The sequence below is a fragment of the Quercus lobata genome, chromosome 10 (genome assembly GCF_001633185.2).
Source record: "Quercus lobata isolate SW786 chromosome 10, ValleyOak3.0 Primary Assembly, whole genome shotgun sequence".
NCBI lineage: Eukaryota > Viridiplantae > Streptophyta > Magnoliopsida > Fagales > Fagaceae > Quercus > Quercus lobata.
In genome coordinates this window covers 55,760,316-55,832,404 of record NC_044913.1, presented here as the reverse complement: position 1 = coordinate 55,832,404, position 72,089 = coordinate 55,760,316, and the positions used below count along the sequence as shown (strand labels likewise).

At 36.9% G+C, this 72,089-nt stretch overlaps 3 protein-coding genes and 1 pseudogene across 3 annotated transcripts; 3 read left to right on the top strand and 1 right to left on the bottom strand.

The window, feature by feature from the left end:
- Window positions 1–25,257: 25,257 nt before the first annotated feature.
- LOC115965023 lies at window positions 25,258–29,794 on the top strand (annotated as a pseudogene).
- A 3,234-nt stretch (window positions 29,795–33,028) lies between these two features.
- On the top strand, window positions 33,029–53,916 carry LOC115965600 (protein NRT1/ PTR FAMILY 3.1-like). The gene is made up of 4 exons (XM_031084862.1): window positions 33,029–33,262; window positions 48,693–48,910; window positions 51,738–52,297; window positions 52,772–53,916. Exons 1-4 carry the CDS (start codon window positions 33,133–33,135, stop codon window positions 53,715–53,717), a joined length of 1,854 nt encoding a protein of 617 aa, XP_030940722.1. The 5' UTR covers window positions 33,029–33,132; the 3' UTR covers window positions 53,718–53,916.
- Window positions 53,917–55,751: 1,835 nt separating this feature from the next.
- On the top strand, window positions 55,752–61,333 carry LOC115962707 (selenoprotein F). The gene is made up of 4 exons (XM_031081588.1): window positions 55,752–56,073; window positions 58,177–58,235; window positions 59,878–60,059; window positions 60,902–61,333. Exons 1-4 carry the CDS (start codon window positions 55,908–55,910, stop codon window positions 60,972–60,974), a joined length of 480 nt encoding a protein of 159 aa, XP_030937448.1. The 5' UTR covers window positions 55,752–55,907; the 3' UTR covers window positions 60,975–61,333.
- A 2,737-nt stretch (window positions 61,334–64,070) lies between these two features.
- On the bottom strand, window positions 64,071–69,480 carry LOC115965453 (transcription factor bHLH153). Its single transcript, XM_031084684.1, has 6 exons — window positions 68,882–69,480; window positions 66,770–66,889; window positions 66,364–66,429; window positions 66,012–66,077; window positions 65,034–65,078; window positions 64,071–64,597 (listed from the first exon to the last, which is right to left on the bottom strand). Exons 1-6 carry the CDS (start codon window positions 68,924–68,926, stop codon window positions 64,445–64,447), a joined length of 495 nt encoding a protein of 164 aa, XP_030940544.1. The 5' UTR covers window positions 68,927–69,480; the 3' UTR covers window positions 64,071–64,444.
- Window positions 69,481–72,089: the final 2,609 nt, after the last annotated feature.

Sequence of the window (72,089 nt, the reverse complement as noted above, 5' to 3'; positions counted from 1 at the left end):
GATTTGTCTCTCGAGTGACAGACAAGTGCCTCCCTTCTTCAAAGTCTTCTTGAAGAAGGCCTTTCAGTGGACTGACAAATGTGAAGAAGCCTTGAGGAAGCTAAAAGAATACCTATCATAGCTGCCATTGTTAAGCCCTTCAGTAACAAGAGAGAAGCTACACCTCTATTTGGCAGTATCTAATAAAATAGTAAGCTCGGCACTGATCAGGGAAGAAAAGGATGTGTAGAGGTTGGTGTACTATACTAGCCAAGCATTCTAGGGAGCTGAAGAAAAATACCCAAGAATAGAAAAGATCGCCTTTGCTCTAGTAGTCGCCTCCAGAAAACTGCGCCACTACTTTCAGGCACATCCCATCGTCGTCATGACAGGCCAACCGATAAGAAAGACGATCTATAAGATAGATGCAACAGGGTGACGATGTATAAGATAGATGCAATAGGATGCCTCATCCAATGGGCTATAGAGCTTGGCCAATTCGATATAGAATATCGGCCTTGGGTAGCAATCAAAGCCCAGGTCCTTGCTAATTTCATTGCAGAATTCACTTATCCTTAAGAAGAAGAAGTGCTCCAAAAGAAGAAATGGACGGTCCAGACAAATGGGTTCATCACCAAGAAAGCCGAAGAAGCAGGTGTGGTCCTCATATTAGCAGAAGGAGAAATCCTACAGTACGCAGTCAAATTGTAGTTCCTAGCAACCAACAACGAAACCGAGTATGAAGCACTTCTAACAAGATTGAGTCTTGTAAGAGTGCTTGAAGTTAAGATCCTCATCGTCCAAGTTGATTCTCAGCTTGTAATTAGCCAGGTAAAAGGAGATTATGAAGTGAAGGAAGAAAGACTGCAGAAGTATCTGAAGATCGTTAAAGAACTCCTACAGTACTTCGACAGTATCGAGTTCCAACAAATCCCTCGTCCAAAGAATGCTGAAGCTAATTTCTTAGCACGACTTGCCTCGTCAGACGAACATGGCTTATCCCCTGAATTATGCATGGAAACAAGGGGACAACCCAGTACTAAGGAAGAATAGGTGATGAAGATACAGGAGCAAGACGAATGGATGACTCCCATCATATGTTACTTGAAAGAAGGATAACTCCCAAAAAACAGGAATGAAGCATGGAAGGTGCAGACCAGAGCTGCTCGCTTCGTCATTATTGACGACGCCTTATACAAACAAGGGCATTCCCTCCCTTATCTCCATTGTGCTAACAAGGAAGATGTCAACTATGTACTTTGGGAGATACACGAAGGAATCTATGGTAACCATGCGGGAGTAAGATCTCTAGCAGGAAAAGCACTCAGAGCATGTTATTACTAGCCAATGCTACAGAAGGACGCACATGACCTCGTCAAAACCTGTGATCAATGCCAACACTTCGTGAACGTCCAAACACGACCAGGTGAGCTAATGACACTAATAACCGCTCCATGGCCTTTTGCTCAATGGGAGACTGACATAATGGGACCACTCCCTATAGGAAGAAAGCAGTAAAAGTTCCTCATTGTCGCAATTGATTACTTCACAAAATGGGTAAAAACTAAGCCAACAATGACAATTATAAAAGCCAAGATCACCAGCTTTGTATGGAAGAACATAATCTGCCGATTTGGCATTCCATACGTAATCATATTAGACAATGGGAAGCAATTTGACAATTCCAAGTTTCAAAAATTTTGCCAAAAATTTGGGCATGAAGAACTACTACTCTTTTCCCAAACACCCTTAGGCTAATGGTCAAATTGAAGTGACGAATGGAAGCCTACTCAAAATTATCAAAACTCAGCTTTAGGGGGTAAAGGGTGCATGGCTTGAAGAGCTGCCTAATGTCTTATGGGCATACAAAAAAACCACAAGAGTGCCAATAGGAGAAACACCATTCAGACAGACGATCGGAAATGAAGCCATCATACCAATGGAGGTAGGACTGACAAACATCCAGGTCAAGACATATGAAAAGCAGAAGAACCAACAAGAACTCAACAACAATTTGGATCTGGTCAATGAGGTGAGAGACGAAGCTATGAAGTGGATGGAAAAGTACAAGGGAGCAATGGCCAAGTACCACAACAAAAAGTTGAAGGTAAGAAGATTCAACATAGCTGATCTTGTCCTTAGAAAAGTCTCGCAAGCAACAAAGGACTCGTCCTAAGGGAGGTTAGGTCCAGCATGGGAAAGACCTTACCAAGTCACTTGCCATTTTAGAGAAGGATCATACTACCTGAAGACCTTGGACGGCTAAGAACTACCTCGTCCCTGGAACATAGAACACTTAAAGAGATACTATCAGTAAGAATCCCCAAGTATTTCAAAATGCTTACTTTTATTTAGATGTATTTCCTTTTCCTTTTTTTTTTTTTATTGTTTGTCTTACATAGACGAAAGAATATTTTGTCTCTCTATCAATAAAACATGGGCAGAAATACTATTCAAGAATTATGCATAGCTGATTTTTTATGGCCAAATTGTCATTGATACATGACTTAAGAAAAGTATTAATACGTATTAACAAACACCATTCATGCATGAGAAAAGTTATTAATACATAACAAAATTGTCATTCATACATGACTTAATAAAAGTTATCAATACATAACTAAGTCGTCATTCATACATGACTTAATAAAAGTTATTAATACATAACAAAACCTTCATTCATACATGACTTAAGAAAAGTTGTTAATTCCTAGCAACATCGTCATTCATACATGACTTAAGAGAAGCTGTTAATTCATAGCAATGTCGTCATTCATACACGGCACTGGAACACTTCAAAGTAAATTATATGCTCAAAACAGACAAGCCCAAAATATTGTTCAAAGGAAATAAATAAACGTGCTCAAAACAACGAGCCCCAAAAATAACAATGTCTTTCCTTACAAAACAAAAAGGTAATAAAAAATTTTCAAGGAAGACTGGAAAGAGAAGGATCATTAGGGATGCTCTTGATTACACCTGGCACAACCTCAGTAAGGATGCTCCCAGCTAAACCTGGCATATACTCATCCTCCGCTGTAGCCTCAGAAGGACGATCCTCCAAAATTTTCTTCTCCACTTCTTCTATATCAAGTTGGGAGAAGTCCAACTCAGGGTGATGCTTGGCCAAGTACTTACGAAAGAGTTCAAAATCGTCCATGTAGTACTCACAGAGCTTACCCGAAAACTCATCCGAAGCTTTAAACTTCTCCACCGCCTCAAAACCGGCCTTCTTGACCTTTATGAGAGCCTCATCAATCTACTTATCCTTCAATTTCGAGAACACCTTTTCAATGTTGATACTCTTCTCTAGAGTCTTCAGACAACCTTATCCTTCTTGGCCTTATCAATAACAACGGTGATTTGGATCGTCAATGACTCATTCTCGGTAGAAAAAAAAGTAATCCTAGATCGAGCCTCAACCAACTTCTTATCATAGTCCAAGTACTTTCCTGAGATGTACAAGGACTCTCCCAGCACCTGCAACAACAAATAGGTGACAGTTCAAAAAAAAAAAAAAAAAAAAAAAAAAAAAAAAAAAAAAAAAAAAAGAAGAAAAGGAAAACAAAGGTGTGCATAAGAGACAAGGACACATACCTACACAAGCTTATGAACGTGTGACAACATCAACTCAAAAGGAGGATTTCCCATCAAAGGCTCTAAATCCTCCACAGAGATTGTGTCATAAGCCTTCCATGCCATAGTCCTTACGTCTTCCCAAAAAAGAGGCAATCGAGACCTTGCTTGTGGCTTTGGCCTTAGAACCACCACCAAAAGAGACGATCAACTCCAAAGAAGAAGTAGGTGAGGCAGGACGACGGTCTTAAGACTTAGCCACAGAAGAAGTCAGCACAGTTTCCTCCTCAAATGGTTCATTCTCCCTCTGATGTTTCCTCAACAAAAAGCCACCAGTCAGACTAGCCTTGGCTTTCTTTTCCTGAGCTTCAGCAAGTTTTGCTTTGCTAAACCTGGTCGTCATTCCTGAAGAATATGAAGGAAACAATGATTCCCTTCCTCTTCTTTTTAAAGAAGAGAGAAAAAATATATCGTTGGTGTACTTACTCTTCTTGACAGTCTCAATGTCCCTTCGAATTTTTCTAGAAGGCTCTGGACTGAGAAAGTGGAAAAATAAAGACTGGGGGGAGATGAGCTCGTCAAAGTAATTGACGGTTTCCAAATACTCCTTAACCTTCTCTAGACGAGCATGATACCGCCTCTTCAGCTTGGGACAAACTTTATCTACACCCAAAAAAAAAAAAAAAGATTTAGAAAGCACGAATACACTAGCATAGAAACACGTAAATGCGAGAACGAATAAAGGACGCACCAAACACAGGAGTTCCCCAACTAAAAAGCAACTTGGGAGCTTCATTCGGATTCTCACCAGGTATGGTCTCCCAATCTTCACCAGAGACGAAGAAAAAACTCGTCTTCCAGTTTTCAAGTGAAGAAGGGGAATCAAGAATCAACCTTGAGCTCCTATCCCAGGATTTGAACTTCCAATAATAGGGTCCTTGGAGCATCCCAGGTGGTACAAGTGCAAAAATTCATCTATCCTAATGGTCTCTCCATCATTAGCTGACATCCATACCACCATACAGCAGATAACTATCCTCCATGAGTTAGGGACTAGTTAGGCAGGAGCAAGGAACAAACAATTGAAAAGCTCCCTAAGAAAGGGGTGGATGGGAAAGCAAAGACTATTAACGAAGTTAGCCTCATAGAAACACACTTCGTCAGCGTAAGAATGGCAAGCTCTATCATCATTATTGGGGATCCTAATCATGACCGACGAAGGAAATTGGAACATGTTCCTAATTCTCCCCTCATCTTTCCCTTTCAAAGCATAGTAAATATCCCAAGCTTTGTAGGGAGTTGACGGAGAAGTAACCTCAAGAGCTCTACGATCCCCAGAAGAGAATAAGCCTGTCTCAACTCTCAAGTTCGCTAGACCTAACCTCACCCTCTCCCAACATAACTAATGTTTGGGCAAACCCCACAGAATGATGAATTAAAGGAAAAAGGGAACACAAAGCAAACATAAGGGGACAATTTCTACCCACAAAAAACCCAACCTTGGGACGTCATCTACCTACTACTTCAAGCAAACTACACAAGAGAGCAAAGAGAAAATAAATTGAGGGACAATCTGACCTAACCATAGAGAATTCTAACATTAAAGAAAGAGAAACGTGAGAAGCTTACCAGAAAATGTGAAGGGAACAAGGGAGGCTGAATGGAAAAGAAGGCTCTAGAGCAGTTGAAACACCACAAAGAAGGAAAGAACAAAGCGAAAAAGGAAAGAAAAGAAAAGGAGGAAAAAAGGCAAAATAAATGGAAGAACGTGCACGGGAACGCCAAGATTTGCTGACACGAAGAAGACATCTTGATCGTACATGTGGCGTGCAGCAGACAAGACATTTATTCACAATAAATGCACCGAACACGAGACACGAAACGACTGACAGTTATGTTCCTATCTTGTCTCAAAGACAAGAATACGAATAGGGGGGCAGCTGATGAGTCGAAAATAACATGGGATCGTTATTCCATGTTAATGACGACTCAAACAAATGTTACACATTTATTGTGCACATTGATGATGAAACGGAATGGACGGAGCAACGATAACAAGTGAGCTGTGTACTTCAAAGCCTCCATTGATGACATACTAGCCGTTGCTCACTAATGTCGGGATTCATTACCCATTAAGAATCCAATTATTCTATAAAAGTTCAAAAACGTGTAAAAACACCTTTGAACGTTTAGACCCCCAAATTACAACTTAACCAATTCAAGCAATATGTCAAACAACTAGTGTGCGGAAACTTAACATATGCTATAATAAGAAATTGATTAAATACTATCTAAGCCATAACAAATTAAAATCTACAGCAGATAATAAAAAGGCAAAGATAGAGAGGAAGGAAGATGCAAACACAAAGACAACACGTGATGTGTTATCGAAGAGGAAACCGAAGCCCTCGGCGTAAAACCTCTTCGCCGCCCTCCAAGCGGTAAACAATCCACTAGAAAATACAGTTGGGATATAAGGACAGCAATAGACCCTCCAAGCCTAATCTACCCAGTGCACCTAAGCCCTCCAAGCTTCTTGCTCCAACGAGGTTGCGCCGAACCTTTTTCTTTTCTAGCTTCCCGGATTCTGCTACTAGACCATAGCATCAACCAATGAAGATTGGTTCCTTCCTAACTGCTTCCCAGAAATCCAAACAACTGTCTCACAGTGATGATGATGGTGAGAACCAGGTTTGGTATAATGCCTCTCAAGGATTTGACAATGGAGAGGAAGAGAGTTGAGGAATTTGAAGAGACTCTAAGGTATAGATTGTGGGTGAATCAATCTTGTTTTTCTTTAGGGTTTCTCTCTCAAAATTCTCTCTGGAAGCTCTCTTTCAATCGTGGGTAAAAGGGGTATTTATACTAGAGTGGGAGAGGAATGTGAAACGTCAGGTTTTACAAAACAGGGGTGGCTCGCGGCTTGACCAAGTCACGAGATCCAGTCGCGAGATAACCGTATGGCCAGTTGTCCTGTTTTGTCATGTAGTGCTCCAGCTAGCATGACTGTTCATCTTCCAGCGTGCTTGGCACGTGTGCTGCTTCTGGCGGCTTGCAGCCGCGAGTCACCCGCGAGTCCCAGCCGCGAGTCTCTGTTTTCTTGCACACTCTTGAGCAATCTTCACTCTATCTCACTCACTACCCTTACATCAAACCCACCTAAATACAAGGTTACTAAATGCTGAATTACAAGCAAATTTGGCACGGAATAAAGCCAATTAGATGGTTGAATAAATTCAACCTTACAATCTCCCCCTTTGGCTATTCCGTGACAAAACCCTAAAACAGACTCTAGACTTAACATGTGAGTTGGGAACAGTTGAACAAAACTCACTCACACCTAACTCTAGAAGCTGTAAAGCACTTGAATCATATGAACATAATACTCCTGAAACACAACAATACACCATGATCATTGTATGCAGAAAATCATAAAATGCATATGAAACAGGCAATATGTGATCAAGCATAGATGGGGTTTAAGAAACAAACCATGGCTTGATCAACCAAGTGAACACCACAAGGTAGTGATCACAGTGCTCATTCACACTTGGAATGAACACAAGGACATACAAGTTAACAAGCACAAGGCAAGACACTTGTATGTTCAACACTCAACCAATGCATAACACACAAGGTATGTGCATCTAGGAACAATCCTACAAGGGCATAAGAGTGACAGTACATAAACCAAAATGCAGAACATTTAGATTAAAGTACTGATTTCAACATAGCATAAAGGCTGCATTAAGCAAGGTACATACCATAAAGCCTACAAACTATGCATAAAACATAAACCCCAAAAGCTTACAAAAGCACATGGGTACAAACACTAAACATCCTGAATAACATCATCAAAATATATTAAAGTTTAAACCAAGAGTATAAGTAATGAGTTAGAAACAACTATACACCAAAACACAGTGTATCAAAACCATAAAAACACTAAAAGTACCCAACACATAAACATATATAAACAAAGTCTCTGATTTTGACAACTCCCCCTCAACACATTACTCCCCCTTAAAAGCTGCTTTTCTGCTTCTCAATCATCAATGACATTATCAATAGAAAGAAACTTCTCCCCCTTTTTGACAGGAATGGCCAAAGGGTCACTGTTCAGGCTGAGTGGTGAAGCTGTCAAGTTTTGCAGACAAGACATCAATCTGGTCCTGCATGGCTCTCATTCTCTCAGAGTGCTCAGTCTGGATTTCTCTGATCCCATCAAGTCTTTCCAGAATAATTTGGAAAGCATCTGGAGGTGTATCTGAAGAAGTTGATGCTCTAGGTCTTTTGCCACTCCTTCTGGGTGTTGAGGTTGATGCATGCCCTGCTGCCTCTACTTCAGTCTCCATTGGGACACCCTCTCCTTCATCACCTTCATCTTCTTCTCCTGGAAGCCTAACACTGATCCTTTTGCAGGTAAGCTTGTTGATTGCAGAAGGTGTGGACATGGGACTGATGTCTTGAGGGATTGGAACACCCTTCCTTCTAAAAATCCTCATTAGCAAACTGGGAAAGATCAATTTTGGCCTAGAGGTTGTTCTTGTCTCATCCACAATGGTGTCAAATATGTGAGAACTTATGTCTATAAAATTCTTTTCTTTGAGATCCATCAGAAAGATTGCTCTAGCACAATTGATTGTAGTCAACTTCTTAATGGGATAGAGGTTAAACATCATGATGATTGTTAGACACCTCATGTCCACTGGAAAGGCAGTGGTATTCAAACATTTCCCTTCTCTCTGCCCACCTATCATTTGTTGAACTGTTTCAATAGAAACACTCCTATCCTTGTAGTTGATAAATTCCTCATCTTCTAATCCTTCAAGGCCTAATGCATCATCTATGACATGTGCATCCAAAATGAATTCCTTACCTCTAACCCAGCAACTTAACTCATTCTGCTTTATCACAGCATTTGAGTAAAATTCCCTAATCAGGGGTTCACACACTACAGGGAAATCACTCAGAAGCTTTTCCCATCCTCTTCCTTCAAAACAGCTGGGGATAAAGGTTTGTCTCAAGTCCTCCAAATCTACAAATCTTTCTTGAATAATTCCTACTTTCAAGAAGTTATCCTTGTATCTCTCAAAGTGATGAACTGACCTAAACAGTTTAGGATCCATTTTCAATCTTTTGTCAGCCTTCTTTGCAGGAGTTTTCTTCTTAGGAGGTGAGGGAGCCATCTGTGAACAATCAGAAAAGGCCACAACAGCATAGAATAGTACATGTGCAGAACCAGTCAGTACCATGTAATTAACAAAGAGATATCATCCATACCAATGAACTTTGAACATTTAAACACAAGCTACTTAGATCAATCACATGGATAAACAAGCCTAAGATAGGAAACACATATAAAATCATCAAATATAGAAACTGTCCTAAAGGCAGATATATGTCAATGAGACAGATATGGAAAATGATATGGCACATCATTGTGGAACTAACAAATGCACCCAATGGATTTACACAAAAAAATGCACATTCAGCACAATAAAGCTCACAACATCCAACGGAACATTTTGAATCAACATAACAGCTCAAGATCAGATAAAAAAAAAACACAAAGCTAAGCACAGGATGAAGACCAAAAAGTAAATAATCAAGATTAACATAAACATTAGTAACAGCATCCGTAAGCTAAGCATGAACAAAGAACAATAGCCAAAACACAAACCCATTTCTAAAACATGAACAAATGCGAAAGATCAAAGGGAAAAACACAAAATCAAGTAGAAATGAGTTCGAAATTGAAAACCCATACCTGTGACTTGAAGAATTTGAGCAGAAAGTATGCAACAATGGAGATTGGAGATGGGAGCACGGAGTGTTTGGGAGGAAGAAAGTTTAGAGAGAAGATGAACAGTCACAAAAAGTTCGAGGGAAAACTGAAAAAGATTTAAAAACTGCTCCTGTTTCTGCCAAACACGCGATTTTTGCGACTTGATTAAGTCGCCACACAGTCGCCAGTTCAAGTCGCCAAAACACTTAAGGACAAAAATTTGAAAAATTCTTCTAAGTGTTTTTCGCGACTGGAAAGTCTACCCGCGAGTGAGTCGCGAGCTGAGCCGCGAAAATCTCTGAGTGAACCTCGCGACTGGACCTTCCACTCGCGAACAAGTCGCCAAAAATGACCCGCGAAGACGTGACTGAGGCGCGCGACTTGACATACCCGCGACTAAGCCGCCAAAACAGGGCAAAACTGGATTTTTGAAATTGTCAGATTTTTCAAACAAAATACTTTCCAAAAACACCTAAAACACTCAAAAATCTTTTTGTGCTTGATTTAACAAAGATTGAGCATGTGGAAAACACATTTTATCAAGTACAATCACACAAATGAATATGGCATTTATTGAACATAAACTTGTGTGTTGTGTGTGGATATCAACAATGAGATAGTCCTTAGTCTAATGTGAAGCTTCAATGATCAATTCAACCAAGACATACACAATTAGCACTAGATCACGTGACCCATCTCAATTATAGAAGAATGTATATATGACCTCCCACAAAACTTGATAACATAATTTGGAGCTTTACATTTGACTCCACTTTCAATCATAACATTTGATCTTTTTGATCTTTTGAGTCAATCACCTCTCATTGTGAGAGTGATATTTGATATTTCACTTTAATGAATAAGCCTTTGGCTTTTTGAATAAACTTTCACTTTAATATAAGGTCGCTTACCCTTTTTCCTAGTCAAATACTAGAATGTGCGACAGGCTTTTGCAGCTCAATATCTCTTTTCATTTGGAGATTTACATTTGGTGAGCTCTTTTTAGCAAAACAAAAATAAATAGTGGGAAGATATATAGACACAAGTCTATGCATGTCTCAAGATCAACATAACCATTCACTAATCATTCATGACAAGTTTGAAGATCTATTTACAACAATCACAACGATTTCAAGATTTCTCCCACATAGATATGAGTGCATGAAAACAAGCAATGCTCGAAAATGCACAAAGCCATTAGCACAAAGGTACAAGGCAAAACAAGTTTTGAGACAAAAACTCAACAAAGTCAATCAAGCTTTTTGATTTTCTAATTTTTATGTGATTTTTGGATTTTTGACACAAGAAGCAAAAAGATTGTTAAGACAAAATTAAAAATATGCACAAGAAGACAAGCAAACAGCCAATAGCAAAAACAGCAAGCAACACAAACAAACAAACATTGTCACAAAGCATAGGAAGTATTAATGCATGGACATGTTATAATGCTTATGCATGAGTACCCTTTTTCACCCACACGTCACTTGCGTTTGGGGTGATTTCCTTATAGGATTGGGTACGGGAGTTAGGGCTTTCAAACCTTCGTGAGAAGCTTTCCAAGCAGTTGGTGAATGCACCAATCATCTTTATCACATTCATCATTCCGGGATCACCATTCTGATCTCTAGATTGATCTCCAGCCCAAATTCTTCTATCATTTCTAGGTCCTCCTGACCTTTGAGGAGTTGCACTGTTCTTTGCTCTCAGCTTTTGGCAATTTGGTGGAGTATGCCCTTGAAGTCCGCAATAATGACACACATAAGTCGCTCTAGGACCTCTTTGTGGTCGTGGGCGAGACTTGGCACGAGATTCAGACCTGCCCACAGATTGATTACGGGGATTCAGCATCCGTTGGTTCACCACATTCTTCTTCTCCTCCACCTCGAGCTTCTCATCAGTAGGGTCAACTACAACTGGATCTTTGGCCTTTACAAACTTCACTTCTTTAGTGACATTTCCAGATGAACCACTTCCTCCGGTATATCCCAATCCGGATTTGTCTGAAAAGCTCTTTTGAGATGAGATAACATCATCTAGCTTCTTGGTAGTGACCCTCTCTATTTTAGCATTTGCTTGCACAACCTCATTCTCAAGAAATCTCACTTTTGTGTAAGCTTCGGACAGCTCACCATTCAGTGTTTCTATCTCACATTTGGCCTCCCTATATCGGATTAGGAGACTTTTGTAGTCCTCCTCAGCCTTCTTCATTTTTCTCACAGCAGCCTTGGCCACCCTTGTGTACTCACCCGACTTCTCCAAGAGTATGTTATAATTCTCTTGAAGATTTGCTGTGCTTTCATCTTCTTCAGCATCTGATTCTTCAACAATTCCTAGTGATTCATCATCACTATGTTCTCCAAGGTCTTGTACAAGCAGATTCAACTCATCAGAAGACTCAACATAAGCAATAGTCATAAAACCTGAATAGTTCCCCTCTCCATCACAGCTTTCTTCTGATTCTGAGTCAGATGAATCCGAGTCACTCAATGTCGTGGCATACACTTTACCTTTCGATTTCAAATAATTCGGACATTCCTTCTTAAAGTGTCCATGCCCGTTACATTCGAAACAAGTGACACCTTGTGTGGGTTGGGATTCTTTTCCATCTTTCTTTTTGAAATCCCTTTTCTCCCTTCCAGAACTTTGGAATTTTCTTTTATCATCAAATTTGCCATTATTTTTGAATTTCAAAAACTTTCTGAAATTTTTGACAAGATATGCAACATCTTTGTCAACCACATCTTCTCCCGATGAGTCTTGATCTTCCACCTTCTCATTAATGGTCTTTAGAGCAAGAGATTTACTCTTCCGTTGATTGGGCAGCGACATCTCATAAGTCTGCAGAGAACCAACCAGCTCCTGTACTTTGATGTCATCAAGGTCCTTGCTCTCTACAATCGCTGTCACTTTAGCACGAAAACTTTCCGGCAATGATCGAAGGATCTTCCTTACAATCTTTGAATCCTCTGTTTTCTCCCCCAAGTTGAACTTACTGACAACCACCTCATTTAGCTTCCCATAGAAAGAGTCAAAAGACTCATCCTCACTCATTTTGAGCTCCTCAAACCGGGTGGTCAGCATTTGTAACTTGGTGTCCTTCACTTTCTTCGTGCCTTCATAGGTGGTTTCCAAAATCTCCCATGCTTCTTTGGCAATGGTAATGTGAGAAATCCTGTGAAATTCATCTGGAGACACACCACAGAAAATAGCATTGAGTGCTTTACTGTTAGCATTGGATGCAGCAAGTGCTGCCTTATCCCAAGTGGATTTGGCTGCCTCAGGTCTGGTCCAACCAGTCTCAACAGCATCCCAAACAGATTCATCAATAGAACACAGAAAAGCTCTCATGCGAACCTTCCAAAAAGCATAATTACTACCATCAAAATATGGAGGTGCATTTAGGGATTGAGACCTATCCATCTCAAAAGGGAGTCAAGGATCACACAATGGTAATGAAACCAATATCAGTGTACCTGCTCTGATACCAACTGAAAGTTCAAAAACGTGTAAAAACACCTTTGAACGTTTAGACCCCCAAATTACAACTTAACCAATTCAAGTAATATGTCAAACAACTAGTGTGCGGAAACTTAACATATGCTATAATAAGAAATTGATTAAATACTATCTAAGACATAACAAATTAAAATCCACAGCAGATAATAAAAAGGCAAAGATAGAGAGGAAGGAAGATGCAAACACAAAGACAACACGCGATGTGTTATCGAAGAGGAAACCGAAGCCCTCGGCGTAAAACCTCTCCGCCGCCCTCCAAGCGGTAAACAATCCACTAGAAAATACAGTTGGGATACAAGGACAGCAATAGACCCTCCAAGCCTAATCTACCCAGTGCACCTAAGCCCTCCAAGTTTCTTGCTCCAACGAGGTTGCGCCGAACCTTTTTCTTTTCTAGCTTCCCGGATTCCGCTACTAGACCATAGCATCAACCAATGAAGATTGGTTCCTTCCTAACTGCTTCCCAGAAATCCAAACAACTGTCTCACAGTGATGATGATGGTGAGAACCAGGTTTGGTATAATGCCTCTCAAGGATTTGACAATGGAGAGGAAGAGAGTTGAGGAATTTGAAGAGACTCTAAGGTATAGATTGTGGGTGAATCAATCTTGTTTTTCTTTAGGGTTTCTCTCTCAAAATTCTCTCTGGAAGCTCTCTTTCAATCGTGGGTAAAAGGGGTATTTATACTGGAGTGGGAGAGGAATGTGAAACGTCAGGTTTTACAAAACAAGGGTGGCTCGCGGCTTGACCTCGCGGCTTGACCAAGTCGCGAGATCCAGTCGCGAGATAACCGTATGGCCAGTTGTCCTGTTTTGTCCTGTAGTGCTCCAGCTAGCATGACTGTTCATCTTCCATCATGCTTGGCACGTGTGCTGCTTCTGGCGGCTTGCAGTCGCGAGTCACCCGCGAGTCCCAGCCGCGAGTCTCTGTTTTCTTGCACACTCTTGAGCAATCTTCACTCTATCTCACTCACTACCCTTACATCAAACCCACCTAAATACAGGGTTACTAAATGCTGAATTACAAGCAAATTTGGCACGGAATAAAGCCAATTAGATGGTTGAATAAATTCAACCTTACATTCTATAACTTAGTTTGGCTACAAACTTAGTTATAGTATAAGACTATGACTTTACTCAATATATTTTTATTGGAGATGAATTTTAACAAATTTACGATTGGATCACATTATTTTCCTATATCCTCCATATTTGCAAAATTTCCAAAAAATAAAAAATCAATAGCGATGTCAACAATCAACTGCTTAAATTACATGCTTTTAAGTTTAAAATTATGCATAAAAAAAATTATGAATCATATAGTAAATAACATCCAATTGATACAAAATTTAACATTTATGTTAAGCACGTAAAAAATATGCAATCCAATAATTAGATTGATTTTTAAAATATATAATAATGTTAATTTTTTAAAAGAAGATTGTAGCCTTAAGTTATAATAAAGTTTTTAATCAAACTTCGTACTTTTATTCTAGCCTACATAACTTTTGGTGAATGATAAAACTCAAATTGCATTACGCGATGGCTCCAAGTGGATCAAAAAGTTATGTGTCATAGCCCACAGCTCATATCATTCCCCTGTAGGTACCAACTTTAATTATACTATAGATTATCAAAAACTTTAATTATACTATAGTTAATGACTAAAGTTTGGTAATTTCTTAGACTATTTGACTGCTTGTCATAATTTATTGTAATCATTGCCTCGAGTTCTTATTCTGAAGTACAGACATTTTTGTATGCCCCCCCCCACCCCCCCCCCTCTTTTTTTATTGTGCTAAATATTCATTTTTAAAAAATTATTTTATTACAAAGTTTTTATTGCATCTTATTTAGTTAATTAGCATCTTTTTGAAACTCAATTTTTTGAATGTCGAGATCCAACATTTAACTTGATTTCACCAAAGTCGAGTTCTACTTCTATGCAATTCAGCGGAACATGGAACTGAATTTTATAAAAATTAGAGTTCCACTTTTGCCATATATCATTGAATTGCATAGAACTTGAAATCAAATTCTAAAAAGATGTTATATAACTAAATAATTTGTGATTAAAAATTTTTAACAAAATAATTTTGAAAAACTAAATACTTAGAAGAAGAAGAAAAAAAAAAAAAAAACACACACACACACACACACATCTTTTTGTACAAAAACACCTTTTTGGGCCAAAATTGGGTTTTACCCCTTTCAGCCAAACTTTCTAGCATTTTGCCCTCTTTCTCAAATTATATAGGGATATGCCCATGTTTTGAAACTCGATAATGTGAGGGTCGAGTTTTATAAAAAAAAACTCGATTATCCTATAAGCAAGTTAATAAAAACCTTGATATTCATATAGTCGAGTTAGTATGAGCTTTGTGCCACGCTGGCAACGCAGACATGGCCTTTTCCAATAAAAAAAATGCTCGTGTATACATGCATAACTCAGTAACTAGAAAATCGAGTTTTCCTTAACAATTTGAATACCTAACGTCTCACAACACCTATACACTCTCCCTCGCTCTTTGCCATCACTCTTCCTCTACACTCTCCTCGCCCTCTGCGATGACTCTTCCTCACTCAACCCTACTCTCCACCAGTCTCACTCTCCCTATCCAGTCTCCCTCACCCTCTTCGATCAGTCGCCATTGCCAAAACCTTGGTGCTTCTGTTGAACCCTCACCGTACCCGTCACCATTGATTACAGGTACGTTGCTCTGCTGTTGATTACTGTTTTGTGCTGCATTTGTTTTGTGGGAAATGGATGATTATCAGAGGGGAATCTCAAATTACCAAAATCTTCAAAAAAAAAAAATTTCAATTTTTTCTCCTCTAATTTTTAATTTAGTTACTTCTTCATTCTGCAGCCTTTAAAATGATTTGGTTTTGCTTGGAATATTTAGATTCGTTTTTTTAGGGTACTCCAGACTTATAATTCAAAGGCTATGATATTTAGATTATTTTAATAATTGGGCTTCTAATTATTTAGATTGTTTCTCAAAGCCACTGACGTTATGCGAAATTGCGAATCCTCATCACTAGCTGCTAAGGTGGACAAAAAATGCTGCTGGGTTTTTTTGTTTTGGTGTGGACAGTGACATACATTAACATGTATACTTTGATTTGATATCGTGAAAAATAAAAATCTGACATATATGTTACTTTGATATACTTTGGTATTCTAAGAATTAATTTCGATAAAATTAAAATATTAGGTTCAATTGTGTTATGAAAAATGAACTTAGATAACTGAACGAAAACTCAATGGCCCAACACAACCTGACACCATTGACCAACATATCAGGTTAGGTTGGTTTTTAGAGCTATCATCATATGTTATGTTAGGTTGAAGATTTCTCAAATCGACGAGGAGATTGTGTTGGGTTGAAAAATATCCCAACCACAACTTGATGCGACTCATGCAGTGCTTTCATTTGATCATTTATTAGTAATATATTTAGTAATGCCTTTCACTGTTGTTGAAGCACCCACCTCTTCGTAGATATCTCTCTACCTTTTACTACGAGTATCCTTTAAAGACATTACTCAAAAGATCTCTCTCTGCGGTCTAAAAAATGTCAAAGAAATCAAACCCAAATTGACCACAAGGCTTGTCATATGTAAATGTGCTAAGCACATGCCTCTGCCATGTGCCTGCACTCGAGTCTAAGCATGTCGGCCTTAGGCACCATGTCAATTGTGTCATCTCAACATAGACACTTTATAAAACTATATTTTTACAATCAAGTACAATATAGTGTTTTAGCTATAAAGGTTTTTTTTTTTTTTTTTTTTTTTTTTTTTTTTTAAGTGTTAGCAATTATAATCATGAGTAGTGTTTTATAGCTGTGAATTATGAAGCATGAATAGATTTCAGCCTTTTTTTTTTTTTTTTTCCTGGTGGGTTAGCAGACACTTGGAGTTGTTTAGAAAAAAGAAGAAGGAAACACATTATAGATGTAGCAAAAACCGATTTGTGTCTTGATCTGATAATAAAGAGTTATTATTTGTCATCAAAAACGGACACTATAAGTTCAAACTCTCTAAAAAAAAAAAAATTACTATATTCTAGAAATCCTCTTGTATTTACCCCCAATTTGTTCTGATTAGAAAGCCTTATCCTGTTAAATATTTTATCTCTATCTGAATCTTTAGATCTTCAGATATAATATTGATAAATGAAGCTAAAAAAGTTTGAGAACATTGTGTGTCTTATGGGCTGAGTGGGCTTGGATCAAATCCAATTTAATTAAAACTCAATGGGCTAATCGAGGTGTCATTATTTTATGAGAGCTGATTTAATTAAAAATCAATGGGCTAATCGAGGTGTCATAATTTTATGAGAGCTGATGATGTAAAAATCAACAGTTGAGCTCCTCATCGTAGTCGATGGACAATACTATGAAAGGGGTCATCTTTGTAGATGAGAAACCTGCAAAATGAACTGGGCGGAAGAATAACATGCCGGTGTGGCATCAGCCAAACCGCCTCCGATGGTTAAGCTAGTAAGGGAGCAAGATTCTAGGAAGAAAATGAGTTGAGAATGATTTCGTAGAGTATTTTTGTGTGTATGATTGGTTGTATCTTGGGTTTCTGGTGCTTTCTCTTTTATAGTTGAATGTCTAATCAATGGGCAATGAATTAGTGTATTTATGCTCAATGATTAGTGCATTACAGAATCTTTGTCTAAAGTTCACAGCTCATTCTGTGACTGTTGCTCCGTTCATTACGTTTTGTGACTTTCATCATCAATGAGCGTATAAATGCATAACGTCTTCTTTGGGAAAATGACAATCTTCACGTAGTGACGGCCATAAATTTCTTACTCATCAAGGGCTATTGTCTTAAAATCCAATCCAATCCAAACTTTGAGATGTGAGACTGTGAGAGTCATCTTAAGTTGGGACCCAAAAAAAGGATAGAGTAACATGGTACTTGAACTTCTTTATCCCAATTTCCAATTTTCATGCTCAGCTAAAGGCCGGCCCATTTTGCTTACAAAACTTTCCCCTTGCCTTCCTTGCTTTCTTCATTTGAATCATTTCCCTACCCACTACCCAAGAGAGAAAAATAAAAACTGCATTTTGTTTAGGTTAATTTCACTGTGTCAGCCAAATTTAGAAGAGAATTTCCAAGTTAAATTTCAGTAAGCAAATACACTTGAGAAGTAAATTTCAATTTTGAAAATTTCTTAAGTGTTACACTTTAAATTTCCTTATTGAAATCAATCACATAGTTGTATTGACCCATGCAACAAAAGAAATGTTATCTTTTTCAACTATATTAAATTCAACCATGTGGTTCATTGGTTAGTACAATCATATGATTAAATTCAACTGAAATTTTTTTTAAGGCATGACCCTAAAAAGAACTTGAGTTTTACAGTTTTAAATTTATTACATGCACAACAAATATGAATTGGGTTGCGGGTAAAGCCATTTTTTTCCTTGAGGGAAGGTAGAGGTAGTGTGGCTGTAATGTCCAAAATTCCAATTGTGGAGTAGAAAAAAAAAATACAATCATATTGTAGGTGTCAGAAAGACAAGGAAAAATGAGAGAATTACAGTTGTAATGGAAAAATTAAAAAAGAATTATTTCTTGATAAAAGCTGTGCTGAATGTAAACAACTCTACATATAGACTCTAGGTCCCATGGCCTTCTCTTAAGTTACAACAATAATAATAATAATAATGATAATAATAATAATAATAATAATAGTAATAATAATAATAATAATCATCATCATAACAACAATAATTTTTTTTTTCTTTTCTTAAAATTTCACTCTTAATATCAAATCTTATTAAGCTATGGAGGGAAATGGGTTGGAAAGAAAAGAGATTTCGTTAATATTCCAATATACATGTACAAGAGTCTAGGAAGCGTTGGACAAATCATGGTCAATAGACCTGCACAACTGAGTACAGATACCACCACAACAGACTTCACCACAGCAGAACAACCATGGTCAGAGCTATCAGAGATGAGGTGTGAGTTGGAAGTGTACTGTCGATGGCATGGGTTACGATTTCCTAAGGCACAGTCAGCCGAGTTACCTAAAGACGAACCTACCAATATATTTGTTCGTCTTGAACGAGAGAATAATCAAATGCAAAGACAACTAGACCGTTTTCATGCAGTCCAAAAGGCTAGGAAACATCTATCAGGGAAGACGCAAGAGCAAGCCATCAAGTCTATTAATGAAATTACTAATTTAGACGATGATAAAGATATTTCAAACTTCTCAAATTCAAGCAATGATGATTTCAAAAAAATTCTACCTACAAAGATTAAACATTGTTGTTAATGTCTAGACATTCTGTGTAAGACGTATTGTTATTGTCAATGTCTGACAATGATGATTATGTATGTTTGACTAAAGTATGGAATGCATTAATGCATGATATGTGAGTCCCACCACCTATGGACACATATTAACAAATAATAGATAAGGAGACCAGCATACAATTTCATCTATAGTAACCACTTTATTACTTTTGCATTTCTGATTTGTTAATAAAAGCCTTCTAGAGTTATCAACATGACCATAAATGCCACTTATCATATTCTTATAATTATGTGTTATCCTTCATTTCACTAACTATGTTATAACAATCTAAGAAAAATAAGGTATATAGTTGATTACTTCTTGCTATGCTAAAGATTCTCATTCTCTTGTGATTAAATTTACTACAACAAACAACCAAAATCACATCAATGTACTCACATAACACTCATTAAACCAAAAAAAAAAAAATCAGTACAATATCAAATGAAAATACCATTGCCATAAAATTCTGGTATGGGTTTTTTACTTGAGGTGATAGAAATTTCAGTTCAGTCCGGAAGTAGCTATGGATCTGTGGAGCAATAGTGGAATTCAGTTTAGACTGAAAGCAAGACAGTCTAAATGGGAGTACATGTAATGGTATAACATAAGCATAACGCAATTTTAAAGATATCGATTTTGTTTTATAACTCGATAATTTTATAGTCGGGTATATAGCTCGATTTTACAGTAATCAAGTTATGTACATATTTAAAAAATGAAAATGCCACGCTGGCTTGCAGCATGGCAAAAGTCTTGTAAAAACTCGATTATAAGATCATCGAGTTTTACACAAACTTGATTATGGTAATGTCGAGTTTTAAAATAAGGGCATATCCCTATATAGTTTGAGAAAAAGGGCAAAATGCTGGAAAGTTTGGCTAAAAGGGGTATATCCCAATTTTGGCCCAATATTTTGTACTATACATGAGAAGAAGTGGCTCATATCTATATCAATGACCTATAATCATGGTTATAAAAAACAAAACGGTCAAAGAACAAAAAAGGAGACCAATTCCCGGTTTTTTTCAGTTCTTGATTGGTTTTTCAAACATCGTCTATAATATGATATGTATAAAAACTATCATTAAGGGAAAAAAAATGTCATTAAGTGTATGTTTGGCAAAAATTAAAAAGCCAGCTTATTTTACTATTCAGCTTATTTTTAGCACTATTCATGGCCCTCACTGCACTTTTTAGTTGTGGGGCCCAATAATTTGTGGCCCCGGCCCATTATCCATTGGGGCCCAAGGTCCGTGCCGGGGAAGGTTATAGCCCAGGCTCAGTAATACAAGTACAAAATAGTCTTGAAATATAGCCGAGGACGATTCAGTCCTCGGCATGTCCGAGGTCTCACTGGAAGGAAGGGCAGAAGCGGTACAGAAATAGTTTGGGAAAAAAAATCTAAAAATATCTAGGTCAATAGATAAGGGTACGCTGGATAGTGTAACGACTAAGGACAAAGGGAAAGCTGCCCTTGCTGACATTCAATACTCTGCACCTGACAGAGCCATACTCTTCAGTTTTTACAACCACCCCCAACCACTCCGGATATGGGCTGATGGGACAAGTATCAGTCTTGGAAAATTCGATCCTACACGTGGACGAAGGATAAGGAACACATGCTAATATAAAAGGAAAAGTAAGCAATCCAGAGCAGGGGCTGGGAAAAATGGCCAAAAACCAGAGCCTCCCAGCCCGCCTCGAGGAGAAAGACTCCCAGGGCGAATACGATTTAAATTATGTATGAACACCACGAAAAACCCGCCATCTGGTGACTAAGGCCTAGCCTTTCAAACCCCATGCTCTATAAATCATATTGTTTGGGTCTTTTTACGTGCGAACCCAACCCTGTTACGGGTCGTTATAAATCGCGTCCTTACAATTGGCGCCGTCTGTGGGGAAGGCTTGTGTGTTGGCATAGGCGGTAGGTCGAGGCAGTTCCCTTGTCATTTCTAACAGCCGGTTGTAGTGTTCTAGCGTAAAGTTCCACTAGGGGCTATGTTTCTTTACTAGGGGCTACGCTTTGAAGCGTCAGCTGCATAGATGTTTCTAGGGGCTTGGCCGAGGAGCTAATTCCCCCAAAACCAAGGCCTCATGCCATAGCCAAGGGGTTAGTTCCCCCAACTACTTATCAAAATCAAGTTTTGGACAGAACCAAGGTATTGCATGGTCCTCGGACTCAAACCTATGGGGAAACCAACTACTTATCAAAATCAAGTTTTGGACAGAACCAAGGTATTGCATGGTCCTCGGACTCAAACCTATGGGGAAACCAACTACTTATCAAAATCAAGTTTGGACAGAACCAAGGTATTGCATGGTCCTCGGACTCAAACCTATGGGGAAACCAACTACTTATCAAAATCAAGTTTTGGACAGAACCAAGGTATTGCATGGTCCTCAGACTCAAACCTATGGGGAAACCAACTACTTATCAAAATCAAGTTTTGGACAGAACCAATGTATTGCATGGTCCTCGGACTCAAACCTATGGGGAAACCAACTACTTATCAAAATCAAGTTTTGGACAGAACCAATGTATTGCATGGTCCTCGGACTCAAACCTATGGGGAAACCAACTACTTATCAAAATCAAGTTTTCAGAACCAAGGGTATGTATTGGTCTCGGACTCAAACCTATGGGGAAACCAACTACTTATCAAAATCAAGTTTTGGACAGAACCAAGGTATTGCATGGTCCTCGGACTCAAACCTATGAGGAAACCAACTACTTATCAAAATCAAGTTTTGGACAGAACCAAGGTATTGCATGGTCCTCAGACTCAAACCTATGGGGAAACCAACTACTTATCAAAATCAAGTTTTGGACAGAACCAAAGTATTGCATGGTCCTCAGACTCAAACCTATGGAAAGGTCGACTACTTAATAAAAATTCTAAGTTGCTCAATCCTCGGATCAAATACCAGAGGAGGTTAAAGCTATGAAAGTTATTAGGAAGATGGCGGAGCACCTTGTTACTCAGCAACCTGTGGGGGCTATTCATTTTTGGGGTATATGTCTTCGGATGATTACCTCTTACACCGCACCGAGCATTCAGCTATCATCTCGGCTATTCTGGGGTATGTATCTTTTTCTCAAGTCGGCATTATTGTGCCAGGCCACTCTGTTAAGTTCATAATAATATCTTTTTCTTAGCAAGGGCTTCGACCCTAAGTATCATTGGTTCAAGTTAGCATTATTGTGCCGAATAGCTCTCATAAGTTCATAATAACGTCTTTTTTCTTAGTAAGGGATCTCGGCCCTAAGTATTGTTTTCTCAGGTCGGCGTCATTATGCCAGACAGCTCTAATAAGCTCATTATAAATATCTTTTTCTATTTTTCTTAGTAAGGATTTTCGCCCAAAGTATCATTTGTTTAAATCGGCACTATTTTGCCGGATAGTTTCAATAAGCACAGAGCAAGATTTTTCTTTTTAACTGGGATTTTGGCCCTAAGCGTCGTTCAAAGTATAGAAATAAAAAAGAAGTCACAAAGTAGCTCGTCTATTTACGACATATCCATTCCAAAAATAAGAGATAGAACATACGAGATGAAGCAATGATGATTTTTTATTAATAGAAAGGGGCATTACAATGTACAAAGAAGGGCTTAAACAAGCCTATATAGAAAACGAGTTACTAAAACAATAAAAAAAAAAAAAAAAAAAAAAAAAAAAAAAAAAAACGAATAGCCAGGAATCTTTTTAAGCTCTGCTCCCAAGTCTTTCCAAACTCTGCTCCATTAGCATCCATATTGAGAGGAGGACCTTCCATGGTGGGAGAGGAGAAGAAGAGGAAGAAGGAAAAGCACCAGAATGGATCTGGTGGTGGAAAGAAGAAGAAAGAGAGGCAAAAGGAGGCACCAGTGAACGAAGAGAGGAAGAAGCAGGGACACTTAGTCCCTGCGTCAGTCCTGACTCCTAACACGCTGGTGCCATGTTAGCTATGCTCATGAGAGAGCAGCTGGTACTGATAATGGGTGACTCCAGCTCAGTCGCGCCAAAAGTTTGATGCGACGAGCCCCTGCTTCGGATTTTGACTGAAAGGAGGATGAGAGGTATCTTGAGTCTCTCCCATCCCTGCCCTGACCGAGCCATTTGGAGCTTCGTAAGAGCGTAGCGTTTCTGGGAAGGGTATGGTCTCTTCATTCCCATTCTTATCTTGGACTTATCACGATTCGAGGTGTAAGCAAGTGGGTAAGGGAAACTCTGGGGGAGGCTAAGGATTTTCAAACTTCAAAAGGATTGAAAGGGTTCTGTGTAAGAGAGGTAACCTCTTGCTTTCCATCTTATATGAAGGGCAAAACGGGAGGCATCTAATCTATCCATATTTCCAAGAAAATCGGTAAACAAGAATATATTCGTTCCACTTCCCCACACCGTCAATAACTGTCGAATTTAAATGGTCTCGTAAAGGGAAATCATTAAAGGCGCGTTTCGGATAATCAACCGGCAGGAACGCATTATGAGTGAATTCAGGGGAATGTCTCGTAGCCCGGTATGTTTCCTGGGTAGACGAAGAGACACCAACATTAATAAAGGACAGAGTTAAACGAGCTGTAATAAAGGTTTGGCATTACCAAAACCCTCCTCTCCAACCAAGAGGTCGGACAGCAGGATTTTGAGGGGCTATTGTGGGGCCTAATAATTTGTGGCCCTGGCCCATTTATCCATTGGGGCCCAAGGTCCGTGCCGAGGAAGGTTATAGCCCAGGCTCGGTAATACAAGTACAAAATAGTCTTGGAATATAACTGAGGACGATTCAGTCCTCGGCATGTCCGAGGTCTCCCTGGAAGGAAGGGCAGAAGCGGTACAGAAATAGTTTGGGAAAAAAAATCTAAAAATATCTAGGTCAATAGATAAGGGTACGCTGGATAGTGTAACGACTAAGGACAAATGGAAAGCTGCCCTTACTGACATTCAATACTCTGCACCTGACAGAGCCATATTCTTCAGCTTTTACAACCACCCCCAACCACTCCGGATATGGGCTGATGGGATAAGTATCAGTCTTGGAAAAGTCGATCCTACACGTAGACGAAGGATAAGGAACACATGCTAATATAAAAGGAAAAGTAAGCAATCCAGAGCAGGGGCTGGGAAAAATGGCCAAAAACCAGAGCCTCCCAGCCCGCCTCCAGGAGAAAGACTCCCAGGGTGAATACGATTTAAATTATGTATGAACACCACGAAAAACCCGCCGTCTGGTGACTAAGGCCTAGCCTTTCAAACCCACGCTCTATAAATCATATTGTTTGGGCATTTTTACGTGCGAACCCAACCCTGTTACGGGTCGTTACAAATCGCGTCCTTACATTGGTATTATTCATGGGTCTCACTGTACTATTTCAGCTAACTTTTACCTTTATCTACAGTACTTTTAGAAAAAGTTTTCAATTTCAGCAAAATAAGCGAATTCCAAACAGACCCTAAATTTGCCTTATAAATTCCACAAATTTATTTAGATCACTAGAATGATGACGTGTTCTTTTGTCAAAGCCTATATGTGAAAACATCTAATAATTATCATACTTAATTATAACTCACAAAAATGTCATGTGTCAATAATAATAAAACCATAAATTTCACCATCTATTAAAAAATCCTTAAAGAATATTACTTAAAATTTCTACTATTACCTCCTTTAAATACTCTACATACATACATACATTTATATATATATATATATATATATATATATATATATATCTTAGAAAATAATACCCACTTTGTAAAACCCATAAACTAAAAGGAATAAGAAAAGGGGAAATATATATATATCCCCTTTTCTTATTCCTTTTAGTTTATGGGTTTTACAAAGTGGGTATTATTTTCTATGACATGCAGAAGCCATACCATTGATTTAAATGAAAATACAACCTCAATTAGTGCAAATATATGTCATAAGAAATTACATCTCACTAATGGACCGAATGGAGTCCTGTGGGTCCCGTCCATCATATAGTTGACCTCTCAACTATTCTTGTTCCTAAATCCAATTGCCGACCATAATATATAGACCTCCTCTTGAAGCTTGCCTTTGCATGTGAAGGTGAAAACCACAGATGGAGTATTTGGACAAAGAGAACATGGCCGATGTTGATCAGAAGCAAGAGAAAATAGAGGATGAAAGGAAAATCATGAGGAAGAAGAAGAAGAAGCTTGGAGGAATCAAAACAATGCCATTCATCTTTGGTATGTTCGCAAATTCCTGTTCTTGTCGTACAACTGTCTTTTCCTATTGTTGTTTTTGTCTGGGATTGACAATGTTTTCAAGGAACTCTCAGCTAGGGAGATATCCAATTAGAGCTTCTTGGTTCTTCTTTTCAAATCAAAACACCATTTTATTCTTGTGTTTGAGTATCTATAAGCTACCATCTCAAAATATACATATGAGCTAAGTTAGAATAATGATTAAATAGTTAAATTTGTTTTTTCTTTTTATCAGGTTTTAGAACAAATGGTAATTTCATCATGTTATTACCGTATGTATCAGATTAGATGATCCTTGTTAAAGTTGTGTGATGGTATGTGATAATTGAATGATGAGCAAGACCATGAAAAAGAGAGCACACATAAAGGTTTACGTGGTTCAACTTGACAGCTTATGTCCACAATGAAAAAGCCCTTGATAGCTGCATATTAATATTAAGCATTTGTGCTACAATGAACCCAATATAGGGTTTATATGGGTTTATATACTAGAAAATATTTGACTAATCTTAGGCTAACCATAAACTAAGATAAGGTTAATATATATGTTCTACAAGTGCATAAGCGTAGAATTGGTTTGGGCCACCTAGGTCATAATGTCTAACAATCCTAATATAATTACTAACGCATTGCAACATTATAACTATATATATGGTAAGGATTCTTGATGACAGTCCAACAACCTATTTTAGGGTAGCGATTATTATACACACCCTATTAGACATATTCTTACACACTTGAAATGTATGTGTATAATGAAGTCTATGTGCTTGTATTCTCCTATATGCTAATTTGAGATTTACAACTTTTCCTTTTGGAGCTAAATAAATCTCAAGATATGCACAACTTTGATCCAAATGCAATTAAGCCTCCTTAATAGTAGTGGTCCCAATATTTCACTAAACAAAACTCCCAATCTAGAATTAAGTTTAGTTTTGGCTGTCCCCAATCGTTGAACAAACACAATCAAAAGAAAGTTGGACCACTATAAGTTAAAAGCTGTGTGGAAAAGATTTGACCCACCTATCCAGCGAAAAGAAGAAGGAATTTCGATTCTTCTGTTTGGAAAATAAAAGACCTTCTTTATCCACTGGAAGTGGAAAGCTGTGTGGAAAAGATTTGACCCACCTATCCAGCGAAAAGAAGAAGAAGGAATTTCTATTCTTCTATTTGGAAAATAAAAAACCTTCTTTTTATATATGTATGCTGACTGCTGAGTGCAATAGAAAATTTATTCATTCATAACTTGCATTAGCTTTTTTCTAAGGGCCCCTCGTTTGGCCCACATTTTCCACGATGTTACGAACAAATCAAATTTTATAACTTTTTACAAATTGTTAGAGGTGGAAAATTATTATTAGGGCAATATCACTTACACTGAAACCACAACTGACATTACTTGATTGTTACATTAATCACAATTTACCACTTTATTAGTTATGAAAATTCTTATAGCTTTAGAATTATTAATCAATTTTATTATAAAGAGTTTACAAATTGATAGCGTAATATATAAATATTTATTTTTTTATGATTTATGAAACATTGATCATTTTGTTAAAAAAAATATTTTATATTAAAATTTGTACTCTTAAATAAATTATCACTTTATTAAATTACCAAACAATGATCGAATTTAGGATTTCATGTTCTGAATCTTCTGATATCATGTTAAATTACAGATTTTCCCAAAAAAAAAAAATTTTAATATAATAAGATGGTAAATTTAATTATTCAACTATATATTTCTAACACACTTTTCGTAAAAGCTTTGTACCGCAATATGTATTGACACATGAATATGCATAAATTTCTCATGCTATTTTAATGGTTATTATATTCATGAGCCAAGTACGCTAACTAATGCCCCCTCTGTTTCCCAGCAAATGAGATATGTGACAAATTTGCAGCAGCTGGTTTCAATGCTAACATGATAACGTACCTAACACAAGAGCTTAACATGCCGCTGGTACAAGCCTCCAACACACTCAGCATCTTCACTGGAACTGCCAATTTCATGCCATTGTTTGGTGCTTTAATTGCCGACTCCTTTGCCGGGCGGTTTTGGACTATCATGGCTGGTTCGATTATCTATGAACTGGTAAAAACAGCAATACAATGCTTTACAGGTCTAAAGTCCACTATTTAATGAATCGCTTTTCCTATCCATTATGATGAGTTCATGCTACGTTCCTTAGCTAATCAGAATAATGAAAACTGTGAGAAAATAATTTGGCCCATAATGAGATGGATTATATTAGTGTACAAGATCTGCATCATTGATCATTTAATTTAATTTCACTATTCTTTTTTTGGTAGAAAAATTTGACAATTTTTATGCACACTTGTTCATATGACAGTATAAGCACAACTTCTTTTTGAGTTTTGGTGGACCGAATGTAATCTTATTTTATTTACTCTAACAACAGAGACAACAATTTTTAGTGTTTCTTATGATCATATATTTGGCTTGTGAAAATTTAGAATGTTTATCAATTTCTCATTCTTCATCTTGCAGGGATTGATTAGCATCACCATATCAGCAATTCGGCCAACGCTCCAGCCTCTACCGTGCCCAACTCAAATGAACTGCAAGGAAGCCTCAGCCTTGCAGCATTGGGTCCTCTACGTCTCTCTGCTACTTACATCTCTTGGCTCAGGTGGCATTAGGCCTTGTGTTGTTACCTTTGCTGCAGACCAATTTGACATGACCAAATCAGGGGTAGCAGCTAGAAGTTGGAATTTGTTTAATTGGTACTACTTTAGCATGGGAATGGCAATACTAACTGCCCTAACTATTGTGGTTTACATCCAAGATAATGTGGGTTGGGGCTGGGGTCTTGGAGTTCCAACCATAGCCATGGCCTTGTCAATTATAGTCTTTTTGGTGGGTTCGCATCTTTACAATAGAATCAAACCTCAGGGTAGTCCCTTGGTTAGATTGGCCCAAGTAATTGTTGCAGCTGTGAAGAAGAGGAAAGTAGTACCAGAAGACCCTGCTCTCTTGTATGAAAATAGAGAGCTCGATGCTGCTATTTCTTTGCATGGAAGGCTTCTACACACAAATCAATTCAAGTAATTTAAAACATTCTTTAAGTATAATGTAGAATGTCATTACAGATGCAAAAGATAGAGTGAAGCACATATAATTTGGGATACATACTTCACAAATGCTCATTACTAATATCGTGTGTTTAATAAGTACAAATGTTAGTGAATATGATTCACTTTGCTTCTTCTTAATAAATGACGCCCAACATGTGGAATTTTTAACTGCTTAAATGGGAGGTAGAGAGGTAGAGCAGAGACAAGTTTCAACTTTGGATTACTTGCTTTGATACCATGATAAAATTAACTGTTGTCCCAAAATTTTAAGATGTTAGGAAATGTTGAATTTAATTAATTAACCATTATTTTAGCAAGTATTCATTGAATGATTTAGCTGAGTCCTGTGTATATGATTGCAGGTGGTTTGATAAAGCTGCAGTAGTAACAGATAGCAATGCAACAGATTCAAAGCCACCAAATTTATGGAGGCTTGCCACTGTACATCGAGTCGAGGAATTAAAATGCATTATCCGAATGTTTCCTATATGGGCAGCCGGAATTTTACTTTTTGCCTCATCTTCTCACCTGCATAGCTTCACCATTCAACAAGCTCGCACTATGAATCGTCACCTATCTCACTCCTTTCAAATTCCTCCAGGCTCCTTGTCTATCTTTAGCAACATGACCATGCTCATTGGCCTTGTTCTGTATGAACGTCTCTTTGTACCCTTTGCTCGTCGATTCACAGGAAATCCATCAGGCATCACATGCCTACAAAGAATGGGAGTAGGCTATGTGGTTAACATTCTTGCTACAATTGTTGCATCATTTGTTGAAATCAAGAGGAAAGCAGTGGCTTCTGACCACAACTTATTGGATGATCCAAATGCAATTATTCCTATTACTGTTTTTTGGTTGGCACCTCAGTTTTGCCTACATGGGGTAGCTGAAGTTTTCATGTCGGTGGGGCACATGGAATTTCTTTATAATCAATCACCTGAAAGCATGAGAAGTACTGCTCTAGCACTGTATTGGATAGCAATAGCAATGGGAAACTATGTAGGCACACTGATCGTATCACTAGTTCATAAGCATTCGGGCATGAAAAGCAACTGACTGCCTAATAGGAACCTCAATAGGGGAAGATTGGAATGCTACTACTGGCTTGTTAGTGGCATCCAAGTAATAAATCTCGTATATTATGTGATATGTAGTTGGCTTTATACTAATAAGCCATTGGAAGAGGTTAGTGAAACTTGCAAGGAGGAAGTTGAAGAACTAGATGGTAGGAATGGACATGGAGATGTGGAGCTTGGCCTTGGAAGAAATGAGACAGCTTAGGATTGTTGATAAGGAATATGACTATACACTAGAGTATCATAAATAGGGTTTTTTTTTTTTAATTTAAATTTTCTGATTTTTCAGTTTTTTGATCCTGCAGTTTAAGGGAAATAAGCAGACTAGTTTCAACTTTCAGCCTAGTAATAATATTGTGCAAGCCAACTTCATTAGAACTCCAAAATCCAGTTCAGTAATTCATTCACATAAATAATCTGCACCCAGTTGTAGAAAAAAAACTTAACAAATATTTCTGTGGGCCTTTTTATTGCAAACATGGGTCGTATTTTAAGTATTTAATAAGCCACTAGTTAGAATTGGATTTGTGGGGAAATCAAACCTGAAAGTTATGTGGATGAGTCACTTGTTGGTCGCTATAGTTGTTTTTCTCCTTATTATAAGATCAGGCCGGGCTGGTAGTCAATAATTTTCAAGCAAGATATTTTTTTTTTTTTTTTTTTGGTGATATTTCCACTTACTTGCTTTTTTGGTTATATATTCTTTATAATTTACAAAAATTTAGTAGAATCACCCAGTACCCAACAGCCTTAACTTTTAATTAAAATTGAATTAATAATAAATTCCTTTCACATCAATTGTATTAGTATATATAGAATTATAAAATAAAATAAAAACTTATTTATTTTAAATGAAAAGTACAAGGATAAGAGTGAAAAAATAGTTGTTTAATGGTCACTTGTTGCACGGGCTACTTTTTGAGAGAGGCGGAGAGAAAAAGACATGTTTGATTAAAATATGAAAATTACTTCTTTTTTGGGTTAGACCATGCCTCCCTCGTATGTACAACTCATGAAAAATAGAATATATTCTTCATCTCCATCATTCTCTCATGTCTTTGGGTTCTATTCTATGGCTTTTAAGCTTTGGATATTGTGTGACTTGCTCTAGTAGCAACTAGCAAGCACCACCATGAACAACAGTTGTTTAAGCTATGGAGGCATAACTTACAACGTGGAACAAGAGAATACATGATCCTATAAAAATGTATGTACTCTATTTTCTAACATTGGTATTAGAGCCATATATGCTTGTTTTCACTTTTAGATTAATGATGTCATAATCTCTATTGCTTTGAAAAACAAAATACAATATGCTTGATAAAATTAAAAATTTTGATAATTATAAAATTTTGGATTTTTACTTCAACTAGCAAAGTCTGATTTGTTTGTTTCGCTTTGATTTACTTATTCTTATGTATACGTGATATATTGGCTATTGTTTGATTGGGAAAACAAAATCTGTTTTTGATATTTGATTTGTTATGACTACAAAATTTTATTCATAAGGGTTAGGACCATATGTATGTCATCGGTGCTGTATGGTTCTACAATGTTATCAAATATACTGTTAAGATCTGAAAGAAAGAATTTTTTATTTATTTTATTTTATTTTATTTATCATTAAGGTGGTAGGAATAATAATTCTATGGAACAAAGCGTGGTTATTGTCATCATGTCATACAAAGAACAGAAGGGGGGTGGGGGGGGGTTGTGTCTCTGTTATTATTCGTATGATTACATGATCTTAGAATTGATTGTTCATATATAAAATTCATGTACCTAGACTCAACCCAGGGGATGAAATATGCTGGAATCTATGATTAGAAAAAGAAATTTTATGGATTAATATTTGCACCCAAAACTTTGAGGATTTATGTTTGAACATCAACTAATTACCAAATAAAGTATTTATAAATAAAATACATTTTGGTTTGTTGAAACATGTAATCTGTACATGCGATTATTAGTCGATGTATCATTAAATATTATTTTAATATAGTGGTTTTAAATCTCTTTTTTTTTTTTATCAACTTTTATGTAAAATAAGAATCGAAAAAGACTATGAAAAATCTAAAAAGATTATGATGGATTTAGTGTACCAAACGTGGGTAAGTAGATTCTTCTATAAATATATAAATATATATATATATATATATATATATATTTATATATATTATAAAAGTTGGATTTTAAAAAATTGTAGATACACAAAATGGTAACATGTGTTCCTTCCTATAACAATGACAAGTGTGAAAACATCTAATAATTATCAAACTTAATTATAACTCACCAAAATGCCATGTGTCAACAATAAATGTAAAAAAATGTCATTAAATGTGCATTATTATATATTATAAATGAATAATTACACTCTTCTCCCTTGAAATTTGAAGAAATGACACTCTACCCTAAAGTTGAAGGGAAAAAACATTTCTCCTCTTTGATATCCAATTGACCAGAAGTTGTTAAATTAATATTAAAAATATTATGTATTAACCTAGATTTCCAAAATTATCTTATTTCATAATTAAAATTCATTTTTTTAATTTTTAATTATTAAAGTTTATTTTAAATATTAAATGTGAATTTTGCTTAGTATTTTTTTTTTCTTTTTTCAATAGCTTATGGAGAGATTTGTCGTTACAAGTGTTTTGGTACTTGTTAATTTTGAATTTTTATTTTTTTTTATTTTTTATTTTTTTACTAACTATTGTTAAGTTTTTGTAAAGAAATTCTTATAAAAATTTAGAATATTTCATTTCAAATATAAACAAAAGGACGGAGTGTTAATTTCTTCAAACCTTAAGAGAGGGATGCGTTTTTTTCTTCAAGTTTGGGGTGGAGTGTTATTCTCTCAAATCTTAAGGAATAAGAGTATAATTACACTTTACTATAAAAGTTTGATCCCTAAACCTGGTAAATACACAAAATTGTGACATGTGTCTTTTTGTTAAAACCTATAACAATAATGTGTAAAAGCATTTAATAATTATCAAACTTAAATATATCTCACCAAAATGTCATGTGTCAACAATAAATGAAAATAAAAAAGTAAATTCCACCATTTATAATAAATCCTTAAATTCTTCTATAAAAAAATAAATCATTAATTAATATTGCTTTTTTAAATCTAAATAATATTCCTTAAATATCCACTATTACTTCCTTTAAATACTCCTTTTTTTCCCCTTCATTTTTTAAGAGAATTTCAATTTATGGATCTGCTTTTAATAATAGTTTTTTATCATCAGACCAAGACACCAATCGATTTTTGGTGTAGACGGAGATTAAACTCCAATCTTTTATTCACAACCATTAAAGACTTTACCAGTTAAGTTAAATACAACACATATTTTTTATCTTAGTTTATCGGTTTAAGATTATGGGTAGTATTTTCTATGACATGCAGAAGCAATACCATTAACGGTCCCACCTATCTTATAGTTTGCCTCTGCTCTCAATTGGTCCTAAATCCAATTGCCGACCATAATATACAGTCCGCTTGGAACGTGCCTTTGCATGTGAAGGTGAAAACCATAGATGGAGTACTTGGACAAAGAGAACATGGCCAATGTTGATCAGAAGCAAGAGAAGAATGGGGATGAAAGGAAAATCATGAGGAAGAAGAAGAAGAAGCTTGGAGGAATCAAAACAATGCCATTCATATTTGGTATGTTCGCAAATTCTTGTTCTAGTCTTACAATTAGTCTCTTCCTATTGTTGTCTTTTGTCTGGGATTGACAACATTTTCAAGGAACTCTCTCAGCTAGGGAGATATCCAAATTGAGCTTCTTGGTTCTTCTTTTCAAATCAAAAGTTCAAAACACCATTTTATTCTTATGCTACTATCTCAATAAATACAGATGAGCTAAGTTAAAATAATGATTAAATGGTTTTATATTTTTAGAACAAATGATAATTTCATTATGTTATGTATCAGATCAGATGATCCTAATATAATTACTATCGAGCATTGAAACACTATTACTATATATGGTAAAGATTCTTGAACAGCACCCATCAACCTATTTTAGGGTAGTAATTATTATACACACTTAAATTGCATTGACATTGGGACTTATTGAATGCATTTCAAGTGTGTGAGTAAAAGTGTAAGACCACCATACACCCTTAGTGCGATGATCACTCTACAAGTATAAGTGTTTGTGGGGTGTGGGGGCAAGGATTGGGTTCAAGTCTCCAGGAATGAGTTTCATACACATATACACTTAGATTGTGTTAGATTAAAAATTTTATCTTGTATTAAAAAAAAAAAAAAAGTGTGTGAGTAAGAATGTGTATAATAAAGTGTGTGTTCTAGTTCTATTTTTGATATGCTAATTGGTAAATATTTTGGAGTTAGATATGGACAACTTTGATCCAAATGCAATTAAGCCGCCTTAATACCATACATTAGTACTGGTCCCAGTATTTCACTAAACTAAGGAAAATTATTGTGTACTCTCGGAGTACCATAAATGCATACTCCTTCCTCTCACATAAATGATGAATCCCACCATGAATTTAATTAGTAGGACTCATTATTTATGTGAGAGGAGGGAGTACGCATTAATGGTATTCCGAGAATACCTAATAATTTTCCCCAAACTAAACTCCCAACCTAGGATTGTGTTTTTCTTTTCTTTTCTTTTTTTGGGCTGTCCCCTATCGTTGAATAAACAAAATCAAAAGAAAGTTGGACCACTAGAAGTGGAAAGCTGTGTGGAAAAAATTTGACCCACCTATCCAGCGAAAAGAAGATGAAGGAATTTCTATTCTTCCATTTGGAAAATCAAAGACTGAGTGCAATAGAAAATTTTTCATTCAAAGCTTACATTAGCTTTTTCTTTAACTAGCTTCTAACCTCATGCATACATAGATATACTTAAAGATATACAATAAAATGCATAATATAATTCTTATATATATAATTTAAATACTATTGATAGTCATTTTTATATTTTGTTAACTCTTTAAAAAAATTTGCAAAGACATTATTAGGTATAAAATGTAAATTGTCCATTTTTTAAAAATTATTGTGAAGCACTTTTTTTTTTTTTTTTACGATTCATTTATTTTAAATTCTTTGGTTTTTGTACTTAATAACTCATTTGGATGAATATTTATGATGTGGCCTCACATTTGATTCTAAAATTAAGAAATAAACTTTTTTAAGAATAAATAATTTAAGACACATGGTGCAAAATTAGAACTCTAATTTGGAATTCTAATTTAAGTTTCTCTCAACTTCACATATTATTATATATATATATAGATTAAAGCCCTTCATTTGGCCCACATTGTTTGGAATAAGTAATTCTTAGATACTTCTTGAGCATAGTGAATGATGCTTCCTCTTCTCACAATCATGGTGGGGTCCGCTTATTAAATTCATAGTGGAGTCCATCATAAATGTAAGAGGAGAGAGCATTATTTCACTATACTCTAGAACTACTTAAGTATTTTCCATTTGGAATGGGAACATTGTTGGAATGTTCATGGGTCTGTCTATATTTTGTTTTGTTATTTTAACTTTGGTATAAAATAAAAAATAAAAATAAAAACTTGTTCATTCTAGCCACATAATAAGTCAAGAGCCTTGTAGCTTAATTGGCTCTTCTCTGTGCATAAAAAAATTAAAAATTAAAAAAATTAAAAAAAAAGCTAAAAATATCTATGAACTTACTCCATTTTTTCATGCTTTACTATAGTCATTATTTTTTAAGGAGAATATTAAAGTAACTAAAGAGAATATTAAGGTAACTAATTATTTTACCACAATGCTATGGACAAATCAAATTTCACAACTTTTCACAATCTATTGAGAGGGTAAATTATGATTAATGTAACATCACTTATATTGCAACCATGACCACAATTGACATCACTTTATTGTACATCAATCAAAATTTGTCACCTTAACAAATATGAAAAATGTTATATCATTATAATTATCAATTTTATAATAAATAAATCTTTAATTTTTTTATAATTTATGACACATCATTTTGAAAAAAAAAAATTTAAAAATTGTAATATTCATGGCATGGCATGTACTCTTAATATAAATTATCAATTTTCTTAAAAGCTTTGTGCCACAATATGTATTGACACATAAGTATGCCTAAATTTCTCATGCTATTTTGATGATAATTATATTCATGAGCCAAGTACATCAACTATTACTCTGGGAAAAATGGGTATTTGTCCATAATTTACAAACTATGCAACAAAATGCTCCTATTTACAAACATGGGCATTTTACTGCATGGTTTGTAAATTAGGGGCAAATACCCATTCTTCTCATATTGCCCCCAATGTTTCTCAGCAAATGAAATATGTGACAGATTCGCAGCAACTGGTGAGTGTGTTGGAGGCTTGTACAAGGCTTGAAAGCTTTGTGCCACAATATATATTGACACATACGTATGCCTAAATTCCACATGCTATTTTAATGATAATTATCTATATATATATATATAAAACCGAAGCTTTTGAAACTCCCACAATTTCCCACGTCAACACAATATTTAAATACAATATTTAAATTAAATTAAATTTTCCACCTCATCACTGTTTTCTTTTTCCAATGCAAATTAGACTTCTAGCCAAATAAGGACACTCTCCCACTGCCTCTACTCTCTCCTATTTAAGAATTGCTTGCGTAAAAAACCTAAGCCCCAAAACACAATTTTCTTCTTAAAACTTATTTTTCTTCAAGATTTTTTTTGAGGGCGGCTCATGCTTCACAATTCACATATTCCACTTATGTATTGGACTCCTCTCCTTCTTCGGTCAATGCATCAAGGTTAGGGTTATTTGATTTGTTCAATAAAAGTATAGATTTGTTGCTTTTTCTTATAAGTTTGTCAATTGTTGTTTTGTTTATTTAATTGCTGGGCCTGAATCTTTTAATTAAATATTCAAATTTTTTTAACCTTTTAAAAGTTTTCATATTTTGAATTTTAACATTTAAAAGGTAACTCATATTTCTCTAATATTTCTATGTTGTGTAGACATATTTTTTTTGTTTATTATATTTCTTCATTGTGTAGTCACATAATTTTTGTTTTGTTTTAATAAATTCTTGGCTCAAAATTTTCTAATTGTTTGTGTAGTTGCACGATTTTCCTGACCCGAACGCGATTGATCAGGCCTTGGCCCAAGGCGCAACCCACAATAAATATTTGTAGAGGATGGGTCAAAGAACTTAGCCTCAGTGAGCTTATTCGGTCTGATGCATATACAACATTGTTCCAGAACTCAAAAACACTAGGATGGATATCTAACTGAAGATTCTATTTCTTTAGTTCCGAATACAGTTTTTCTGTCCCCCCTCTTTGAGGGACTCCACTACATTATATAGCTCTCTCCTTCTTATCTGAACCTTACACTTGTTGATCATCTAAGCATCTACTTGAGCACCTGTCCCATCAGACACCCTGATCACTCCCTTGTGAGTTGCGGTGGCCAAGGTAGTACTGTTCAGGGGTCTTTTCCTCATTAATGCGGCCAAGATGGTGGTTGGGGCACATTTAATGTGGTGGTGGCAGCTTTCCATGAGATATTTTGTATTTTATTCTTTTTATATGCTGGGAGGATGAACTGTAATGGTTGGGACAAGTTCTTCGTCTGGACATTGTAATGTCCGAGGAAGAGTTACTCCTCGGACAGGTTTCTTTTACCGCAATTGGGCTTGAATAATACTTTATTTGTGACTTCTTCTCGGACAGGATCTTCTCGGACGGGCCTGTAGTTAGACTAGCCCATTATTTTGGGCCGGGCCCCACAATAGTCCCTCAAAACTCCGGTTTTTATCTCATTCCGAGGAGAAAAGCGGGGTTTTGATGTTAGTGAGAGGATGGAAGTAAGGAGAGCTTGGGGCGCGCGTGCGGACAGTTACTTTGGACGCGCTACAATTTACGAGGCGCGGCCATTTACTTCTGGAGGCTTTATGTCTCCCTCATCCAACGGTGTGGCGTGGATCGAACGGCCATCGTTTTTTCTCGTATTTTTAGGCAGGAGCGATCTTTTCTCTCTCCTCCTAGCTATATAAGACGTCAGGGGGGTTCAGTTTTTCTTTTTATCTGCATTTCATAAACCTCAGAGGATTCCAGAGAACTCCATCGAACCCCAGAGATCTACGAATACTTGCGTCCGCTAAGCCACCGTAGCCGTTTTCGTGAAGCGTTTCCTCCAAGAGAGATTCCCAGGCGTCCCATTGAGCGTTTTGTGAAAGTACCAGTAAATTTCGTTCATTTCGCCGTTTCAATTCCCTCATCGGACTCTACTTTTCTTCTCTGTCTTTACTTTCATTCCTCCAGTTCAGCTCAGATGGGTAGATTCGAAAAATTAGTAAAAACTCCGGCCGCTATGGAGGCCTTTAGGGCAAAATACCATATTCCCCTGGGGGTGGGGCTGCAGTACTGTCCTCTTGAAGGAGTATTGACAGATAGAGGTGAGGGAGAAGTTGTTATCCCCATGATTGCTTTCATAGAGGGAGGGATGACACTTCCCATGCGTAGGATTACAAGGGAATACCTGTCCAACCATAGGTTGACGCCGCATCAGTGCGCCCCGAATATGTTCAAGATACTAGGCTGTGTAGATGTCTTAGACGAGCGAATGAATCTAGGCCTTACTTGGCACGATGTGGCTTATCTGTACGAGTGTCACCGCCTCGAGAGTGGAGGGTATTATCTTAAATCCCGATCCGAGGTTGTTAGGTTGATCTCTTGTCTCCCAATATCCAATAAGACTGTGAAGAATGACTTCCTTATTACTTCAGGGGAGTGGTTCGATGGTATTCATTGTCCAACTCGGGCAGGAACCCCAGGTGCGGCGTCTTTAGGGCCAATCCTTTTTGGGAAAGGATTTAGTATTGGGGGGTTATTTTTCTCGCTTTCTTTACAATTGGAAAATTTCATGAACTAACCCCACTTTTCTTGGACGTTTGCAGATAAAGTTCACGTCGCTCCTCGGATAAACTTCGTGAACGTGCCAGCGTTGAACTACCTTCTAAGGTCGGAGATTTACGTTGCAGAGGACGGACAGTTACGTGCGGCCCATCTGGTTCTGGGCTATCAACCTCTGAGCCGCTCTTTCCAAGCTATCGGTCACGCCATAAGGGCTGGCAGTCCGAGGCTGCCTAGGATCGACGTGTCTAAGAACGGGTTCCTAGCTCAACGTGATCTACCACCAGTCGTGCTACCCGGCGTTAGAGATCCCTACTTAGCAGAGCAGCTGCCTCCGCCAAACGAGCCTGGCGTTGCTGTTCCGGTTGAAGAAGAAACTGAATCATCTCGTCTTTCCCTTGAGGAAGAGATAGACGAGTTTTATTTTGAGGAGGAGGTTCAGCAAACCCCCTTGGTTGAGATTTTTGATCCTGAAGGAGAGCAGGACCAACATTCCGCAGTTGGTGTTCCCTCAATCGTCATCTGCTCGGACGACCCCTCGGACAAAGAGATAGAGCCCATGGCCGGGAAGGGAAAATCTTTAAAGGAGCTGATGGCCTCCCGAGGGAAAGGTCAGTCATCAAAGGGACCAACTCAGTCACAGGCCCAGACCTTTCCTCCTGTGGTCCCTCAGGACCCCTCGAACCTCGGCCTTAAGGTCAATCCGGACCTGAAGAAGAAAAGGCCAGTTGACACCCCCGAGGAGGGTGAGGTGGTTGCCCAGCCGACCAAGCAGCAAAAAAACACCTGGGCGCCAAGGAGCAGAAGGGGTAACTCTGCTGAAAGCCGGGATGAGGAGAACCTTGCTGAGGTGCGCACTACCCCGCGTACATGGAGCCCCAAGTTGGAGCTAGATGGGGTTGTCATCCCCTATAATTCGTCGGTCCGAGAGTATAACCGGGGCCGAGCAGGGTACGTGGCTGAGGCCTTGGAGCAACCCCTACTCCTTCCTCGGGATATGGAGGCCTATAGGCGGTTTTCTCAGCCCGAGATTTTCCTATCCCTTAAAAGGGATCTCGCGATGGTAAGTAATCCTTTCACTGTTTTATTGATTTATTTGACCCTGTTAGATTTTAAACCAATCTTGTTTCGTTCGCAGATTACTCAGCAGGTATTTGTGGCTGAGGAATTTTGTCGTGATAATCGCAGTCGAGCTGATGCTGAGACCCAGTCTCGGACGGAGATGGAGAAAACCTTAGGGTCCCTTAAGCACGATCACCTTGAACTCACGGAGAAGTTCAAGGAGTCGGAGAAACGGCGCAAAAGTGCAGAGGCTGGTTTGAAAAGTGCTGAGACCCAGGCAGAGGACCAGCGCAAAGAGCTGTACTCGACCCAGATCAACCTTGCCACCGAGAAGCAGGCAGTGCTGGATCTCAAGACTGCCCTGCAAAAAGTCGAGGATGAGCTGCGGTGGGTCAAAGAGGAGGCTCAGCTGATCCGTGAGGCCGCAGAGGCTAAAAAAAGTGCTACTCGCCAGCTTGGGGCCCAAGAAACGGAGGCCAGGCTATCCGAGGAGATCCCTGAGGTGTGCAGGGACTACTGCAGCATCTCATGGGCTCATGCTCTCGATTTTGCAGGAGTTCCTACGGATTCGGCGCTAAGACTGCCTGAGAAGATCTTCTATCCTCAGGAGATCCGAGAGAATCCTGATGGCGCCCAAGAGGCTTCGGAGAAAAATCTGGCGGTGCCTAATGCCGTCCCTGTGCCTGATAAGGCAAAGGATCCTGTCACGGATCCTGCCATCGAGGTTCCTCCTCCGCAGCCCGAGCCAAAGGAAGATCCCCCTGCTAAGGCGTAGCTCTTAGGCTTTCAATATTTGCATCCCCCTTTTTTTTTCTTTTTTTTTTTTGAATGAGAGTCGTCCTATTTTTGCGCCCTTTTGTAAGGACCTCTCTATGTATTGTCCTCGGAACATTAATATAGAATGTGCACTTTGCTTTGCTTTCTACGGATGTATGCTAGTACTGCTTCCTCTTCTTTTTTTTCTTTTAAACATTTGCAATGACATAAATAAATGTAAATGGTCAAGATAAAAAGGATGCTGGGCAGTGAATTTGGATGAGGGTTGCAATGGTGCTAGATCGCACGCACGCCTTAAAATGATTTCCCTTAAGTAATAATTTACCAATCTGACATAAGTAATAATTTCCCCTAAGTCTGTGGTCCGAGGATCCATGCAGGACTTAGGTTCTGTTTAAAACTATGAATAATTGCCATAAGTAATAATTTCCCCCAAGTCTGTGGTCCGAGGATCCATGCAGGACTTAGGTTCTGTTTAAAACTATGAATAATTGCCATAAGTAATAATTTCCCCTAAGTCTGTGGTCCGAGGATCCATGCAGGACTTAGGTTCTGTTTAGAACTATGAATAAATTGTCATGAGTAATAATTTCCCCTAAGTCTGTGGTCCGAGGATCCATGCAGGACTTAGGTTCTGTTTAGGACTATGAATAAATTGTCATGAGTAATAATTTCCCTTAAGTCTGTGGTTCGAGGATCCATGCAGGACTTAGGTTCTGTTTAGAACTATGAATAAATTGTCATTAGTAATAATTTCCCCTAAGTCTGTGGTCCGAGGAGTCATGCAGGACTTAGGTTCTGTTTAAAACTATGAATAAATTGTCATTAGTAATAATTTCCCCTAAGTCTGTGGTCCGAGGATCCATGCAGGACTTAGGTTCTGTTTAGAACTATGAATAAATTGTCATGAGTAATAATTTCCCCTAAGTCTGTGGTCCGAGAAGCCATGCAGGACTTAAGTTCTGTTTAAAACTATGAATAAATTGTCATGAGTAATAATTTCCCCTAAGTCTGTGGTCCGAGGATCCATGCAGGACTTAGGTTCTGTTTAGAACTATGAATAAATTGTCATGAGTAATAATTTCCCCTAAGTCTGTGGTCCGAGGAGCCATGCAGGACTTAGGTTCTGTTTAGAACTATGAATAATCGTAAATAGAACAGTAGGCAGAGGATAGTCACGAAACAAAACGTGGGCTAAGCCATTTCTATTAATAACAATATCTTCTGAGGTTATTTACATTCATGGTCGAGGTACAGTTTTTTCGTCCAAATCTTCTAGGTAGTAGGCGCCTATCCCGGCCATGGATGTGACACGGTATGGTCCCTCCCAATTGGGCCCCAACTTGCCCCAAGAGGGGTTTTTTGCGCTGCCGAGAATCTTCCTCATCACGAGATCACCCGGACTTAGAGGTCGCAGTTTAACATTGGCGTCATACCCTTTTCTCAGCTTCTGGTGATAATAGGCCATATGAATCGTTGCTTTTTCCCTTCTTTCCTCGGCTAGGTCTAGACTTATTTCCAATAAATCGTCGTTACCGTTCGGGGTAAATGAGTTAGACCTCAGCGTGGGAAAGTTGTTCTCGATTGGGAGCACGGCCTCAGCCCCATAGGTCATCGAAAAGGGGGTCTCACCGGTTGACCGTCGCGGCGTTGTCCGATAGGTCCATAAGACGTGCGGGAGCTCTTCTACCCACCTCCCCTTTGCCTCATCCAGTCTTTTCTTCAGTCCGTTCACTATGACCTTGTTCACGGCCTCGACTTACCCATTTCCTTGGGGGTAGGCGGGGGTGGAATATCGGTTAATGATCCCAAACTCGCGGCAGTACTCCCTAAAGTTCTTACTGTCGAATTGAAGACCATTGTCGGAAATGAGTGTACGTGGAGTTCCGAAGCGGGTGATGATGTTCTTCCAGATGAATTTCTGGGCATCCACGTCCCTAATGTTGGCCAGAGGTTCAGCCTCCACCCATTTAGTGAAGTAATCAGTTCCGACTATTATGTATCGCTTGTTCCCCGCAGCTTTGGGGAAAGGTCCGACTATATCAAGGCCCCATTGTGCGAACGGCCATGGGCTAGAGAGGGGGTTGAGAACCCCTCCGGGTTGGTGGATATTCGGGGCGAATCTTTGACACTGATCGCACTTCTTGGCATATTCTTGGGCCTCTCTTTGCATGTTCGGCCACCAGTACCCCTGGGTGAGTGCCCTATGTGCCAGCGACCTTCCTCCGGTGTGACTTCCACAAATTCCCTCGTGTAACTCTTCCAGTAGAGACTCGGATTCTTCTGGATGTACGCAGAGTAGGTACGGTCCAGAGTAGGAGCGTCGATATAGTTTGTGATCCTCTGATAGCCAGAACCGAGGAGCATTCTTACGTATCTTCTCGGCCTCTAGTTTTTCCTCCGGTAAGATGTCGTTTTGGAGGAAGTTCCTTATGGGGTCCATCCAGCTGGGACTCTTTCTGATCTGATGGACTTGGGCTGGGTTTCTGCTGATAGGACTTGCCTGGGCTAGATCTTCAACAAGGATCATTCGCGGCAGATTATGCGCCGAGGACGTGGCTAGAGTGGCCAGCGAGTCTGCATGGGTGTTTACACTCCTGGAAATGTGCGTCAGATTGAAGGACTCAAAACCCGTCTGTAGGCGTCTGACTTGTCCTAGATACTCTTGCATTCTAGCATCTCTGGCTTCCAACTCACCCATCACTTGTCCGACGACCAACCTAGAGTCCGAGAATGCTTCTATTACTCTTCCGCCTAATCTTTGAACCATCGTCATCCCTTGAAGTAAGGCTTCGTATTCGGCCTCATTGTTCGTAGCCGAGAATCCGAGCCTCAGTGATTTTTCAATGGCAGCACCGTCTGGCGATATTAAAACTATCCCGACTCCAGATCCTCTCTGGTTGGCCGCGCCATCCACGTAGACCTTCCAATGCAAGGTCCCCCCTGCTGAAATTGCGCCAACCGATTTTCCAACCATGTCTTTCTGCTCGGTTACTGTTTCTATAGAGGGTTCAGCAAACTCCGCTACCAAGTCTGCGAGGACTTGACCTTTGATGGAGGATCTGGGTATATATTTGATATCAAAGGCCCCCAAAAGCGCGCTTCACATGGCAATCTTTCCCGTGTAGTCAGCGCTTCGAAGCACTGCTCGAAGGGGAAGCTGAGTTAGGACGATGACCGTATGCGCCTGAAAGTAATGAGGAAGCTTCCGTGTGGCATGCACTATCGCCAGAATTGCCTTTTCTAAAGGTAGGTATCGCACTTCGGCCTCATGTAATGATTTGCTCACATAGTAAACCGGTCGTTGCACCCCATTATCATCCCGTATCAGTACCAGGCTTACAGCATGGGGAGCTACAGCGACGTACGCAAACAACACCTCGTCTGTCTCAGGGCTGGACATAATGGGTGGTCGGGACAGGTAGTCCTTAAGCTGCTGGAAAGCCCGAGCACACTCCTCCGACCATTCAAACCCTTTCCACTTGTTTATTAGAAGGTAAAAAGGTCGGCATCGATCCGCTGATCGTGATATGAACCGGTTTAATGCTGCAATCATACCAGTGAGCTTCTGCACTTCCTTCGGGTTCCGAGGAGTCTGTAGGCTGTTAATTGCCTTGATTTGGTCGGGGCTTACTTCTATTCCTCGGTGGGTCACCATGTACCCTAAAAATTTCCCAGACCCGACCCCGAATGAACATTTGGAAGCATTCAGTCGCAACCGGTGCTCCCTCAAGATGGCGAAGATTATTTCGAGGTCTTTCACGTGCTCGGACACCCTTTTACTCTTCACAACCATATCGTCTATGTAAACCTCAATGATCTTGCCCAGTTGTGGCTCGAACATCCGGGTCATCATCCTTTGGTAAGTTGAGCCTGCATTCTTCAGCCCAAACGGCATCACTTTATAGTGATAATTTCCGATGGGAGTCATGAAAGCCGTCTTCTCTTGGTCTTCTAGTGCAAGGGGTATCTGATGATAGCCCTGGAAGGCGTCCAGGAAACTCATTCGAGGGTGTCCCACGGTCGCATCCACCAATCGGTCGATTCGGGGTAGAGGGAACGGGTCCTTTGGGCACGCCTTGTTCTGGTCCGTGAAATCCACGCAGACCCTCCACTTCCCTGTCTTCTTCCTCACCACCACCGTGTTTGCCAACCATTCGGGGTAAAAGACCTCTTTAATAGCCCCTGCTTTCTTCAGTTTTACCACTTCGTCTCTTACGGCACTAGCATGTTCCTTTGAAGGGCGTCGGGGTGGCTGCTTCTTCGGAGTGGAAGAGGGGTTGACGTTCAGGTGGTGACAAATAAGGCTAGGATCGACTCCCGGGGCGTCGTAGGCGTCCCATGCAAACACATCGACATTTCCTCTGAGAAATCTGACCAGTTCCTCTTTTTCTTGAGAAGGCAACTCAGAGCCGACCTAAAAGAACTTCTCCGGGTCGTCGTTGACAGCGATCTTATCTAAACTTTCACATCTTATCTCCTCGGCTGGCCCATCGCCCTGCCCTGCCGAGGTGGCTGGTTGTTATAAGCTCTCTGGGGCCGAGGACTCGGTATGGGGCCTATGTAAAATGGCGGCCACCATACACTTCCTGGCCTCGGCCTGATCTCATCGAATCTCTTCTACTTGTCCTTTGGATGGGTATTTTACTTTTTGGTGAAGTGTGGAGGTTACGGCTTCTAGGGCGTGGATCCATGGCCTGGCAACTATTGCGGTGTAGGGTGAGTAAGCGTCGATCACGATAAAATTCACCTCTACCACCTCCGACCCAGTCTGTATGGGTAGTTGGATTTGCCCCTTTGGCGTAACAATCCTTCCTTCGAAGCTGAGAAGGGGGGAATCATAGGCTGCCAAATCTTCCGGCTTCAAGTTCAGCCCCTTGTATAGATCAGGGTACATTATCTCTACCGCACTTCCCAAGTCTACTAACACCCTTTTTACATCGAAGCCCCCAATTCTTAACGTAACCACCAAGGCATCGTCGTGAGGTTGAATAGTTCCTCTCTTATCCTCATCCGAGAATCCCAGTATCAAGGAGCTTCCCTTTCTTAACCTTTTGGGTTCCCTTTGCTTGTTCCCGGAGGGAAGCCGATCAACAGCTAGTACCCTGGGGAAAGGTGGCCCAGTTCTTCCTGGTGCGGCGAGGATGACATGAATCGTTCCGGTGGGGGGTCTTAAGGACACCTCCTCTCGAGACTCCTGTACTGCTTAATCGGGATGGTCGCTCGAGGGGTGCAGAAGGTGACGCAACTTCCCTTCTCGGACCAACTGATCTAAGTAATTCCATAGATTTCTGCAATCCTCAGTGGTATGCCCATAGTCCTGATGATAGTGGCAGTACAGGTTTTGGTTACGTTTGGAAGGGTCTCCAGCCATCTTTCCCGGCCTCCTGAAATAGGGCTCGTTCCTTACTTTCTCCAGCACCTGTTGTACTGGCTCCCTGAATACGGCATTCACTGTCTGCGGGTTGCTCTGTCCAGCCTGTCGCGAAAAATCTCTCCTCGGCTGGCTAGGGTTATACCGTTCCGATCTAAAATCACTTGTTTTGGGGGGAATGACCTTCTCCTTTCCCCTTCCTTGCAGCTGATCTTCTTCCACCCTTTTGTACTTGTCAATCCTATCCCTCAACTGATGAACGTTGGCAACTGGTTTACCAGTGAGGGATTTCCTTAAGCCATGCTTGGTGGGGAGACCACTTTTGAACGTGCTGATAGCAACAGCATCATGGTTGTCATCTAGGTCGTTATACACCTCCCAATATCTATCCGAATATGCTTTCAGGGTCTCTAATTCGTGCATGGATAAGGACAACAGCGAACTGAGGGGTCTGGGGACTCTGGTGTTCGTGATAAAGCGGGAGCAGAAATCCTGAATGAGCTGCTTGTATGAGCCTATGGAATTTGTCTTCAGGCCGTTGAACCACCTCATCGCCATTGATCCCAAGCTGGATGGGAAGATTTTGCACATAAGAGCTTCATTTTGCGAGTAGATTGCCATTTTTTGATTAAACTGACTCACATGCTCTACCGGGTCTGCTCGGCCGTTATAGATGGCGAACACGGGTTGGTTGAAGCGTTTAGGCAACTTAGCCCCTTCGATTCTATACGTGAAGGGTGACCTTGAAACCTGGTCCAGCGCCTTCTTCATAGCATCGTTCCCCGAACCCTTGCTAGATGGGCTCTCATACTTCCGTACAGGGTGTGGTTCCCTTTCGTAGGAAAAGGTTTCACTTGGGGGGGTCCTTGACCTCCGTCGGAAACTCGCATCCTCCGCATTAGAAGACTCGCCTAAATCGGAGGGAGATCGTTTCCGCTGCACACGTCGTAACTTCCTTTTTAGGTCATCTATCTCTCACTGCATGACCTGATGACTATTTCACCTCTGGGACACGTGACTACCTATCTGAGTGTGACTCTGGCTCGTCCGGATAGTATGCACACTTCCCTCACGATTTCCCCTGCCGCCTGGGTTGGCGGGGTTATTTTGCCTCTAGGACTCGGCGGGCTGTGTCTGTTGAGAGTTAGCCTGGTGAGGATTCTCCTGGTGCGGACCTAGTTCTGCCATGCTCGACCGTTGTGCTAGCTGATACCCTAGTTCTCCCCACAGACGGCGCCAATTGTAGTTGCACGATTTTCCTGACCCGAACGCAATTGATCAGGCCTTGGCCCAAGGCGCAACCCACAATAAATATTTGTAGAGGATGGGTCAAAGAACTTAGCCTCAGTGAGCTTATTCGGTCTGATGCATATACAACATTATTCCAGAACACAAAAACACCAGGATGGATATCTAACTGAAGATTCTATTTCTTTAGTTCCGAATACAGTTTTTTTGTCCCCCCTCTTTGAGGGACTCCACTACATTATATAGCTCTCTCCTTCTTATCTGAACCTTACACTTGTTGATCATCTAAGCATCTACTTGAGCACCTGTCCCATCAGACACCCTGATCACTCCCTTGTGAGTTGCGGTGGCCAAGGTAGTACTGTTCAGGGGTCTTTTCCTCATTAATGCGGCCAAGAGGGTGGTTGGGGTACATTTAATGTGGTGGTGGCAGCTTTCCATGAGATATTTTGTATTTTATTCTTTTTATATGCTGGGAGGATGAACTGTAATGGTTGGGACAAGTTCTTCGTCTGGACATTGTAATGTCCGAGGAGGAGTTACTCCTCGGACAGGTTTCTTTTACCGCAATTGGGCTTGAATAATAATTTATTTGTGACTTCTCCTCGGACAGGATCTTCTCGGACGGGCCTGTAGTTAGACTAGCCCATTATTTTGGGCCAGGCCCCACAGTTTGGTTTACATATGAATTTTTAAGTTCATTTTTTGCAATACATTTAATTGTCTGGCCAATTTCAATAGTAGAAAAGCTATAATCATGGATTCCCTTCTTTCTATTGTATTTCTCTATTGCGTAATTATATAAATATAAATATATATATATATATATATATATATTGTTTTATTTCAATACTTTTGAAGCTTTGAATCTTCTGATTTTTTTTAAAAAAAAAAATTTTGGCCTTTTGGAAGTTTTAACATCATAACTTTTGGGTTTTATTTTTTCTATTATCAGAAATTATCTAGAAGATTTCAATGAATATCCATGGATTATTCTTTTTGAGGGTAACCCATCTTTATCTTATATTTCTATTCCTAACTTTTTTTTTCCTATATTTTTTCTTTAATTGTCCGTGTTTACGTCTCTTTTGTTTTTCTTATTTTTACTTTCATAGCATATGTACATGTTGTGTATGTTCTTTGATTCTTTCTTTAATGATTTTTGTGTGAGTATGTGTCATCATATCTGGGTACTTAGGCAAAATCTATAAAGCCTAAAGATGCTTCTTTTCTTATTATTATTTTTTTTTTTTTTTGTAATGATTCCTATGTTTTTCATGACTTTAGTGAGTCATATTCTTAATGATCGAAATGGTTTTGTTTGATGTTGATTTTGTTCATATCGGTTTCAAAGTTTATTTCTTGGCTTATATTATAGATTGTAATATATTTATTCATCAAACTGTTTAGTTGAGTTTGTTTTCGAAATTGTTTTCAGTGTTGGACATTTTCTTGAAGCATGTTGGTATCATATATTAAAATACTGTTAAGTTGATAATAATAATAATAATAATAATAATAATATAGTTTAATAAATGTTTGAAACGTATAGCTGTTAACAAATGTTTTAGCTATATGATTTTATTTTACAAATTCAATTTTGGTGTTGTAGTAAAATAAACAAAGATTAAATTATATATTGTACTCAATAAGATGCACGGGTTAGCGACTAGTTATAAATTAATGAGCCAAGTATACTAACTATTGTCCCCTCTGTTTCCCAGCAAATGAAATATGCGACAAATTTGCAGCAAATGGTTTCCATTCCAACATGATAACGTACCTAACAAAAGAGCTTAACATGCCGCTGGTACAAGCCTCCAACACAATCACCATCTACAATGGAACTGCCAATTTCATGCCCATGTTTGGTGCTTTAATTGCTGACTCCTTTGCCGGGCGGTTTTGGACCATCATGGCTGGTTCTATTATCTATGAACTGGTAAAAACAACAATACCATGCTTAATTTACAAGTCTAAAGGGAAGCTACAAATTAACTATACATTAGTGTTATAAAAAGAAAAAAATTTAACTATAGATCCTATACATCATGAGAGTTCATGCTACGTACCTTAGCTAATCAGAATAATGAAAACTATGAGAAAATCTTTTGGCTCATTAATATATACATATAAAGTTTAAGCATAGCATTTATTATTGTTACGCTTCTATTGAGTTACATCAGCAATCATGTTATCATCTTTTTTCCATCACTTCTTAAAAATATATGTATGTAAATATTAATGTATGCAATAATGCATTATGTCTTTACTCATTCTCAAGACTAGTTATAACTTATCAATCATGATATGACCTTCAATTTTCACTACCATGATTTTACACATTCTTGAACCTTTTTTTTTTTTTTTTGAGAGTTTCAACTTATAGCGTCTACTCCTGATAATAGCTCTTTATTATTAGACCAAGACACTAATCAATTTTTGATATAGGTGAGTATTGAACCCCAAATCTTTTATTCAACCATCTATTATGATCCTAGTGTCCCACATTGGTTAAGTGTAAGCTTAACCATGTGTTTATAAGTTTTTGGGCACCCTCCCCTTATAAGCCATTTTTCAAGGATGAAATCTACCCATGGGTTTGTAACATTTGGTATCAGAGCCAACCATCACCCCAATTAATCGAGTGTAGCTCATTGAATATGAGATCAAATGAGTTGCGGCTTTGTGGTCGGATCCTAAAAGGGGCGACCTAGAGGCTGGATTAAAATTACTGATAACTGAGTGGAGCCACCAAAAAGAGAAAGGGCTACCAACGAGTCAGTGTCGTTAGAGTGAGCCGTTGTGAACATCGGCTAGGGAGCGTGGTGGTATGTTATGATCCTAGTGTCCCACATTAGTTAAGTGTAAGATTAACCATGTGTTTATAAGCTCTTGGACACTCTCCCCTTGTAAGCCAGTTTTCAAGGGTGAGTTCTACCTATGGGTTTGTAACACCATTAGAGATTTTACCAGTTGAGCTAACTAGAACCCACTACACATTCTTGAACCTAAATGTAGCTTATAATAAAAAATACATGTAATACAACTCATCTGAAATAATAATAATAATTCGGATTCTTCCATTGTATTCATATTCGTATGCTAATATAGTATTCAAGGCCAGGTTGAAGGGTCCAGTTTCTTTTCTAATTATAGAGCCATATGTCATTTTCATCAATTTCAAGAGATAGAGATTATAAAACTCTTAACCAAAGAGTTTTTTTCTTTTTTCCCCTTCTTTTTGTTTTTGTATAAAAAGTATTACATATGCAAGTGGTATTTCTGGTATGCTTTTTTTTTTGGGGTGTACCAACTTTCTCTACATGGTATCAAATTCAACTTGAATAAGACCTTCAATAGGCACATACAAATAGAATAACAAGACACATGGTAATTTAGTTAAAAATATTAATGAAATAACAAATCTGATTGATGTTACTTTAACAATAAACCACTTCCATCATATTGGAATATATTTATTTTTTTTAGTTATGTTTGCTAATTACAGCTCAACACTCAATCATTTTGGTCTACTTTGGTTCATTTCGATCCAATACAGTCCACTTTGGTTCATTTCAATAATTCGGTCCAATTCAGTCCAATTTGGTCTACTTAGGTCTATTCCGTCCACTTCTCTCCAATTTGGTCCATTTTGGTTCATTTCGATTCATTTTAGTCCATTTCAGTCCATTTTGATTCACTTCAGTCCATTTAGTCCACCTCAATCCACTTTGGTGTACTTACTTAAGAATGAGAACAGACATGTTTAAGTTGAAAAAACTATTAATTATTTGAATAATATCAATTTTATATGATAAGTTTTGATTATCATGATATTCTCCTTAAGAAAATGAAAATTTGAGTAATAAATTTGAAACTTAAAAATTTTAATTGTACCAAAAGAAATTAGAAAAATATAATACGTAATATCAATAGTTAGAAGAATAATATCAATTAAAAAAAATGATAAACTTATATATTTGTAAAAATAGAGAGATAGTAATTACTTTTGGAAATTGTTTAATTTTTTGGGAGAACAAATTATTTATAATAAAATTTAAAGAATAAATTATACATTATATCACATATCAAAATAATTATTTATTCTCAAGTAAGGATGGACCCAGAATTTCAAGTTAAGGGGGCCGAAGTATTAAAAAAAAAAAAAAACTCCAAATAGGAATCCATTTAGTATTAACAAACTATCAACCAAGATAAATATACAAAATCATTGTTTCTTAATACATTAAGATGCAACCATCTACCAACAAAGATAAATATATATATATATATATATATATATATATATATACACACACAAATATATTGTTTCTTATTACTGGGCTGGCTAGATTTTTTTTTTTTTTAGTTTTTATGTCGAGTAGTTGCTAGTTAGGCTGGGCTAGTTGGAGCGGAGAGGGTGACCCAACTCCATAAATGCAAAATATAACCATTAAATTTTTTTTTCCGTCCCTATCCCCACACATTGTGTGAGTCTGCAACTAGTTAGTTTAAAAACTTTGCATGACTGCATCATTGATCATTTAGTTTTATTTGACCATTTTTATGCCCACCCTTATTCACAGGACAAAGTCTAAGAACACAACATTTTCACAAAAAAATCCTCTTTTTTTTTTAGTTAATGTGGATCAAGTGTAATCTTATTTTATTTTATTCTAAAAACAATTTTTAGTGTTTCTTATGAGCATATATTTGGCTTGTGAAAATTTAGAATGTTTATCAATTTCTAATTCTTCATCTTGCAGGGATTGATTAGCATCACCATATCAGCAATTCAGCCAACGCTCCGGCCTCCACTGTGCCCAACTCAAATGAACTGCAAGGAAGCCTCAGCCTTGCAGCTTTGGGTCTTCTACATCTCTCTGCTACTTACATCTCTTGGCTCAGGTGGCATTAGGCCTTGTGTTGTTACCCTTGCTGCTGACCAATTTGACATGACCAAATCAAGTGTAGCAGCTAGAAGTTGGAATTTGTTCAATTGGTACTACTTTAGCATGGGAATGGCAACACTAACTGCCCTGACTATTGTGGTTTACATCCAAGAGCATGTGGGTTGGGGCTGGGGTCTTGGAATTCCAACCATAGCCATGGCCTTGTCAATTATAGCCTTTTTGGTGGGTTCACCTTTTTACAATAGAATCAAACCTGCGGGTAGTCCCTTGATTAGATTGGCTCAAGTAATTGTTGCAGCAGTGAAGAAGAGGAAAGAAGTAGTACCAGAAGACCATGCTCTCTTGTATGAAAATAGAGAGCTCGATGCTGCCATTTCTTTGCATGGAAGGCTTCTACACACAAATCAATTCAAGTAAGCAATTTAAAACATTCTTAAAAGTATAATGTAGAATGTCACTGCAGATGCAAAGCATGTTTTGAGAGGTACTTCATGTCTTCATCTGATAGTGACTAATCTTATTCAATTATTTAAGATGCCTTAAAAAATAAAAAGATAGAGTGAAGCACATATAATTTGGGATATGTACTTCCTAAATGCTCATTACTAATGTAGTGTGTTCAATTAGTACATATGTAAGCGAATACAATTCACTTTATTTCCTCTTAATAAATGGGGCCAACCAAGACTTGGGATTTATAATTGATTAAATGGGAGGTAGAGAAGTAGAGCAAAGACAGGTTTGAACTTAGGATCACTAGTTCCGATACCATGATATAATTACCTATTGTCCCAAAATTTTAAAATATTAGGAAATTTTGAATTTAACCATTATTCTAGCAAGCATAAATTGAATGGTTAAACTGAGTCTTGTGTATTTGATTGCAGGTGGTTTGATAAAGCTGCAGTAGTAACAAATAGCAATGCAACAGATTCAAAGCCACCAAATTTATGGAGGCTTACCACTGTACATCGAGTCGAGGAATTAAAATCCATTATCCGAATATTTCCTATATGGACAGCCGGAATTGTACTTTTTGCCTCATCTTCACACCAGCTCAGCCTCACCATTCTACAAGCTCGCACTATGGATTGTCACTTGTCTCACTCCTTCCAAATTCCTCCAGCCTCGATGCCTATCTTTAGCAACATAACCATGCTCGTTGGGCTTGTTCTATATGAACGTCTCTTTGTACCCTTTGCTCGTAGATTCACTGGAAATCCATCAGGCGTCACATGCCTACAAAGAATGGGTGTAGGCTATGTGGTTAACATTCTCGTCACAGTTGTTGCATCATTTGTTGAAATCAAGAGAAAAGCAGTGGCTGCTGATCACAACTTATTGAATGATCCAAAAGCAACTATTCCTATTAGTATTTTTTGGTTGGTACCCCAGTTTTGCCTCCATGGGTTGGCTGAAGTTTTCATGTCTGTGGGGAACACAGAATTTCTTTATGATCAATCACCTGAAAGCATGAGAAGTACTGCTGCAGCACTCTATTGGATAGCAGTATCAATGGGAGACTTCGTAGGCACACTGATAGTAATACTAGTTCATAACTATTCTGGCAAGAAAAGCAACTGGCTGCCTGATAGGAACCTCAATAGGGGAAGATTGGAATACTATTACTGGCTTATTAGTGGCATCCAAGTAATAAATCTCTTATATTATGTGATATGTAGTTGGTTTTATACTTATAAGCCATTGGAAGAGGTTAGTGAAATTTGCAAGGAGGAAGTTGAAGAACTAGCTGGAAATAAAATCCCCTCTCTGATCTCAGATAGTAGGAATGGACATGGAGAGGTGGAGCCTGGAAGAAATGAGACAACTTAGGATTGTTTTTTGATTAGGAATGACCATATTTTAATAATGTACCATAAAGCAAGGATTTTTTCTTTTAAATTCCTTTGATCCTGCAATTTAATTTAGGTGAGAAAACAAATTTCCACTTTTAGCCTAGTAGTAATACTGTGTAAGCCAACTCGAATACCCCTGGGGGGCCTAGCCCTTTTTATGATAATGAAAGTGAACCCCAAGGATTGCATCATTGCAACAAATATATTACAACTTCAAAATCCAATTCACTAATTCATTCAACAAAAATACTCAGCATCCAGTTACAGAAAAAACACATATCATGCTTTCATATGTCACTAGTTAGAATTGGATTTGTGGTATAGTTGAATCCGAAACCCATACAAATGGGCCACCTGGTCGCAACTGTTATTTTTATCCTTAATTTTACGATTTTATTTATCTTTTAGAAAACATTGAAGTTCATTCAACGAGCAAGAGAACAGGAGTACCTCTTCCAGTAGTCAATAAGTTCGAGTTAGTAAGCAGTATCCAGCAACAGTAGTTAGAGATTCAATAGTGACTAAAGACATCCAAAAACACTTTGCAGCATTTTAATATTAGTTGTGTTATGCTATAATGGAGTTAAAATTAGTCATACGGTTTTCTAGTGGTGAAGTTGTAAAAATATAGAGACTAGATGTATGGTCTACTCAAAAGATTCTTTCTTGTGACTGTACTTTTTTTTTTTTTTTTCTTAAAGAATCTCTTTGTGACGGTACTTAGTGTCATATATTTTGTTCACATTGGATTTAAGTCTGAAAGAAGGAGGAGGAGGTTTGCAGTAGGTTGACAACCAATCTAAAATTTAATGACTTTGATATGAATGGATACAATACAAACACATGTTGGATCGTCCCTCTACTAATAATGCATTGCATTGGACCCTAAATGCAATGAAAAACATTTAGGGTTACACTGACTAGTCTGCTGAAAAATCCATAATCAATCCCGACATTTTACTATTAAGGCTTAGGTGTACTCATTTAAACAATGCACATGATTATTAAAAAGGAAAAATGCTAGAACTACTATCAATTTTATTGTAAAAATATTTACAAACTGATGTGTCAATGAACTTGATCAGTGCTACTTCATCAATATAATATAAAATGTTTAAATTACTTTTTTTTTTTATGATTAATGACATAAACTTTAATAAGTTCTATATACTAAAGTTTGTAGTATTCTTAGAATTACTCTATTAAATGGTATGTATGATTAAAAGCATAGGTAGAGAAACTCATTTGAGACATTTGAGATGCCATGTAATAAGTTGGAAGATCAGTCTACTCAACTCGTTTGGAAGAAAATTTTGTCCATTTAAATTATCTACCACACAATCCAAATTAATATCTAAAATTAGCAGTGGCAATATTCAAGACAACACGAACTCAACATGGTATTTTGTGGATTAGTGTTTAGAATAAAGTGTTGGTGTCAAAAATGGGTCAACACACTTAACACAATTAATAAATGAGTCAATTCTTTGTTGACTTACTTAACCCAAAATCAGCCCAGTTAATATATAAAAAAAATTTCATTTTCTCTAAAACTAATTTGAATTCCAAATATAATTAAGTAATTAAAATAATTTTAATATTTGTATTGGTAAATTATTTGTTGAAACTCTAAAGTCTCTAGCCATTTTACCTAAAACAAAGAAAAAAAAGTCTCATTTATTTATTTATTTTTGTGTTAAATTGTTTATTAAATGTGCTAGAATGTTAAGGAGTTTGAAACAATTGTTAAATTCATTAAATAAGGTCTTTGAATATCCATACATACCTGGACACGACACGACATGAACACAACACGTTAACACGAATTGCAACCCCTATCTAAAATAACATATCTTTAAGTCTTATTCAGTATCCACCCCAAATTATAAAGGCCATTTGCAATGTGTATACTAAATCATAAAAATTTTACAATGATGAATAAACATCGTTTTTTAAAAATTAACATTGTAATTAAAATCTTATTTGGCCTTATCATATGACAAACCAAACGTACGCCGTTTCAAACTCTCGGCTTCAAAACGACACCTTGTGGGCTCTCACACCATTGCCGTTTACCTCTTCACCGCTCTACCAAGTCAATAACATCGTAAACTGGAAACGAAACTGAGAGTCTTTGACACAGAAACACAGAGAGAGAGAGAGAGAGATGGGTTCGTTGATCTATATCTATACTATAGTATTGCTGTTTGCTGTAGTGCCTTTGGGTATCGCAAAAGAGCAACTGAGCTCAAGGGAATGTGAGAATCTGGGTTTCACGGGACTCGCTCTTTGCTCTGATTGCAATACTCTCGCTGAGTATGTCAAGGATCAAGGTAATCTAAATCTACACAAAAATTCGCTTTCTTTTTGGATAATTGAATCTGGGTTTTCTTTTGTCTTGTCATTGAATGTTAGCTTTCTCAGTAAATCATATCTCATTTGTTCTTTTTACAAGTTTTTTTGTGTTTTAATGTTGATTATTAGTTATTTAATTACATGGGTTTTTAAGGTTGTGGGTGAAAGTCTTTTGCTTGATATAAATTTTCAAGTTTTAGTTATGTTATGGGGTTATATTTATTTTTATGTTTTCTAGTACTGAGTGGTAGCTTGATTTTTTTGGGTTGGTTTTGTGGTTTTTGTTGATTATTAGTTATGTGATTTTCTGGGTTTTGAATGCTTTGGTGTAAGAATTTATTGCTTAGTTTAAGAATTGAGGTTTAGGCTATACAAGGTTTTTTTTTGGTACTGAATGGTAGATTTTTTTGCAAATTTTATTGTTTATGTGATTTTTTTGGTCTTTAGTAATAAGGAGTGGAAGTGATTTTCTTCATTTAGAATTGGAATGTAATGTAAAGTTGAATCTAGTTGACTCGTAAATTGTTATTTTGGTATTTGTATGATTTGTTCTCAAGGTTAATAACCTTGGATACTGCAGTTGATTTGTTGGATTAAGATTATTTTTAAGATCACTGCATGGAATTGTTAAATTTTTTTGGGCAGTCTCATCTTCCTCTTTTCTGGATTCTCTCTTTTTAAAATTTCAGTGTAAGACTTTTAAGAGGACCTCTTGAAAACATATGATTGAAGCACTCTTATTCATCTCTAATAAATTATCCTTTACTTAAAAAATAAAAAATAAATAAAAATTAAGGTCCACAGAAGTAGAAGAGTTACTCTTGTAGGTTTGGTAAAGAAACCCAAATTAAATGGATTGTTATGGTTTGGCATAACTTAGTAGCCTAGAATTATGGAGGAGATAAGATTGGGTTTCCGACAAAGGTTTCAGTGTGTTCTTCCCACCATGATGAAGTTTGCATACACCAGTTTGGTTTCCCATGTTCTCCTCTGGCCATATATATTTCCGGTTAATCTAGTTGAAGTCCACCCTAGGTAGTGATCATTATTTGTTAATTTAAGGCTTCTAGTTTAAAGGTTTTATAGTCTCTTATCTTATACTTGGGGAGAACTCATCCAAAACCATTTATAAAACCATTATAAGAAAAATATGCTTTATGGGATTGAATGTTGAGTTATTAAGAGGCAACATATTCATAAATGAATGTAGTTGAATGAGAATGTTAAGATGAATTAGAGAAAATAAAAGGAAAGATAGGATGCAGATTGGAGAAATTTGTCTAAAGATAGGGGTGACTTCTATCAATGACAAGATAGAGGTGGTTTGGTCATGTGCAAAGGATTGAAGGAGAGTAATTTATACGACAATGAGAAAGAGTGTTGTTTCAAGTTGAGAGAATGAAAGAGTAATAGGATGGCCTAGAATAACATTGATTGAACTAGTAAAAATAAACACATTTAAAGAAGTGGCAGAAAGTATGCCTTTGAATAGGACAGAATGGCCAAGAATTATACTTGCGGCTGATTACAATTAGTCTATTGAGGATCCATGGTCAACTCGAAAGTTTTGGGACTAAAACTTTGCTGGTGTTGAGAAGCAGAAGATTACCCGCATCATGTATTTGTGTTTTTTTTATTTTTTCTTCACATTAAAAGGTTATCCTTGTAAACCACATAAATAGGTGAAAGAAACTAATTCCATTGTGGATTTCATTTTCCCCTGAATTTTTTTTTCAAAGATGATGTTGTATCATTATGCTTAGAATTTAGTTACCATTGTGAAGTCTAGACATTACATCAATGTTATACGTACTAGGGAAACAACTAGAACTAGCAATCCTGTAGTCTATGTAAAGGGTAATTGCAACTTGAGTTATAATTCAACAACAGTTGGTGATGGGACATGGGAACCTCGTACTAGATAGACTACCAAATTTACAGATATATTGTCTTCCTTGTTGCTCAACTCTTTGACTTATCTATTGGACTCAAGTTTGCTCATGAACTAAAATGCACTTGATTTGTACTCACTACTTTCAGCATGGTTATAAATATGCTAAATGTCTTAGTTTTTGTTGTAGATCTGGTATCAGACTGTTTAAAGTGTTGCACAGAGGATTCTGATGATTCCATGAGCAAGGTATGGAAAATATTGTATATATAATAAATTTCAAGAAGCTAAAATTTATGCTTTGCATTTAAACTTTTTGGGCATTTAAAAAAAAAAAAAAAATCAAATAGTCCTAAAATCTGCTATGATCATCCGTCATGAAAATTTGCTTGTTTGACTCCAATATCCTTGTCCCCCTCCCCCACAAGGCTTTGCACAAACTTATTAGTTTTTAGCTTAAAAGTAAAAACCCTTACTGAATTTTGTGCAGTTTTCAATAGAGTGATGGTAGTTAAAAGATGTTTGTTTGACCTTCCACTAGTATATTTGATATACACCTGTGATAGGGTGATTTTTCTTTTTTTGTTACACTGGGTAGTTTGAATTTTGGGCCCTTTTAAGTTTCTTCATAGACAAAAGAGAATTTAGCATATGTACATGTGTTATGTGTCATGGTGATGTTTGAAATAATTGCCAGAGTCAGAGCTCACACGGTACAGTTTTCATGACATGTTTCTTGGCTTCAGAAAATTATTGCCAATTCTGTATATACTCATTTTAGATAAAAAATAAATGGAACTATTTTTCTTTTGGATAAAACTTATGTACAGTACTTTAGGTATTGTTCTTTATTCCTCTCTTAAGATTCTATCACGTGGCTACTTAACTAAAAAATACACTCCCATCCCATGAGAAAAAAACCACATGGCAGAATCTTAAGAAAAGAACCTAAAGAACAACACCTAAGTACTGTACCTAAGTCTTGCCCTTTTCTTTAAATAATACTTCATGAGAGACTAATTTTGATGACCATTTTAAGTCAATACAAAAATTTTGCATCACTACTGACTCATGGGTTTTTGGTTTAAGATGGTATAAAATGGCTCCATGACATCAATTTGGTTACTGAAAGCATGATATATGGTGCTCTTGGTTCTCTTTGTCATTGGATTGATCAAACTTGCTGCATGCCATAGACACAAAGCAGGAACCATATCTTAACACAAACATGCCAAGGTGGCAAATCCAAAAATAACTGAACACGGATAGAGGGAACATGGTAGAACTGTACAAACATGGTAGAACTGTACATTTATATGTAAAATATGTATCCAGTACAAGTTCATGTATGTTCTTTGTGAATATTTAAGAAATAAGGAAAATAATGGCAATTTTATGATGCAAGAAGAGGGAGGAGAAGGAAAGGAGTAGAAGATACAAATATGCATAAATCATAACATGATACAAAAATATGAATAAACCTCTGTTGCATGGACAGGGACATGGATATCTCTGTCTTCTGCTTGTCTATCCCATGTTTGCTGGGCGTCTAGAACTTCTGATTTTTATGATATTTTTTTTCCCCTGATTTGTTAGTTAGACACCTAGACATGCTCACCTTCCACATTGCTCATACTCCTACTTTTGAAGAATTCTTTTGAAATTATTTAAGGAGTATCTTAGAAGTGTATTTGTTCAACAAGGGCATGGCTCCTTGGTAGAAGTGCCAATGCTACTTATTTAACTGGGGACCTGTCCAAAGGGCTGACATCATAATGTTTATTATGTTCAATACATTTTATCTTGATCTTAAATCTTCTCAACCTTATTTTTCTGTTCCTTTATTTCAAGAAAAGAAGAAATTTTTGTTACTAACTATCTGAAACTGCAGATCGCCTATGCTGGTGCTCACCTGGAGGTCTGCATGAGGAAACTGGTTTTCTATCCTGAAATTGTGGGCTTTATTGAAGAAGAGAAGGATCAATTTCCTTCTGTTAAAGTTCAATATGTTTTCAATTCTCCACCAAAGCTGATTATGCTAGATGACGCAGGCCAACAGAAGGAAACAATAAGGTGAGCTTCTTCCAATTAGTATTTGTTGCTGGTCTCGCACTCTTTTGGCACAGCAGTCCACAGATAGATATGAATTTGGGTTGAGAGATTTCCCTGATCTAATTAATGATAGTGGAGTTGAATGCTGAAACCTTTAAAGGTGGCACATGCATTGTAGCTTGCTGCCTTTTGCTCAACTCCTACAACAATGCCCCCACCCCCCAACAAAGTTCTTTTCTTCCCCTTTTCTCTCTGTCCCACTTTGTCATGCACCATATGTTGCACTCTATGTTTCCACGTATTGGATTCTGCTGTTTTGCAAAGATTTTTCACCATTTTTGTCGGATTCAATATGAGTGTTGTAGGGTGAAGCAAGAGGTCCTGAGTAATATAGATATTGCCTTCATCCAAAATTTGTAGCTACCTGAACCTTATTACCATTTTGGTTATCTGGAAGTCAAATCTTACAAACAAATATCATGTTGTTTCAACCTTGATATAGCTGGAAAAAGGTCGAAGTAAAATTGATGATGCCTTGATTCAAGAGTGTTTTGCAATCTCTACCTCATATCCCTTGAGATTTAGCTTCCATTCAGTGTCTAAACTAGTTGAAATTGGCATGGATGGTGCATATGAGGGTTCTGTTCTTTGCTTTGGTCGTGGCATTTGGGATTGAGAGTTGTGTAGTCCGATGGTGTCACTGAAAATACATGCCTCTAGTTTTAGGCTTTTTCAAGGGAATAATGGCTATGATGGCATGCTTAATTATGCATATTATCTTTTTTCTCGAGGGAATAAAAGAAGTTCTACTGACATTTCAGTTTTCACTAAGATTTTTATTTTCTTTTTCTACCTTGTCTCAGGATTGACAATTGGAAACGTGAACATATACTGCAGTTCCTACGAGAAAAAGTTAAGGCGGCTTCCGCAATCTGAGATGGTTATTTTCCTGCTGTCACTTCCCCCATTTGTGTCTTTAATATATTATGAACACCCCAATTTTCCTTCTGAAAATTCAGTGAAATTTTAAACTGTGACAATGAAAATTTTATTTTCATATTTCAGTCTTTTGAGGGACTTTTGTAAAATGTGAAATATTAGGATTAAAAGAGAGAGAGAGAGGGAGATTCTCAAATGTCTAGGGCTACAATAACGAGTCTCTTTTTTATATTAGGATTTATGGCATGACTATCAGAATATTCTTATGCAAATGTAAAATCACATGCGTTTATAACAAAAATGACAAGGGCTAAGAGTCTTGTAACTCAATGACATTGCCTTGCCTTCTTTATATATTTAGTGCATTTATGGAATATTGGATCATTATTAAAGATAGAAGCTTGGTTGTCACAATGCATATGCATAGACAGCATGGTTGTAGGAACATCAATGCCCAAGGTACAAATGAGAGATTTAACCCATAATATCTGTAAAAATAGTATGAGTCAAAGCTTGGCACTAAGTAGTAACATTCTGCCTTTTACTATGCTAAATAACAAGATTATTTCCAACAAAGTTAGAATAGTTAGAGGTGGATTGTCTATTAGAATGACTATCATCCCAATTAGCATCACTAAATCATGTCATAGATAGAGAAGTAACAATTGTCCTCATTTTTTTTTTTTTTTTTTGGATAATCAACAATAGTCCTCATTTAGGAGTATCCTTAAGGTAATGCAAGATACGATAAATAATTGCATAGGAAGATTGACGAGGAGTATGCATTGACTAACTACACTGATGGCATGAGTAATATTAAGACAAGTAACGGTAAAGAATCCTAACTTCCCAACTAATTGCCAGAATCTATCAACATCAAGAAGCAAATCACAGTGCTTGCCATCTAGTTTAATAATAGAGTCCAAGAGTATCAACAAGCCAAGCGGGTTAAGAAAGAGAAGAAGAAATGTGAGAAAATGAAGCAAGAGGAAATAGAAGAGAAGATAGTTGCTTAAATTGATATTACTGGCTGAAACTGTTGAAAATCCTAGCTAGTATGACCAATTCAAATTGATATTTGATTCGATATGTTTCAAGGGGTATTTATACTGGCTCAATGACAGGCATGACAAATATCAGTTGTTTCGGATTCTTTGGAAGGTATGCAAACCTAATGATAACCTATTGTTTGTTTTCCAAGGGAAAGAGAAGAAAACTCTTAGCTCTAACTCTTGTTTTTTTTTTTTTAATTGTTAAAAAAAAGTTAGAGATAAGATGTGAGGGAATAGAGATTAAAGATGTGATATAAGTAAAGAAATGCATACAAGGTGAAACATGATTATAGGACCCATAAATAAGAAAAAGGCTTTATGGTGTTGACTGTTGAGCACAAGTATACCGTATTGCAAAGCAATATGCCTAAAAGAGATAATATTAAAGGAGAATAAGGAAGGACTCCCCCTCATGACTAGAAATGATATCAAAAGACAAATTCTGATTGAATGAGAAAAAAAAAAAGTGTCATAAGTAGCACAAAGTACTTACAAGACTCGAGAATATATCAACGTTAGTATTTTCTGGGTATGAGATTACCCAAATAAAACACACAAGCTCAATGAGATAATTTATCTTGGCTAGGATAAGTACATGAACAAAGTTAACACAACCAAATACAGAAAGGAGTAAACGGAAAAGAAGGATGATCAATGTATAGCAAAGAAAACAGAAACCAAAGATGGGGAGATTGTTAGGTTTTAAATGTTCACAAATTCCATATGATAAAACTAGAGTAAAAAAAGGGCTGAGATTGAAATATCTGAGACTGGTTAGAAATCTATCAAATGAGCTAATTATAAATTTTGAACAACATAATTTTTGCTTAAATAAAATCAATCTCTCTCAAACAAAATTCAGGCAAAGCTCAAGCAAAAATGCATGAACAGAAAATCAACTTTGCAAAACTGATTTGTTAACCTATTTTTGGAAATTCCACCCCTTGCTACAGAGAAAGGGTGAGAGGCTACCATTCAATACCAAATCCAAGAGCCAAACCTCGAGCCTAAGAGTTCTAGATCCCTCTCTCCAAGTTTCTTCTCCCTATGAGAATTTTTTAGAGTTTTTTGCTTGAGCCTAAACCATTGATTCCTTAAAACCATATAGTTTTTTCTTCAACAGTGTGTCGTCGTTGAATTTCGAAGTTCTAGGTTACAAACAAGGTTCATTCGTGGAGGAAATTCGCTTATAAAAATTCCAAAGTTTCTAGAGCCATGGGGAGTTTACTAGGTTGAAGAACAAAACCTTTGTACAACCAGAAGAAACAATTGTAAAAGTCTACTATCTCAATATAGACATATAGTTTATTCTAGGTTCATTGGATTGTTTTCTTCTATTTTTAAAACTCTATTTTCCTTCAATTTGTAAAACTCAATTTTGAAATCTTTTTAAAATTTTTTTATTATTATTAATAATTCAATAGTTATAACAATTAGATAAAAGGGATTTTAACCCCGGACGTTTCGGTTCAAAATATACTAAAGAATGTTAGTTGAGTTACAAGCTCTTGCTTTTTAATTTTGAAAACATATTTAAACCATCAATACAAGTATATCAGATAAATATCGATTTTGAGAAAACATATTTGAGTGAGGCCCACACATTGTAAAAGAGAACCTGCATATATTATTAGATGTATGAGATTCCTTTATGAGTGAGACGCACACGTTGTAAAAGAGAAAATGCATATATTATTAGATATATGAGATTCCTCTAGGAAGAGAGTCACTTATTCTTCTTATTAATTAATTGAAAAATAACTTCTTTTTATCCCTACTGACAGGAATACAAATAAAATATAAGAAACATAATATACTTTTTTCTGTTCCCATTCCTTCTAATCGACCCATTTTTTTGATTTATCGATTTACTCCATTCCTTTCCTTTCCCATACATAATGTCAATAAATGCAATCACAGCAGGAACCACCTTGAGGACTAAGCAGTATGCAATTTTTTAATTTTTTGATATACAAACAAACACACACAAGGGAGAGAGAAGGAGTTTTAACATAAAAGCACGTCACAAACTTCACTCAAAAGCAGTATATGCAATTAAATAGTAAAACTACTCTTTCCATATATTTCATCAATTCATTATCTCAGAACATTATACAACTCAAGCTCCTAAATATACATTTTCACATAATCAGTATATAGATACGAGATAACCGTACCGTACTTTAATGCTTCTGCCATTACTGGTTTAAAATCAGAATGGTTGGGAATGCTTTCAGACAGTTTTAAGACTGATAATTTCACATCCCGGAGTTCCATTAGTGCATCATACTAAAATTTTAAGATCCAAATTTGCATCTGCCCAACAAAAATTCGTTGTGCAGAAAAAAATTAGTTACCCATTATGCCACCACCCTACCAGCACCAAAACACGTCGATTCTAAGCAACAGATTGTCTCATTGGAATTGTGAAATAGCCTTCTCAAACTTGGGGGAAGTGGTCTTGATTGGCGCCCAAATATCCGCACCATTACTTCGAGCAACACCAGCAGTACAAGAGACTGGAACAAGACACAAACCTCTGCTTCTCAGGCTGTATGGTCCTAATTCCTGGAGACAAAATAACCAATTTCTTCAGACCCAAGTCATAACTTTTGATTTATGTGGCAAAAAAAGAAAAAAAGACACGTTGTAGAATTTAGACATATCAAACTAGACCACTTTACATTTTAAATGAACCCTAAACTATAGCCATGAAAACATTCTATTCATTGTAGTGATAAATTGTTCACCGCATATTCTAGAAGCAATCCATTACTATCATTTGCAGTTGATGTTTCCATTCCTAATTATGGAATTGTTGTTTAGATGGTCATCTAACAGAAAATCACCAGGCTTCTTGTCCATTCATATGCACCGAAAAGCTTACTACTGTTTCATGAGTCATGACAAATTGACAATACCCTTCACAAAGTTATGCTACGGAAAAGAGATACTGAAAATTATATTCTAAACTTGGTTCTGTTACTAGATCATTCATGCTCACCTGCATTTTACTTGGGTTACTTTGGAGGTATGGAGCACTCAGCACCTGAAAGCACCCATAAAGTCAAAAGCAATGAGATCAAAGTCAAACATGTTACCTGAATCATCAAATACTAGAATACTGATAAATCTCTCAAGGTGCACTAAACATGGAAAAGAAATCACCAATTCTGAATTTCAAAAACCACAGGCATGGTTGGTTCCTTCAAAAGAGTGCTAATGTAGCAACACTTATGCTATTCATCAATCAACCCTTCATTTTAAAAAACAATCTGTGACAGGGGCAATATCCCATAATAGATTGCTTATTTACTCACATTAGGTAACTTGAACAAACCAAACAATTAAAATTGGTTCTGGAGTAATTAATTACAGTACTTCTCAGAGTTAGACCAAGATTATTAACAGAATACAACTTTCAGTCTAGAATAAGATATTGTTATATAACTTTATAGTTCAATTCTTTGAGCACCAACTCCCCTATAGAACAGAAACAGCAATGCTTAAACCGAAACTAGGAACAACCAAAAAGATAAGTGATGCTTAAACCCAACTCTAGCTTGAAATGCATCATAGTCCCCAAGTCAAATGCTGAAGATGAATCAAGGATATTCACAATGTAATATATGGCAGGAGAATGCATCTATTTTGTAAAAGAGAGTAAATTAGAAGCACAGTTTTTTAAACTATGGAAAAACAATCTTGCAGAGCATAGGTCAAGGTGTGGTCCTACCCTTAGAAAAGATTTCTTAGCTGAACTGAAAAAATGAGTAATACCAAACCACTCAAATCAGATTTCCCTAATGATGAAAAGAATACATGGAAGATTATGTCACCAGATTCACTTCAGAACCAGACATAGTTGTGTTTAAGCCAGCATAGGGAATGTATTTCATATCAGTGTCACATGATGCCAGTTAATTGGTGAGCTACAATGTAGTTTAGCACAATATAAGTGTATAACAGGAAAAAGACAAACCTTCACTTGCTCGTGAAGGAAATTTATGTATTCCATTGCATCGCAAAGGACAGACGCTGTATCTGTCTGCAGTGAAATTACAAAAAGCTTCAGAATCACAGCAATGCCAAACAACTCTTATCATTGAGAGTTGTAATAGATGAGCTATAACATGAGTGACATGAGCATGATAGGGCCAAACAACATCCCCTTCAATTCTTTCCTTTTTTTAAGGGAAGCCCTGAATGGCAATTACTTTAAGGTCATCACTGGAACATATGTGGAACCCAGAAATGATTTTTCACAAACTCCGTTGGAGAAGAATGGCCATAAGCATTTGCATTAATTAGAAATATTGATTTTCCATATTTACCTTCCCAAATGGTGAAACAAGTTGTTGCAGAGCCACAATACGTTCACCAAGCTTTTCCTTCCTCTCCTATTGACAGCGATCAAATAAGATAGTAACATAAGAAAATTATAAGTTGTGTAATGAAGGATAGTTTCCCAGTAATATCTAAGGGAGTTCACAAGAGTTGAACCATCACCAAGATGGAATCAAAACTGCATTAGGAAAATTTTGGACCACCTTTGGGGAAAAAAAAAGGTTTGAGATGTGCACAATAGTAATCTAGTATTATTTAGGTACGTGACCTCTTTGAATTCCCATTAATACTAATTAGTAATTATGCTGCTTTACTGTGAGATTGCATATCTTGTAAAAGGAAACCATACTCCAATTGAAAAATGGATAAGGGGGGAAAAGGAGAAAAAGAAACCTTGGCGGATAAATCAGCCTTATGTCGTTTGGATGCAAGAGAAGTGAGGCTGCTTTGTTCAACAGAACATGGACTCCTTTTGTGCTCCATCATCTTACCAACCTCTATTTCTTCTTCTCCCTAATTTAAAATAGGAAAAAAAAAAAAAATTCAGTATCCATAAAAAGAACCAGACAAAAGCAAAGTAAGCAAATGCACATATAAAGTATATATATCCAAAACAACTAAACAGTGTGTTTTACTTGGCAGATTCAAGGTTGTAGCAATCACAGAAGAACTGCCTTAGTTCTTTTATAAGCTCATCATAAACCATTTAGAATGATAAAGATATATAAAATTAAAGGTGCAACACATCAGAAAGAAAGATATCCTAACATTTACCCAAGTGCTGGGTAATTCCAAAATACCATAATTCACTCTTAAATATATTCTCCCAAATTCCCAATCGATGTCCTCCTCTGCTTAAATGAGTTAAGAAAGAGAGCTTTTGCGTTTGGTAAGACACCAGAAAACAAAGAGCAACATGACATACAAAATTTGTCCAGAAAATCATCTATATCTAATTGTAAATAAATTAATAATTGACTTATTAAGAGATTAAAATTCCTAGATATTCTTAAATCTAGTGCCAATCCAGGTTTTACCAAAAATAGGCAACCTATCTGGGGCAGTACTGACCAAAAGAACCTGGAAAAACTTGAATCTAATATTCATTTAAAAAATAAACACTTAATAAAACTTCAAGAAGCAAATGCATTTCAGTAATAGAGAATTTGAAACCTAAGCTGGGTGAAAGATACATCTTTTACTTCCTACAAGGTAGGTCACATGCATGAAACATCCACACAGGTGCAACTTTCAGAAAGCCACCCGTGTGACAATAACCAAAGCATAAAAATATTAAAGTTGACCATCCAATGTGATTGATTTTGATTTAAGAAGCATCCTAGTTCGAACAGGCACCCATCTTGGGCCTATTATATACTTTATTGCCATCCACAATATACCTAAAAATAATCAAATTTTATATGAAACGTACACGACACCATGCAAAACAAATCCTAACATTATTAACTTTTATATCAAAAACAACAAGACATGCACTGTTCTGGTCAGAGGTTAATCTTCAATCCGATACTCAAAGACATAAGACATAACATAATACAATACACATCTATAAAATTTTATTATATACAATTTACAACCACATAATTAAAAATTATATCATCATAATTAATTAATAGTAGGCTCACAAGCAGACAACAGGTCCGCAAATCCATGAAGAACAGAATCATCTACACTTATTATAATAATAATAATATGACCAAATTTATTTCATCAGCAATACTCTCCATTGAGTTCTTTCAAAGGGGCCAAGGGTCCCTGATTTATTTAACCACACCATGCCGATTAGAAAAACTAACACCTATCCGGGTTTCATTAAAAAAATTATTCAATACTCTGGCAACATGCTTCATTCTCTCACATAAATTTCACATAAATTATGGGTCCGTTATAAATTTAATTAGTGAACTCACTATCATGTGAGAGAAAGAGCATTGCTCCTATAGTATTGAATAATTTCTCATTTCCTTATATGATACAAAAATTAGATGACAATAATTAATTAATCTTTGGTGGGTATAATTGGGAATAAACTGAATAAAAGAAATTGGTTTTTGGTGGGACCCGATTAAATATTAAACATGCATGAATGAAAATCTGTCCCTTTTTGGTGCATATAATCTGCCAAACCACTTATATTTAATACCCCAAACAGTGTCTTAATTGATACCAAGCATTCAAGGCAGCAAGTAATCCAAACTTAGACAAAGTATGTCCAGAAAATGTCATCAACAAAATCCCCACCGTTCAATCAGTTCAACAACAACAACAATAGATAAATAAGCAAAAGAAGCAAGTACTCTGGTCCGAAGGTTAACAGGGCATGATTAAATAGAGTCAATTTGGCTAATAAATTTCAACAAAATCTTAAATTGGCTTAAGCAATAGGCAACATACATTAGCAAATAATCAAAACTAAAACATAAAGCAAGAATAAAAATTGAGAAAAAAACAAATTGAAGTTTTGTTAAAGCTTGAAGAACTTACAGAGAACTGAGAGTCTGCATTGCAAAAGGAGGAGCTCACAATCATCTCAAACTTTTAAGCCAAACCCTCCAAAACCCACCTCAGAAATCACTATAACTAAGCAAAATCCCAATTGAGACTCAAAGAAAAATGGTCTATATTGGTGTCTGCACTTGACTAGCCCCACCTTCAAACGAAGAGAAAAAAAACAACAAAAACTGTTTCTTTCTCTGTCTCTTTCTCCCCCCACAGTCTTTAGTTTAGACTTCTGCTAGTGTTGGTTGAGTTTTCACGTTGTAAAGTCTTGAACTTTATACAAAAATTAGGTACATAGGTTCACTGAAATCACTGAATCAGCTACGTACTTCTACATTAAAAGATCATAATTTTAGCTAAAACCACAGTAACTAAGTTGGCATAGAATACAAGAAGAAGGGCAAAATAGTCCAGAAACAAAGAATGAAAGTGTTGGGAAAGAATTGGAGAGAGAAAGAGAGAGACTGAAACGAAACAGAGGCAGAGGCAGAGACAGAGAAGAAAAGAGTGTGCGTGTTGTAAGAAAGCTGGGGGGGAAGGAAAACTCTTGGGTCCTGAAAGTGTTTTTATAAAGCTCAGAAAATGTTTTTAAATTTTAGTAAAAGGTTTTCTGAAAAATAAAATTTGTATATTATTTTTTGACAGCTAATATCCAACCATGTAAGAGAGAGAGGGAGGGAGTGATAGAAGTAGTTAATCTAACCCATCAATGAAGTCATCTTTCTGACCATGGTTGAAAAAACTACTTGTGGGTTGTGGCTTGGCTTGTGAAAGTTGTGATGTTTTTCTTCTTTGTACTGCTACATTTTATATTAGCTTGAGAAAAAAAAATTTTAAAAAAAGAAAAGAAAAGTCAAATTTCATAACTCGTCTAATAAAACAACAAATACACAAGACCCAAAATTTTAGCTTGTCCATTTCTATTATTGGAAGAGACATTAAACAACCCCTAATTTTGTTGTCCACAATTTAATTAAGTGAACTTTATGTTGTACTATGTTTAGTTCTTTAATTTCTAAAAGCTTTGATTCTCAAAAATTTATAACTTAGAGAAGTGTTAAGGTCTAAAAAAAGTAACTTTTGTTTCAATAAATAATTATTCATTCAGCAAAAAATAAAAACCCAAAATGAATGCCCATAGCCAAATCCAGCCTCATGTCTTAAGTGCCTTTGCTAGAATTATAATTTCTCTCACATGTAGTGAACATTCAAGCCTACATTTTTCCACTTGGTCCTTTCAATTAAATCAGGAGATAATGTAATTTGGTAGCTTATAAATTCTATTAGTTCTTAATGAAATGATAAAAGTAATTTGAATTACAATTCTATTAGTACTTAGTGAGATGATAAAGTCATTTGAACTACAATTTGTTGCTTCCCTTTAACTTTTAGATTTCATTCCTTAAAATAGTAATACCCTTAATTTATTTTTGTATTTTTTTAGGCTTCAAAATAAACCTTGGCTGTGATTATTATCATCATTATAAGAAAACCATATAAAAATTAATATACATATCTAATATCCAATAGAATGATTAATAACCAATTGAAATACATCATTACATTCTCAACTTTCAAGAGTTTTGTAGTTAAATGATATTGTCCAATCAATAAAAATGAATTTAAAGTCAAATTCGCTTTCCCTAATAAAAAAGATACATGCCATCATAGTCTCCTAAAATGCCTTTAATTCTTTATGCTCAACTTTAAAGCTTACATAAATGTTCCAATGGTTGATATTAAGGTTTCACATTTCTAATATGTAAAGTTGTAAAAGCTTGAGGTTCTATTTACAAAATAAGTACATGATCTATAATTTTTCCTTAGAGATAGATATGATTGTTTGGAAGAAATTAAAAGGTGTATTGTAGCATCAAAATAACACCTAGGCGGTGGCTACGCGGAATTAGATGGTAGACTCTCACCGTGAAATGTGTAATCAATTAATAGACAAGGCATATGGCTTAGAGCAACCATGTTTTCCTACGAATGTTTTTTTGCATGTATATTTCCTAGACATTATGATCAAATTGTTGAAGTACAATCCTTTCATCAAAAAGTTGTGCTGAGTTGTCGAATTCATGATCATAGAGAACAAGTTCACCCATATAGCTTGAATGACTAGACAATACTGCAACAGTGCAACTAGCCCCTCCAAAAAAAAGAGGAAAATAAAAAAAGAGAGTAGAAAATATATGCATTTTCCTTTTTGACAATTACGGTGGACAAAAAAAAAAAACCTTTCTTTTTGACAATTAATGCTTAATTTAAAGAAATGAACCAATGATTCTACAAGAAAACATGCCCATATAAGAACATTTGAGGGACAGAATTTAAGCTCGCATTAAAAGAGTTCTTTGTAACTTTGACAATAAGAAGATTTGTCTTTTGACAAAGTAAAAGTGTCTTTTTTTTTTCTTGGATGGGAAAAAGTGTGTCTTTTTAAAGAAAAAAGATGAGCAATTGTTCTTTTTTCATTTTTCTTTTTTTCTTTGTTCTTGTTTTTCTGTCATCCTGGTTAGCTTGAGTAAAATTTCAACTTAATAATACATACATTTCACATTTTTTACAAGTTCATGTTGGGAAAAAGGAGAACAATAGGGTGACGTGGTAAATACATAGAATGCATAGATGGTGTAGTATTTAAGAATTTGGTCTATGTTATTTTTTAATTAATATGTATAATAATAGGGCAGGGGATTCAAACCTTAGTCTATGTTATGTACCTTTCTTTGTTGATTTGGATTATCAAATTTTAAAATGGTATAGAGTTCAACTTAATATGTAGCTTTTAACATGAAATTTCAATCACCTTGAAATAGGGGTGTAAACTTTATGCTTAACAAAAAAATTGCATGAATTTATTTGCATGTATAGAGTACCCAAGAAATTAACTTTTTCTTTTCATTTTTTTCTTTTGGATGGTGGTGTACCAGGATTGTGGAAATTAACTTCAACTCTTTCCACCATCCTTTTTAAGGAGAAATAAATCAATCGATCAATTCATGTTTCTATCATTTCTTTAGGAATTGATATTGTTTATAAAGTAATTTTTCACTTTATTTAGTATCCACCTTATAGTCTCCTATATATTTTGTGGGAGTTTGGTATCACTTTATTTGTTGTTTGATGACTTTCTGAGTGATTTATTCATTATGAATACGTATGGTATAAGTGGATCTTAGTTAATTCA

What these genes read in the sequence shown, in the direction of transcription:
- LOC115965600 (XM_031084862.1), top strand. Translation starts at nt 33,133, where the DNA reads ATGGAGTACTTGGACAAAGAGAACATGGCCAATGTTGATCAGAAGCAA. An exon ending in GTTCTATTATCTATGAACTG is followed by an intron (nt 48,911 to 51,737) that starts GTAAAAACAACA and finishes TTCATCTTGCAG; the next exon opens with GGATTGATTAGCATCACCAT. An exon ending in CTACACACAAATCAATTCAA is followed by an intron (nt 52,298 to 52,771) that starts GTAAGCAATTTA and finishes ATTTGATTGCAG; the next exon opens with GTGGTTTGATAAAGCTGCAG.
- LOC115962707 (XM_031081588.1), top strand. Translation starts at nt 55,908, where the DNA reads ATGGGTTCGTTGATCTATATCTATACTATAGTATTGCTGTTTGCTGTA. An exon ending in TGAGTATGTCAAGGATCAAG is followed by an intron (nt 56,074 to 58,176) that starts GTAATCTAAATC and finishes TTTTTGTTGTAG; the next exon opens with ATCTGGTATCAGACTGTTTA. An exon ending in CAACAGAAGGAAACAATAAG is followed by an intron (nt 60,060 to 60,901) that starts GTGAGCTTCTTC and finishes ACCTTGTCTCAG; the next exon opens with GATTGACAATTGGAAACGTG.
- LOC115965453 (XM_031084684.1), bottom strand. Translation starts at nt 68,926, where the DNA reads ATGATTGTGAGCTCCTCCTTTTGCAATGCAGACTCTCAGTTCTCT. An exon ending in AGGCTGATTTATCCGCCAAG is followed by an intron (nt 66,430 to 66,769) that starts GTTTCTTTTTCT and finishes CGCTGTCAATAG; the next exon opens with GAGAGGAAGGAAAAGCTTGG. An exon ending in TCCTTCACGAGCAAGTGAAG is followed by an intron (nt 65,079 to 66,011) that starts GTTTGTCTTTTT and finishes GGGTGCTTTCAG; the next exon opens with GTGCTGAGTGCTCCATACCT.